Source organism: Rhea americana, unplaced genomic scaffold (genome assembly GCF_003343005.1).
Source record: "Rhea americana isolate MKP2758 unplaced genomic scaffold, rheAme1 scaffold_123, whole genome shotgun sequence".
Lineage (NCBI taxonomy): Eukaryota > Metazoa > Chordata > Aves > Rheiformes > Rheidae > Rhea > Rhea americana.
This window is the reverse complement of record NW_028185295.1, coordinates 1792701-1845654: the sequence shown is the minus strand read 5'-3', so window position 1 is coordinate 1845654 and position 52954 is coordinate 1792701. Positions and strand designations below refer to the sequence as shown.

The following is a 52954-nucleotide window of genomic DNA, read 5'->3' as shown; positions in this document are numbered from 1 at the left end:
TTTTTGATACAGCTATAAACTGAACTCCAGTGTAAATCATGTTTCCACTTGCAGAGTGTGATGAAGATGCTGGGTTGGTTCTAGTTGCAGAGCACCTTTTGGGAGCAGAGGGATTTGGAGGAGCTGGAGGCACTGAACCCCTAACACTTTAGGCAGGCAGTTCTAAGTGTGCTTACATTTTGACAGAATAAAATTTGGTTGCTGTCTGTGTCTGATGTCTTTGTTGTCATGATCTTGACCAGAGGATGAAATTGTGACCTCTTTAAGTAGTGCTACCTAAGCTGTACTGGAAGAGCTTTGTAGGGATTGGTTAGCTCAGAAGTAAAATATTTTTGATCCAAAATGGATGTCAAACAAGGAGTGAACTAATTCAGCAGCTCCAGCTGCCAGTGTTTTTTCTTCTTGCAGAACCTTCCTTTTTCCTCTGGGGAGCTGGTGGTGGAAGGTGCCAGCATTGCCAACAACTATCTTGGTGTAAGAATGTGCCAGTCCAGTAAGTGCCTTAACAGATAAAAAGGATGTGCCATAGACTATCAAACTGGAAAAAGGACTCCTAGACAAACAAGTGTGGCTGGGAAAGAAAATCACTCACAGAGGCTTGTGAGTCTCGTTTTTTACCATCTTTATTAAATGCAGGCTCTGCTTGCTCAACTGGATTGGCTTGAAATCCTGACATGTTGAGTAAAGGCAAACTCTTTTAGTGCACAAGATAATTTGATTTAGGTGCTGTATATGGATTTAGTTTAAACCAATTAGAAACTAATGCAGTTCTTGCGTAGAAATACTGGTTCCCATAAAAGCAGTAGAACTGCATATGCCCTTTCATTAAGGTTATAATTCCACCTTCATCATTCCTTGGCTACTCATTGTTGGGGTTAAAAGGAGTTGATATTTGTGGGAGGAAATATGCCAGACACTTGAAAGTTTTTGCCAAATACATGTTCCCATGTTAGTAATARCGCATCAGGATAAACTGGATTGCTGCATAGCTAGATTATAATTTAGAAGGACACAGAACAGAAGGGTCCAATGGTCTCTCCGTGGTCACTATTGCTATACGTCTCTTATGCCATTCTATCCAATGGGATATTCTTACTGCAACACCAAGGYGAAAAGTTAGCTATGCAGAAATAYAGCTTTCCTCTCCAGATGGTGAATCAACAAAAAGCAGCCCATCACTTTTTTGTCCCTGTAAGTAAAGGGTGTCAGCTTTATGGCTGGAGCAAGGCATACTTATTACCTATTAGCATAGGTGTAAATTTTGTCCGTTTTCTTCTATTTGGGTCCTTAAGCTTGCTTTTATTGTTGTTTCCCCTCTCATGTARTGAGATATATTATGTATAAGCTGGTACAGATGATGTTTCTGTGTTAGTTACAACCAGTTAATTTTTTTAAGGGAAATGGATAGAACGAGCCAAGTTCCTCAGTCTACCTTTTGTGCCTCACTGCTTGAAAATTAAAATGGTGTTGTGTAACTTCCTGTGCAGAAATTCTGCTGTCATTGGCACTTAGTGACTCATTTAAGCACTTTGCTTTGTCTTTAGGCAAGTGTGCACTTGCCAACTGTAAACCTTGTCCATATCCCAGTATAACAAATTAAAGAATTGGTTGCTGTCTGATTCTGTGTGTGTAGTGTGTGTATGTCTTTTCAYAGATACCAGCAGCTTCCTTGGCTCATAGAAAAGAAATTCATAAGGAAAACAAGAAATGTCTGAGAAACTTTCTGTAATTGGGCCTTTATGTGTGATATATGTGTTTATTCATTCCCTATCATATTGGATGTACCTTCCAACTTAATGTTCTGAGTATGCATTATGGAATGAACAACTTTCTTACTCTTCCTTACCATGTTAGGTAAAAGTATAAAGCAATATCTCAGGGTACTTGCAAAAYACGATTCAAGTCAACAAGTGGGAGACAATTTGCCCATGCTTAGATWATAAATTACTTGGTTTGGAAGAACTGCTGTCTGATACTGGATAGCGTCCTTATGGACTGGGTATTTTGTCTCCTTCCTTTAAAATGTTATAGCTCCAGAAGCGCGACCACAAGAATGTATTCTCCCTTGAAAAGAGCTGCTGACTGCTACTTCATGCTGAGTGCCTGGAGGTCTGTCAAGTCAGTAACTTGGGAGGACTACCTCTTGTGTTTAGGACAGAAATATCCGTATTACGCAATGATTACTTATGTACAAGAATTATTTTAGGGAAGCTTGGAATTTGCATACATAAGAAGGTTTATACCAAAAATCATTATGCAGATTTTGGCTTTTTTTCAATTATGTTCAGTTTTAAACTGAGAAAAATCTCAAAGGTCTGAACTTAGAACTCTTTTTTTTTAATTTATTTTTCTTCAAAGGTTAGAGTGTGTTAGGCACTTTTTTGTTAAACTGATTATTATAGCTGCAGAAAATTTCTCCCCTCTTTCCTTCTATATTCTTTGTAAAGACTAGATGATAAGTTGGGCRAGTGACAGCCTTGTTTTTACCTCATTCCTGCTGGTAGAAAATCCTAATATAATTTACTTGGGTCAGTCATCCTCATACACCTTGGCYGTCTTGCAGAATGGCATTTCTAGTGTAAATTGGCTAACGCTGCCACTTTGAACTTATTAATGGAACAATTTTGAAATATAGTATTGTGATACTGGCTTAAGATAAGGTCTAAGGACTACAATTTCTGTGATTATTTCTGTATGCTAGCCACTGTCCRTGAGAGAGTGGGTAAAATGCAGCTCCATTCTTCCTCTGTAACTGGTGCTGAATCTGGTTTGCCCACATCAGAGCAACAGATCAGCACAACTCAATAAGCCCTTCAGCAGCGTGGTTATATGTCTCCAACTTCATTGTAGTGAGAGCATTCTCCATCTATTAACTGTTGAATTGGTGGTATTCAGGCAGTGCTCTCTGATCATAATACAGTGATCTCTGTATTATTTTGCTTGATCTCTGTATTATTTTACTTATGCATTTTATGCAAATTGGGGGTCCCACCAATTTTTTTTTGTATGGGTAGCAGTTACATTTATACTGTGAACTCCATGGCGTGTAACTTGACATACTCCCAAACCCTGTCTGCTGTACCAGCTTATGTTTTGTTGCTTTTTTCATTTATTTTTAGTGCGTTCCAGTCTTGAGTCTATAGCTACTTTTAGTTTCCTGGTTAGTGCGTRGTCCCTTGTTTACTTTCATTTTGACATGTCTTCCTGCATTATATTCTGCTTAGATTTGGGGCAGTTATGTAGTTGCCTAAAAGATTATTACCATTTTTAAAGAGAACTTAATGACTGAAAAACTCATACAGAATAAAACTGAGTGGGAGCTGGGAAGCCTGTTGCAAACACCGGCAGTAATTACTTAACCCTCAGCCTCTGGTCTGTGAGCCAAAATCACTAGACCAGTTATCAGCAAATAGGTTTGTTTTGGGAATGTTGACTAGTCAAAGTACAAGCTCATATGCTTCTGGACTTTTGAATATACTACATGAGAAATCTCAAGTATCTTGTTTTTTAACACAGGTACCTGTTTTGTTTTGTTTTACTTTCAGACTACCTTCTGTAGCATTTATTTATTTATTTATTCAAGATATCTATTTATTCAATAGATAAATATATAAAAAAAGAATATATAAATTATATATGTATTCAAATGTATATATGAAGGTATGCCTTTTAAAGTACAAGGCTCTGTATGATAAACTAGATATTTTTGCTAAACAAAAATACCTGGCTGGCCCAGTCAYCGTGTTGTGTGGATACTGTATAGAATAAAAGATAATATTATGGTACAGCCATTATGAATAGAGGGTTTATTTCGATATAAAGTAAAAAAAGAAGGCTTAAGTTRAACAGTTGCAGAGTACAATCAAGAGAAAGATAGCCAGCAATTTGGGCAGATGGGAGGGGAGGAGTTTGGGGTTTTTTGTTTGTTTTTGTTTTTAAAACAGGGGCAATCAGAACTAAGAGCTTAGCTTTAGTTTGCATTGGTTCTTCATGTCTGCTGTTGACCTACACAGGTCAAAARTAGCTAGCTTATTATGCAATGCCTGTGTGTTTCTGAGGGTGTCTGTGGGTACTACATACATGTTGGCATGTCTCAGTACATATGGGTACTAAATGATTGTTGAGGTTTTAGCCTTTCTAGTGTCCTGCTTACAGAGCTTTCAGGATACTGTTTGAAAGAAAATGAGCCATACTTCCGTGCCAATGTCTAAGCCCATGTCCTCACTGCGCACCAAAGAGTCTTGAAAAACTCTGATCAAAATGTAGACTGTAAGGAATTCTTCAGTAGTGGTTGCTCGAAAATAGAAATCGATGAAAGCTGTGTGATTTCACAGAGTTGTACTTGTAATACAGTAGTTACTTTGTGTTATGGCTTTGATGTTGCTCTTATATCTTGCACAGGGTCACTTCAGTAAAAACTTCAAATTGTTGGTTTTCAGCTGAAACTTGGGAGTTCTGATATTTTAATGCTGATGAAGGCARAAAAGCTGCATGAAAAAGATAGCATGTTTTCTAGAGTTTGGTAGATTGTTACTGATATCAGCTGAAATGTGGCAATGAGAATATTCACTTCTGTTTCGAGAGGATGGAAGAGAAATGTGYCAGTTATCTTGAAAAGGAAATTAGCATCAGAATTATTTTGCAAGGCATTTGCTYAGATGGCTCAGTTGTGAACTTATCAATGGTTTACATTCTTTTTATTTTGTTTAGCAAGTTAGCTGTGCTGAATTTAAAAAGTAACTTGGTACTTCTTGAAAAGCTGTTACTGCCTATAAAGCATTTTTCTTAAAAATGCTTTCTCCTGAGACACCAAGCTTTTTTTCCTCCAGAAACATCAAGGATTTTTTTTTAATAGTTTAGATTTTGCTGTTGTTCCCTTCCCAACTTTTCTGCTAAATCAAATAGTTGTATTATATTCAAACTGTTATGACGTGCGTATTTTAAATCTGAGGCACAAGGAGCTGTGTCCAAAACTGACTAATGTCTTTGGAAGGGCTTCACAATTTTAAATTCTTTGTGGACAGAGTTATAGTAAATGGCTCAAAGATTCTGAGATCAAACATTGAAGGCCCATCTGCACAGAATCTGGATTGCTGTTTGRTCATATGTAAGTCTAAGCATAATTTTCATTGAAGTTACATATTTTACACAAAAATTCTCTTGTGTGTGCATGTGTGTATATATTTAATATTAAAAAACCCTTGTTTTCSTATAAATTAGAAAATTGGATGAAATCCATCCCTCCTTCTCACCTCCTGCTCCCGCCTGCCCCCACCCCAGCTTTGATACGTTTTTATTTCTTTCCCTTTTAAAATTTTGTAGAGTAATTTTTAACTTCTTATATTGGATCTTTTCATTAGATTTTACTACTTTTCCCCCTCCCCTAGTTAGATCACAGGGTTTTGGAGAGTGTTAACATTAAAGGGTCATTAAAAATGAGAGAAGCCTGAAAATATTTCAGTAAATACCTGGAAACCCTTTATTTTCTGTTGAGCCATACACATACCAAGATTAAAAAGAAATCTGTAAGCCTACAGGTTTCCAAATAATCAGTTTGAAGAACAGAGCTTTAATAAGATGCTGAGCACCTTTTTAAACCTGTAAATGATCATTCTTCTGATTATTTTTTTTTCCCTCGGTATTTTCAAGGCAGGAGGAGTGGGGAGAGACCGTCYCTGCTGTGTGTGCTGCCCTGTGAGAAAGGTTCTTTGGCCCTTTTGTTTCGGTGATGTGTTTTGCTGGGGAGCGCAGCTGCACGCATTTTTCGTCTGGAGACAAACGGATCAGTCACATGCCGGGTTGCCTAAATCTATGACCAAGAGGCAGTTTTATCCCCAGGAGACCATAATGCCTCAGTTGTCTTGGATACGTGACATCATATAGCATTGTAATCAAATATAGGCCTTTTGCTGTGCTTTGGGGATTTAAATCTGACCTCCGATCTGAAAAGCAGGTCTTGTGAGATGGACGGAATATTGTGTAGGAGAGCGGGAGACAAAGGAGAGGAGGGAGGGTGGGGAGGGGGCTGGAGGTTGGATTAATGGAAAAATGGTCTGGTGTCATGCTTTTAATGCTCCTGGTCAGTGCTCTTAACACTTGCAGCTTTTTGTCACTGGCTTTTCATTAGTTGTACCAGGATTTTTGTTGTTGTTGTTGTTCCCTTTAGTACATGCACACTTTTTTTTTTTGGTCCTAGGCTGCATATATGCTGACTTGAAATTTTACAATAAACTGGCATATATGAGTAGTGGCTGTCGTTTATATGTGAAATTCTTGGGCTGTTTTAACAGCACTATGTATACACTGATGTATTTAAGTATAATCCCTGATGTAGATACACTTCTTGTAAATGCACAGAAATAAGCAAAACCAATAGAAGAGTTTAATATTGGTATAGCTGCCTGCATGTAAAAAAGGTTTTTAATGTTTTTTGTTTTTATTTAATACTCTCACAGAGCTTAAATACGTTGGCAAAAAATTGTGTAGTCCACACAAATATTACTGTTCTATTACTAAGGCTGCATGCCCTGAGCTTATTGCAGAGAGTACAGTTACAAAGCTGCTCTTATTTGCCATAGCCGTGATGAGATTAAAAATCTCTTCTCCTGAATCAAAAATTATTTCCTCCTCCTCAGGCTTGGACAATGCATAGTAATTTTTTTTTAAGTCTACTAAGGATTTGCTGCAATGCTGTCAAGTTCCATGTCTTCCCAAATATACCAGTTTAGATGACTTAGTTGATTTTATAGTCCTACAGAAATAAAAATGTATATTTAGTTCTGGAGAAGGTTGTCCTAACCTGAAGTATCGGTGTACCTGCGGATGCTGTGTTGTGCCTTTTTACTGTCTTAGTACTGTTGATGTTTTGTGAAGTGGTAAATGGATGTACAGCACAAGTGCATGCAAAACATACTGGTTCAGGGTGCAGTGGCGCTTTACTACATGAGATGCAAGTGGCAAGATGCACAGAAAAGCTCTGTTGAGTAGCTGCTCTCGAGTGGGTTGGTGCAGACAGACAAATTCCTACCAGGCAGAGAGGTTTGCTGATAGGTCTAGGACAGCTTTAATAAGAAGGTGGTCAAAGTGGTCCTGGTTTCCCAGGACTGGCTCTGTAAGAGGTACCCCACTTTCAGCTTTTGGTAGGTGAGTGAGCCTAGTTGACCTTGTGGAAGATCCCCTGTCGATTTGGCGCTGATGCCATTAGCAGGACCTGTTAGCAGTGATACAAAACAGTTTGATGTTGACTACCAGGGAGGTTTATTCCACAATACTTGTGAAACTTGCATAGAAATACACCACTTCTGTCTTTTAACAGTAAGAGGTGGAGGCTGTGTGCAGTGCTCTACCAGAAAGAAAAGTCTGTCTTTTAAGTTGAAAAGAAGTCGGATCTCTCTCTCAGCTGTGCTTTGTGAGTAGTGATAATAAAATGACAGCTGTACATTGTGGTTTTGGAAAAGGTAGAATGCCATCTTTGAGGGGCTAGAGATATTTAATACAGCTTGTTTCCATGAACCTGGCTTCTGGCAGAGCTGAGACTTCTTCAGGAACAGCCTGCTGCAAAACTGTGCTTTGTGTTATACATCAGCTGGATGACTTTGTTGCCAGGACATCTGGCAGTTCATTTATAGACTAAGGGATGATTTTCTTGTAGAGTAATAACAGCAGCTTTACTGAATTTGAGAAACTTTGCAAATTCTAGCACTTAGGCAGAGTAAGGGACAAAAACTACTGCCTTTAAGTTGGCACAGGGTAGAGCTGGTTCCTAGCTCCTAAAGATCTGTTACCAAATGGCTTGTTCCTAATCCTGCTGAAGGTAACAAACTTGCTAATAGTCCTCCAACATTTGTTGTGTTGGTGTGGCTTCTTGCAGTGTCAGCAACTCACCAAGGTTGAGATGGGGAATTTCCACTCCTGTTTTTCTCCTTGTTTCATGCATTTTGCCTTGCTTTATGCTACCTCCAGTATTTGTTAGACTGGCTCTCAGGGGGCCTAACTGTAAAGGAGAAACTATCCCAAGAGTGAGTGTGTTTGTGTGTCTTTGTGTGTGTGTGGCAGAAACCTGTTCAGTAAAGGGTGTGACATGCCAGAAATGGTGCAAGGAGGGGAGTAGGATCATATGTGTGGAAGAGGAAAGAGGAGCAGGAGGGGAAGGGGAAGTGGATCCCTTCAGTTTGCCCAGGATTCACACAATACTGCAAYAGCAGCACCCTGGCTTTACTTTTGGCTGTAATGTGTTGTATTTCATTGCTTGTAAGAGTACATGTACAGGCTGAATTCCAGATCTGTTAAACAGTTGGTTTAAAGTAATGAAGCCTTGTTTTCATAAAATACAAATTATTCATTTATGTGGTAGAGCCTAGCAGTGCTTAGTATCTTTAATCAAAGTGAAGTTGTAGCAGTGTTGTATAGGAATCCACAAACCTGGTTTAACTACAGATTTTATTCACTATTCTGAGTAACTCACAGTCTCCACAGCCTTAGCTTTTTTATGAAGTTTGAAAGAAGATGGCAAAAAACTATCATCTTCTATAAGCATTTACTTTTGTATTGCTGGCTGACTTTTTTTATTCCTTCTTACAGGAAAGAAGGAAATTCATATCCTATTAGTTCAGAACAGAAGCTATTCCTAGCCAGATGGTGCTGCATTTCTAGATGTGTGCATTTCCTCTATGGAAGATTTAACAGAGATAATAGGCTAATATTAGATCAGAAGAAAATTTATTCACCTTGCCTTTAGCAAAACAACACATTTTATATCCAAATCAAAACATATTGGAGAAATAATTATAATTTCTATTTTTGGATTAAAATGCTGGAAACAAAATCATGAGACTGTGCAGATATAATTCCACCTTGTGAAAATCCTGTTCATGAGGCATAATTTTCAGGAAGGTTGATAGTTGATTGTGTGTAAGTCAACAATCCCTAAACATCTCTGCCCATCTACTCTTCTGATGCTCATTGGAACAAATTTTGAGAGCTCAAGTGCTCAGAAAGATTGTCAGTTTGCACTATTTTTGTTTTTTAAATTACAAGCAAGCATATGGTAAAACTCAAAACAGTTAAATACTTCATTCATTTAAAATAAAATTAGTACATCCACGAAACCTTAACTAGATGGGGAGAAACTTTTCAAGGGTGAAGGCCTCCTTTGTTTTTGTCCTGTGTTTTGGCAGGGGAAGAAGGAAAACGGGGGGCGGGGGGGTGAATGTCAAGAATGACATGCCTTTTGCAGGCCATGCATAGGAAATGGGTACGCAGAGAAATATCCTCTATTTTTGGAGGAGTCATATTTTTCTTGAACTTGGTATCTGGATTGTTGAAGAATTTTCACCTAAGAGTTCATTGCTCAAGACAAAAAGCAGGCATCCCTGATCATTATGCGTGTGCGAGGTACAGTAATTGAGGACTAAAGGTGCCATTGCCCAGCCTCTGATTTTGCTTCAAACGCAGTTGGATCATTTGATCTGTAGTCTCGTGACTGAAATTTTGTCTGCAGAGTGCGATGTGAGCTTGCTGTAGTTAGTAACTCTTTGATTTCTAAAGAACTAGTAATTACTGGGCAATACTGTATTGGTTTCTTAAGTAACAGTGGTGCGCTGTTTTTCTTGTGATAGTGAGTATCATCGTCTGGTGTCTTAAGGCTTCTCTAAACCTGAGCACTTGGAGCACACCTACAGCTGTAATCTGCCCTTTGGACTCTGCCTCGCTGTTTGGGTCTTGAGTGGCTTGGAGAACASCACAGAGTGAAGACTTAATAAGGTTTCAGATACTAGACTTGTGTTTACTAGAATTGAGGCCTTATTTCTGATGCTTCCCAACTTCTGTTCAAGCAACCTTGGTTAACTTCACTTTTAATCTCCTTACCATAGTTCTCTGTATATAATTATATTGCAAAATAATGTTTATGTCTGTTGTAGGACTTCGTGTTTGAGGAGTAGATGTTTTGACTGGCTTTTATCTGAATGTGCCTGCAAGAGGCGGATACTTGAATTCCATAGGATTTAGATGCCTTAGGCTTCTGCTTTCAGTTACAAACATTAATATTAAGCACAAGTAGGCTGTGTTACTATGTACTTATTGATAGGGCAAAGCTGATAGGACAGAGTCTGTGTAAACTTGCACATTTTTTTAGACCTGTGCTTAAAGCTTTAAAGTGAACAGATTGTTTGTTTTATTTTTGGAAGTAGATGGCTAGAGATTGCATCCTGGCACTGTTTTCAGGGTTGGGATTGTCACTGTGGGAATTGCAGCGAGTTTCTGGGCATTCTGAATGCCCGCTAGAGAGGTCAGTTAAATGTTTGCCATCTGTCATCCTCCTTTGGCAAGATGGGGCTCGGGGACAACAGGAGGACAGGGAAATGGAGTGTGACTCTTCAGTTCAGCAGATGCATGCCATTCAGAGGTGTTTTTTTACAAGGCTTTCTGACACTGAAGTAGCTTAAGAGGCAGAGAAGATAAATTGCACTGAGCCGCCTTGCAACACTCATGTGTTCTTAACCTTGCTTTTCTATTAGGTTTCCCTCTCCCCCCCTCACTCTTTTATATTGGCGTTGCTCAGCTTGGATGGGAGCACTGTGGAGAGCACAAGCTGCTGACTACCTCTGACCTTTCTGACAGATAAGAGTGAGAAACATTAGGAAAAAAATTGGAAGGTCAAGCCTCTACAGTTTTATCGCAATGTCCCAACTGGTGGAGTACTGCCATTCTTTTTCCTTCTCTCACACTGTGCTCTCGTTGCTCATACTGTGGTCTTCCTTCCCTGATCATCCCTGTCTACAAGACCTTGTTAGCTCATAGCATAGATCACTTTGGTCAGTCATAGAACCCTTATGTAAAATATTAAAAATACTGCAAGTGATAATCTTGCAAATGACAAYTTATAAGCTATATTTTTATAGTTTCATATGCTTATGAACTAGCAGAGTACATATGTAGAAAAATACGGAGTGAATTTCACATGTCATTAAGTGACTGTGAATGAGGAGGGCTCTAGGAAGCACATGTGAATTAAATTGACCACTTGTGTCCCTTCAAATGCACTCCAGTGACAGTGCTATTGAGAAGAAAGCAGTGCTCTGCCAGCTGAATAGTTTAAATAATTCCTATAGTCATGGTCCTTAGTTGCTTGAGAGCTGAGGAGGTGCAAAGAAGTTTGTCTTTTAATGACAATGTCTTTTAATGAGCTCATGCTCATCTGTGGAGTACCCCTTGAAGCTGTGGTAAATTATTTTTGCCTRGAGAAAGGGTGAGCTTTTTATGGCTTTGCAATTCTTTGCAGTGGGATGGCTGCCAACATTTCTTATTTCTTAGGGCTGATAGAGTAGCAGACCGTAGTAAAATGGACAGAATTAACACTTAAAATATTCTGCTCTGAGATAAAGTGCAGAATACTGTGTTATAAAGTACATTACTGAATTGGGGCTGAAGACTGTGCATTTGAGAGAATACCGGTTAACTCCATTGCAGTAACACTAATGAGGTGTGAAAACATTAAGGACCATCACAAACTAGTGATTCAGCTGAGAATTTTGATACTGTCTTTCCAGAGATAAGTATGATTTCATTAAAAGTAACTTTTCGTTTTACATGTTTTCCTGTTTCTCTGTTTAAATGATCCTAGATGCAGAATTCGGTTTAGACCACWGAAGAACACCCTTTTAAAACTGCAGTAGTTATGGAACTGTAATCTTGTTTCTGCTATTTATTAGACCGTGATATCCTAATAGCCTTTGTAACATTTTAGAAAATATTTTAAATTCTCCTGATGCGTCCATAGGGAGGATGTGTAAGGTGGCRAACTGGGCACTAGGAAGATAATACGAAACATATATGTAGCCTTTGGTAATACGCRTATTAAGCGGAACACATTTACATACTTTTTACACTGTAATTATATTGTTTGCAAATGATTTTCTTTTAAAGGAGAGAATTAATTATTCTAATGACTCTCTACTAACACATAATGGCGTACAAGCAAATAACATCTTGACACCACAGTGTCCATCTGATTTTAAACAACAGTTTAATTAAGTTAATGCTTTTCTTCTCTCTTTATCTTTGAAAAGACTTTAAGAGTGTCAAGCTCTTATTTGTGTTATAAAGTAGACTTTATTGCCCCATGTTCACAAAGAGAATGTAGCGACCTAAAATGTGTTTCTATGTGTGCACATGCATGCTTTTCACCTGCTGTGCTGGCTGAAGATTTGCAAAGAGATCTTCCCTGTAATGTGAACTGAATGCTAAAATTACTACTATGCAGCTGAGCAGTGCAAACTAGTACCTAGCTGGCTAAAGAGGAGAAGAACAAGGAACTAAAGTTACTCATTATAAAGAAAATGGCAAACCCATATTGCAGCAGGATTTGTCTCAATTTATGAATTATATTATTAGTCCTTTTCGTGTGTGTTTGTTTGTTTTTTAGTTTAATGAAGGGTTCAAAAAGTAAATAGTTTAGATGTGTATAAATTAGTCTGTTGAAAGCCAGCATTCACTGACTGCCAGTATAAATCTGTTCTGATGGCTTGAGGGAGAAGTAAACTGTAGGGAGAGCAAAGTTATTTTTGACAAGCTATTTGAGCAGTTCAGTTTGCTTTAAATTTTTTAGTGACTGAGCTAGTAGTTAAATCATGCCAGTCCCTGCACATAAATAGCAAATTTGGGGCTGGTTTCCAGCACTAGTACTTGTAAGCGTAGGTACAGATGTTATTAAATCAGAGATCAGATTACCTAAATTACCTTAGGATGAGGGCTGTGGGGAAATGATCGGTTTTGCTCTTGGGAAGAGTTTCTGCCAGCTGCTGCAGCACAGGCCGTGGCATGGTCACCTGTGGGTTGGTTCGAAGAGGGCAAGTTTCCCTTCCTAGTTGTACTCCGCTGTGGCAATCCTTCTTGTAGGGCAGGAGCAATGGGTTTTCTCAGGGGGKTTTTGTATTCTGAAAAACATGTAGAAAGTGCTCCACAATTTGCTCAGCAAAAGCAGGTAATACATCACCTGCTGTAGGATATTGATCTTTTGCTGCTCCAGATTGTATAACCCTCTGACAAAAGGGATTGGAAATGACAAGGAATTCTTTAAAATAGCTGGTGAGGAAGAAGAAGAACTGATGAAGAGAGGAGAAGAATTTGCTGATGGGAAACACCATCTGTTTTCTGGAGGAGGAAGAGCTGTGTCTCAGGGTGACTTGCGTGCGCCCTGCAAGGTAGAGRTGGTGGGCCTGGGTGTCCAACAGCGACTGGAATTGTGCTGGCTGTGCTCTGACTTCTCGCTTCTGTTAGAGAGAATAAAGTGGATGTATTCCTCAGCTGGAGCTGTTCCGCATTTTTATGTCGCCATATCAGTCCTTCATCTCTCATGGAACTCTGCTTCCCTAAAATAAGGAAAATAAGTGGCTAATAGATCTCCTAATTTGTATTTGAAATAGAAAGCCCAGATTCTGCATGAATAAATATATTCCATAGACTGGCATACCCCAGTAAAAATATTTGGGACAGTTTTTGGTTATCTGATTATTTATATATGTATAAAATCCTGACAGCAGTAGTCTTTATCTGACATTTTTGTTATTTGTTTCCCAGGATTATTTGTTTTTCATTTTCATGTATGTATGCATATGAATCTAAATTTTCATCTGAGTCTGCTTGTGCAGCAGTGATAGGTACAAACATCTTTTTTTTTAGTGGGGTCTACGCAGTACCACATGTAATTGTGTGATGGTATTTTCCTACACCAGCAGCTGTTCAGGCAGCGTGAACCTTGTTATGTCTGTCTTATTGCTCAAACCACTAGAAATGACAAGCAACAAACTGTCAGAAATGGTAAAGCTAAAGGGAGAAGGGCACCATTAAGTCTTTCAGTGCCTAGAGAKTCTCTTGCATCTTTGGGTGTGAGAGGTATTTCTTTCTGTGATTGCCCAGAGTTAGRTACCCTTGCTAATCAGGAGTTAGATAAAGGAGTGTACTAGCAAACTTCACTAGACTTTCAACCAGATTGATGGAACGATTGCCACAAGGACTGTTGATTGTGTGTATGATGGGATTGTAGATTTGAACCAGATGTCAGCATGATTTTGCAGGGGGGAGAGCAAGACCTTTGCAGCAAAGCTGGCCAGTTGCTGCCCCCTACTTCCTTTGTCGGAAAAGATACAAGTGCACTAAACCATGTGTTTACAAAAAGTCTTACAAAAGCTGTTACAAGAAACATGCGATAAGTTGCACAGAATTGTATGGTAAGATGTGATATGAAAAGTACCTTACCCCATTCTCTCTTCTGTAGTTGAGCTGTTGGAGTAGGATTTGGAGCATCCTACTAGAATAACGTCACAAACACTGGGACAAGGAGATGTTTTTTGTTTTTCATTTTGTTTTTTTCCTCAGCTTTGCCATTAAATTGCATCCACAGTAGGAGTGTCTTGCATTTATAGCATGCTGATGTAGCCATATTTGTAAAGCAGTTTTGTTAGTCTGTGCTTCTGATAAAGCTTTAGCAAACATAGCTGTAGGTACAGAGAAGCTTAAATGTGGTTACATCAGCAGAAAAAACAACTGTCAATATAGTACAGTTTGCTAGATGACCCATTTTAAAACTATACAAGCAAGAAAAAAATTTTTGTTTGTATAATTCTTCTGTAGGATGGATTGCCAGACTGTGCCTTCCAGGTTACATACATACATACATACATACATACATATATGTGTGTGTGTGTATGTATGTATAAAATATTAAAATGTTTTAAATCTAGGCAAAAATATAAAGCATGTGGTCAGACATAATGTCTGTGACAGATCTGAGCTGCTGTCTCAGCTGATCRTGCTTTTGTGTTACAAAATTATACAAAAATCATAGAATCAGTAAGGTTGGAAGGGACCTCTGRAGATCATCATCCAATCCAACCCCCCCTGCTCTCGCCTAGAGCATGTGAGACAGAGTTGCATCCAGGCGGGCCTTGAAGAAGATCTTCAGAGAAGGAGACTCCACAGCCTCTCTGGGCAACCTGTTCCAGTGCCCCATCACTCTCACAGTGAAGAAATTCCCCCTCACGGTCAGGCAGAACTGCCTGTGCTTCAATTTCTGCCCATTGCCTCTTGTCCTGTCACATGGGACAACTGAAAAGAGTTTGTCTCTGTCCCCCTGACACTCTCCCTTCGGGTACTTATACACATTGTTCAGATCCCCCCTCAGGCTTCTCTTCCCCGGGCTAAACAGGCCCAGCTCTCGCAGCCGTTCCTCATAGGGCAGGTGCTCCAGCCCTCTGATCATCTTCGTAGCCCTACGCTGGACTCTCTCCAGTAGCTCCATGTCTCTCTTGTACTGGGGAGCCCAGAACTGGACACATTACTCAAGATGAGGCCTCAGCAGGGCTGAGGAGAGGGGCAGGATCACCCCCCTCGACCTGCTGGCAACACTCTTCCTAATGCGCCCCAGGAGACTGTTGGCTTTCTTTGCCACAAGGRYACATTGCTGCCTCATGGTCARCTTGTCATCCACCAGSACTCCCAGGTCCTYCTCTGCAGAGCTGCTCTCCAGAAGGTCAGTCCCCAGCTTGTACTGCTGCCTAGGGTTGTTTYTCCCTAGGTGCAGGACCCTGCACTTGCCCTTGTTGAACCTCATGAGGTTCCTCTCCACCCAACTCTCCGGCCTGTCCAGGTCTCTCTGAACAGCAGCACAGCCCTCAGCTCTATCAGCCACTCCTCCCAGCTTGAGATCATCAGCAAACTTGCTGAGRAGGCACTCCRTCCCCTCACCCAGGTCATTGATGAAAAAGTTGAACAGGATGTGACCCRGTAGTGAGCCCTGGGGGATGCCACTAGCCACAGGCTTCCAACTAGATTCCACGCCACYGAAGACAACTCTCTGAGCTCAGCCATTCAGCCAGTTCTCARTCCACCTCACTGTCCACTCGTCTAACCCCCGCTTCCTGAGTTTCTCTAGGAGGATGTTATGGGAGACGGTGTCAAAAGCCTTACTGAAGTCAAGGTACACAACGTCCACTGCTCTCCCCTCATGTACCCAGCCAGTCATTCCGTCATAGAAGGCKATCAGRTTGGTTAAGCAGGATTTCCCCCTGATGAATCCATGCTGACTACTCCTGATCACCTTCTTTTCCTCCATATGCCTGGAGATGACATCCAGAATGAGCTGAAAGAGCTGAATATAGCACAGTCAGTTCTGCTGGTTTAAGTGTTCCTCTGAGTGATGCTAACCAGTTCTGCAAAAGAATTTGGGTTAAAGCAACAATGTCTTAGGGGAGGGAAAGGAAGTGGAAAGTTGTACAGGAGCTAGCTGAATTGATCAGCTGGCCAAGTCTTCCCYTGGCAGAAAAGAGAGGGAGTATTCAGGAATGACTGTGACCTGTATATGGAGGGAGGGAGTTGTAATGAYTTAATTTGATCTGAGACCATAAACTCACTTATACAGTGATTTAAGTTCTGAAAATTATTTTTTTTCTTTAGGGACCTAAGTSAAACTCTTGTAGATAGAGTTAATTTACAGTATCATTGGTACAATTAAACAACTGATGTGAGAACTGACTGGATTAGAGCCTGCCTGTTAAGCTCCTTCTCAAGTTTTTTTAGATGGTGACATCAAAATAGCTATTCTTGTATCCAAATTGGAATTTAAAGACAGGTATAGCAGTTTCCAAGTGCTTAACGTAAGTTTTGGTTATAAACTGGGGAGAGTTRGCAAGTGCTCATAAGGTTATTACAAGGGTTCTCTTGGATGCTGGATATAAATCAGTTATACTATTATTMTTGTACAGCATGGGGATGGTACAGCATTGCCTTCCAGTTGGGTTTTGATGGTTTGGTGGATTGCAACAGAAAATTTTTAAAATTTACATTGATTTCTAATTGTTTTCTTTATTGCAGACCAACAAAACTAAATGGGTCCAGTCACTGGAATGACTCCAGATAAGAAAGCTGAAACACCAGGAGCAGAAAGAGCTGCAGGATTAAGACAGTTTCACAGAATGGGAAGTTTACCCGAAGCAGTTGATGCTGGTAGGCCGAAGGCCACTGTTGTGGACAGCGATTCCACAGACGATGAGCTCACGAATTTGAACTGGCTACATGAAAGTACTAATCTTCTAACAAACTTCAGTCTTGGAAGTGAGGGTCTTCCGATTGTTAGCCCTTTATATGACATTGAGGGTGATAGCGTGCCATCCTTCTCACCTTCTTGCTACCAGAATCCAGAAAAAAAATCAGCCACTTCCAAACCCCCTTACTCTTTTAGCCTTCTCATTTACATGGCTATTGAACATTCTCCAAATAAGAGCTTGCCAGTCAAAGAAATCTACAGCTGGATTCTGGAGCGCTTCCCATACTTTGCCACAGCACCAACAGGGTGGAAGAACTCAGTCCGACACAACCTTTCCTTGAACAAATGTTTCCGAAAGGTGGAGAGAAGCCATGGCAAGGTGAGACTTGCGGGGGGGGGTGGGGGGGTGGAGTGAAGAAAGTGTAACAAGCTGGAAGTTGATGGGGAGATGAAGATGACTGATGTTCTTAAGATTTTTTTTTTCCAAATATGAAACAGTTTTGTGTTGAAATCAGATGACTTAACACTTCATTTGCAACTGTAGGTATTTAGAAATGCCACTTCTGACAAATTCCAAAGAGTTTTTTGTCATCCTATGTTTTTATTTAGTGCTGACTGGGCTGGAGCTAGCTGTGACACATCCTTTATAAAGTTGGCTAATGTTATTGTAACAGACCCTGCTTGCACTTATTTATAATTTTATCACGCTGTGGCATTCAACCTGAAATTTTAGGTTTCTGTCTTAAGAGATCTTTTTGCTGAATCTTTTATTTTCCCTTTGAAAATCCCTTTTTCCCTTTATTTTCCCTCATTTATTTGAGGATGAAGAAAATAAAATATTTTCTGTCCATGCTAATATTCTGTTAAAAAAAAAGAAAAAAGAAAAAAGTGAACTGTGTCACCTATGGGATTTGGAATTGGCATGGGGCTCCCTGATGGCTAGGAAGGATATATTGTTAGGGTATTCTGTCTCGGGACTGTTCTTGGAGTAATCATGCAGCTGTACCTGGCTTGCTCATAAGCTTCTGAATAGGTATTCTGTGTGTATTCAGTAGATATTTATTAACATAGCAATTAAAACTCTGGAACTTGTGCCTGCAGTGAGCATGTTGCTCTGTCCCATAATGGAAGGAGCGTTTTCCTCAAGGAGCCTGTGATAGCTGTGGTGTGAGGTACCAGGCTGGGGGTCATGGAGACTCTCTTTTTCTCTTCCCTTTACCTCTGCCCCCACATGCATGGTGAGTCACACACAGAGTCATTGCTCTGTCAACAGGAACAACATGAAAGAAATTAAGTGAGACACATGATGAGAACTGGAGAAGGCAGACATGGACAATCTAAGAGAGGCAGTAAAATGCAAAGGACAGACTGGAGGGCACAGAAGCCAACGGAAGTTATGAACAAGGACTAAGATGACTGATACTGTCTTGACTGCAAGAATTGAGATTATAGCCTTTGCTGCTGTAGTGCTCCTACTTTAAAATTTCTATTGACTGTTTCGCCGTTTAATGAAAAAACCCACAAATGTATCCATGCAGACTGGCCGATACATAAGGAATAAATGTATTCTACTGCCATTGGCTATTCTTCAACAAAATGATATGTGTGTGTGTGTGTGTTGGATTGAAAGGGCTGATCCTTCCTAATGACTTAAACTGGTGTTCTCTATATTTTTATGTGCCCAAATTTCTAGGCATGTTCTGTCTTCACTGCTTTTTTAGCATAGCTATGACTACGATCATCCTGTGAAGTTGAATAAATTGCAGAGATACCAAATAGCTTACTAGCTTGGGTATCAGCTAACATGATGTGCACMATACCATGTGGATTTTGCCAGTTTGGATGCAAACTTACATCATGTGTCAAGTATATTAGCTTAAAGACRCACTGTATTTACATGACTAGACCCAAGTCATGTATGGCAACTGTAGCACTGGCTCAGATCTCAGCTAGTTTGGGGCATTTGTTCGCTGTGTTCCCTTGCACAGCCTTGACAGACCCAGGAGGTAATCCTTTTCCCTCTTTCTCTGCTGCCTTCAACTAACACTTTTACCTGCTGCAACAAAATGAGGCAGGGATTCCTTGGCAGTAAGGCCCATTAACGGTACAGTTTTGATTCACAAGGCAGCGTAGTCGCAGAATGTTGGAAGAGGAATTAGGAATCTTGTCAGGAAAAACTAGGTCAAGCTAAGATGATATAGGCTTACCTTTAATTCAGTTGTATTCTAATTTTCTCAGTACTTCGTTGAACTCATTGATGCCAGAAATTCTTACAGACTCTGTTCACTTTGAGATACATTCTACTCAAATTGTATTTGACTGACTTTCCTGTTCCGTACTCTCAAATACCTAAGCTTTCTCATTCGTTCACTGTCAGTATCTACTGTTCCATTAAAAAAGGAGAAAACAAGAACTTTGCTTTACTGTAAGAAAAACATCTAAATTCTTGTGAGAAAATTGAATAGAGGCACTGAGATAGGATGTGCTTCTCAATCTGAAAGCAGTCTTGAACACTAACTTGACTTTCAGTTGTGACCTTCCCTTACACTTAATGCAGTTCCAACTTTCAAATAACTTTCTTAATTCTTGCATTTAATATACTGGATCGCTTTAACCTATGTTGTAACATTGCTATTTTTCGTGGTAAGGATGTGTATCTGTGTATGGTACAATCTCTTTGACACAAACTACATGTAAAGATCCCCTTCTGAACTCAAGGATACTCTTTTCTGTATAAGATATTTCTTCTACTGACTTAAATGATTTTACTAGTGATTTCTCCTTTCCCATCCTGCTCCTCAAGGAGACGGCTCTGACTTGAAAAACAATACCTTAAAAACCCCAAACCAGCAAACAAATCCTGAACCTGAGTGCTTGAACATTAACCTAAATGATAACAGGCTGCTTATCAGAAATGCATGTAATATCTGATGTGTTTGACAGCCTCTGGATATAGACATCCGAGATGYATAGTGGGGAGCTCAGCAGGTATCAGTAAGAGCTGCATTGTGCTGAAAGACTGAACATCACCTGTTTGCTTAGCTTCTTGCTATTCCATGGCAAGTCTAGTAATTACCATGTAGAATAGTACTGCTGAATGTTAGGGCTTATTCTTAATCTGATTCCAGGTGCTATAATGCTGTAAATGAAATACTGTAAGCTGTACCGTGTGAAACAGATTTCTGAACCTGTACAATTCAGCAGTGATTGCACAGGGCCACATGTGGTAAATGTGCACTGGAAGAAGTGGGTAGCTTTGTCAGGGAAGGAAGCTATGAATTTTGGGAGCAGAATGGGGATGGGGGAAGGGAAATCTCTTAGTATATGAGTTATTGCTTTGACTGCTCATTGAAGCTGCTAAAAATGCTTGAGGTGATTGGATTCCTGTTGCTTCTGAACTTGGCTGTTGGATGAGTATCAGCTTCCATTCTGTCTCGGGGGGGGGAGGGGGGGGGAATGCCCGTCGCTGCCTTTTGGGTGAGTCTGAGGTGCACAGCTGATGGGACCCACAGATCTGTGTAAAGATTTCCACAGTGCACACAGATCTCAAGAGGAACGTTAAAATGGATTAGAGAGCCTGAGGCTCTGGGTTGCTTGAGCAAGGCAGTGACTTTGTCCTTAAAGCTCAGTCATTTCCAGTCTTGAAGCCCCCATGGCTTAAAAGTTAAAAGTGAAATGTAATGTCTTGGCATATGGGCAGCACGAATTTCAGACTGCCTGATCCATTTCGTACTCTGGTGACTCTACCAATATTACTGAGTTCAGGATGGATGAAGGAAAGTCAAAGGATGATTTACTGATTCTTCTCCAATAGGAGAAACAAAGTACAGAAGAGTTAACTATTACCAGCAAGGTGATGCTGATACACTCTGTCAGTATTTTGCCTAGGCGCTGGAGACTGCACAGCTCTCTGCTTCTTAAGACAGAAACTACATTTAAGCAAAATAAATAAATAAGCAAGCCATCTTGAAACTTTTGAGAAGATTTCGCATCTCCGACAAGCCGTTGGTAAATCTTTACCCTCTGCCCTGCTTAGAAGGGAATCAGATGGGAGTACTGTTCCAAATCCTTCATGCAAAATAAGCCTATGCCACAGTACACAAATAGTAGTATGATGGATTATTTGGATGCTTCAGACCTCTTTGGCTGAAGGCAGCTTTGCTGGGTTTTGCTGTTATTGATCACTGTTGATGCTCCTCATTTAGGATGCCTCAGATCCACTGGGCTCTTAAGAAGTGACTTCTTATAGCGAGTGACAGTAGCTTATGAGATCCTTTTGCTGTTGGTATTGTCTGTAACCATGCACTACTAATACCTGTGTATGCTTTTCTAAGATGACAAGATAATTTCGTACCTTCTTCCATTTTTTCTTTCCTAACGGCTTCTTATTTTTGCCTTGAAGGGAGTAGATCTTTTTTATCCTGACTGCTTATGGGAGAAGAGAGGCTTGTGGCAAATTGCAGTCAGTGAAGTATGTTTTATTTTGTATCATTAGGGTAAAGGAACATGATTTTAAAACCCTGACAAATCTGACTCTCATACTGGTAGAATGTCCGTGCCTGAAGGGGGACTCTGTGTCCTATGTGTGCTCTCCTGTTACGCGATTGGCATTTTCGTACTTATCTGGCTATTGCTGCCAGCCACTCATCAGCTATGAAATCATCTCCTGGAGGTTTGACAGCAAAAGCAAGAAAAGTGCTAATGTTTGCCAGAGATGCTGTTTTGTCCTCACTAGTTCTGGAGACCTCCCTCCTGAGCATCCCGCTGCATTGGAGCTGGTGACTTGCCTACATTCATGTTTTGTTTTGGGCTGGGACTGCAGTTAATATCTTGAATTTGCCCACTAGCCTCACTTTCAGTTCACACTGCAGTGTAGTTTCAGGACACATGGATTAGAATTTTTTTGGCTGATGCTAAACTGGAAGAGGTGCTCCAAGAGTACACTTCATGTGCTATAACTCGTACCGGACATGTCCACAACACCCCTCTAGAGCTGATCTGGAGTCAAACCTCCAAAATGTGTATAGTGTGGGTACTGATTGCTCAGCACCAACTCTTTCTGCGCTAAATATTTATTTTTGATTGGAGGGTGCTCCATCTTGTAGACATAGTCATGGGTAGTTGTTCTGTTTGCACATATATTCATATGCCTGTCATGGGAGATTTCAGCCTTTCAGGACTGCAGTCTAGAACTACAAACAGGAATCCAATCTATATTGGGGGAAGACTGACACTGTTTGGATCATGAAAAAATACTCTATGTTTTGTCTTTCTCCCGCTCCCCCAGCTTAAAAACTGGAAGGACTGATACTGAAAGTTGTGCAGTTAAAGGACAGTTAAGTGCCTAATACGTGGTCTCGGATTACAGGCTGGTTTGTGTTGCCATGGCAGCGTTTCCTTTCACTGGGCTGCTCCTGAGCTGTTAGTAATGTGAGCTCAAGCTGTCTTTCCACCGCTTTGGAGAAGTGGGACCACTTTGGAGAAGTAGGACTGCTTTGGAGAAGTGGGACTGTGTGTGTCTGTCCTCCGGTGTCTGCAGAGGAGAAGACTTCTGGCTGCTCCTGTTGACAGTGGATTGAAAATCCTGTGTTTTAACACACTTGTGGTGATATGGTTTGATTAGATGAAGAGGACTGAAGGGAAACTACTTTGAGATGTCCTTTAAAGCAGCATTGCAGGCTACAAAAGGAACTTCTCCTGCAATGGAAACAGGATGTATGTACATCAATCTCTGCTCTGCTAAAATATACATCACCCTTTTTGTTTGGACTTACTGTAATGCTGTTTTATATAAGCTGTTTGTCAAGGTTTTCTTGCAATGACAGACTTCTGAGCTGAAATACCTTACTGTAGCTGCAGTTGAGCTTGTGTCTGTAGGGATTCAGATGAGTAAGGTTTCACTGCTTCTGTGGGATTGAAGCTGGTGAAGAGCTAGGGGAGCTGGAGAAAGGGGACTGGTCCCTGGGGTGCCTGCCTGCATCACGGGGCACCTGTTGTRGCCTTGGTGCCCTTCTGAAGTCTGGTAGTGTGACTGGGGCAGTGATCCTCCACAGATCTAGATAATGCTTTTTGCCTCTTAAGCCATGTCATGGAGACTTGATTCAGGGAGAGAGAATCCCATGGTAATCCTCTATTTGTTTTATTTATTTACTTTTTTTTTTGAGGGAGTAGCATCTGGTATACAGCAGCCTCAGCTGGGGAGGATGGGGAATGAAAAGTAGTTTGGACTTGGAAGCTTAAAGATAACGTCTGCTCTTTACTTGACTGTTTTTCAATTGTGGGTTTGGGATACATGTTTTTTTTTTTTTGTTTTTTAAATCAGTGCTAATGGCAAAATATGTGAGGAGGCAGGCATCTCTGTCAAGCACGATTTCCATCTGTTCAGCCTTCCACCCTTTGCATGGCTGTGGCTCTGACACTGTCTCCTCTGGAAGTCAGAGAGGGACAGAGTTTGAATATCTTAACAAAACTCCCTTTCTTTTTCCTATTAGGTGGTATGATGCTTTTGCTTTTTTTTCTTTTTCTTCCTTCCTTTTTCTTTTTTTCTTTCTCTTTTGTTTTTGGCAAGAGACAGGTAAGCAATTTGTATGACTATTTCAACATTCAGGCAAAGAGTGGATAGGTTCTATAAACCTGTAGAAATAGGGGAAGGAGAGATGCGGTTATCAGATAACCCTTTAGTCCGTATAAGATTGTTCCCTACAGCATTTTCAGTGTTCAGCCCATTTTGACTCCCCAAGTGGAAGCAGAAGGTGGGAGGTGCGGGAGAACTGCCCCAGCCGCTGCTGGGGGCTATGGCAGCCTGGCGGCCTACAGCGGTGTGGTGGGCACCTCAACCGCTCCTGCTGGCAAAGTCCTTTTCCCTCAGCTGTTTCTTGGAGCTCTTTGCTGCCTCACTGCAGAAAGGAGCTCCCGAGGGGCTCGGGCTTGGGGAGAAGAAGGTGCTGCTCGCTTGCTTGGTGCTGCTGGAGCTGGGTATTGGCCTGACCTGCTTGGGCAGCGGCGTTTGTGGGCCAGCCCTGCGCGCTGTCGCTGTCTTGGTCTGACCATGCCATTCCTGCTCCACTGGGAGCAATGGATTAAGGAAAGAAAAATTCTGGAGGCGCAGCTGTTGACTGTGGGAAATAACTCTGCAGTATCCCTGGGGGAGGGCTGGGATCAGTGGGGGAAGAGAAGCGGGATGCAGAGCTTTTGGGGGCTGCTCGCGAGGGGTTTCCTTCCTCCTTCCCACGCAGCAGCATGGGAGGAGGAAGAAGGCCAAATTTACAACTTCGTTTTGAGTACAGCAGGCTTGCAGGAGAAAGAGAGAGCTTCCCGGAGGAGGGTTTAGGGTATGAAGGAGAGTGTGTGGGCAGATAAGCTATTCTTTGTTACCGAGATTACTCTTAGGCATGCCCCTGCCTTCCCTGTTCAGACTGTTACTGATGTGTCCGACAGGGTGTGAACGTGAACGTACTGTGGGTGGTCACTGTGTGGTGGTTCCTTTGCTGCGAGCGAGTGTCTCGCCTCATCTTAACCCAGTACATAGGAGGTAGATGAGTGTGCTCCAGTGTGCGGAATTAGGGGCAGTAACTTTAGGAGTGCTCTTGATTATTTCAGAGTAATTAAAAAAAAAAACATTAAAATGGAGTAAAAAACATAAAACAGAGTAAGCCAAACTGCCTTAGAATTGGTTTAGTTTATTTTTTTGTTTTTCTGCAAAGTGGACCAGCAGCTTGCTCCATTGCTTGCATGCACAGATAAAGAGGAGCAGCTGGGTGTGATGGCTTCTCCACCTGCTCCAGCTATGGCAGGAACCTGTGCCCGTCTGTGGCATACCCATGTGGAGGAAATTGCTTCTCCCAGGCCATCTTTTTGCATGTATGAGGAAGTATGGCACAGTGACTGGCCTTCTCTTCAGAAGGAACTAAGCTACTGTCCGGTAGCAGTTAAGTGTAGATTAAGCTGTGAGTTTTCAGGTAGAAGAGAAAACCTGCGTGATCAAAGAGAGCTGAACAGTATTTTATCACTGATATCCTTCTCCTACCCTTATTTATTTATTATTTATTAAAAAAAAAAAAAAAAAAAAAAAAAAAAAAAAAAAAAAAAAAAAAAAAAAAAAAAAAAAAAAATATTAAAAAAAAAAAAAAAAAAAAAGGTGAAAGGACCAGGGGCCGTGGGAGGCATCTTGTTTCCAACCCAAGTTGCCATAATGCAACACTGAAAAATACTGGAGACTGGAAACAGTTATGAAACAGTCCAGTGCTTAAACTGCAAGAATTTCTCCCTAATTTTCTTTATCCAGCTAGATAAAATATTGCAAGTCAAATGTTAAAGGGATGTGAAAAAGAAGATAATCATGACACAGAAAGTCTCAGAACAATTTAACTGTCAGTTAATTTTGAAGTCCAGAGTCAATACAGTCTGATGGTTGTTCATTTTCAGAAATGTTAAACAAACATCACATCTACATTTCAACAGGCACATCAGCAGCAGGTGGGAAGTTACATGCTAACCTCCAAAAGCAGTTTAAGATTCTGATCATCTAGTCTTTGTCTTGCTAGGAGAAATAGCGCAGTTTAATTTCTGTTTAATAACCAAGGTCTGGCTACATACACAGAGGCTGCCAAGGTCTGACCCATACACAATTTTCTTTGTTCCGTACGGAAGCACAGTAAATTGACTGCTGTGGTTAAACTGCTTCCGGTAACCTGGCCAGTTTGTTTTAAAGCTAGATGTACTGATGTTTTATTGGATTTTTAACTTCAGTTTTGTACAGCTTTACAGTTCTCCCCTAAAGTACAGCACTTACTAGAAATCTGTATATGCCAGTAACTAGAAATCTGTTTTGGCTTTCCCCTTTGTGGTTTTGTCCATTAGTGGATCTGAGTGCAGTAGTGTATGTATTCATGAGCAGCTCCACAGGCACTGGATCATCACTTTCCCTGAATATCTACTTTGAGCACCAATAATGGTACATGGAAGTCTACCTCTAACTGAAGTGTGGTTTAACACAACACCTAATCCAATGTAGCTACCAAAAGAAGTCACTCTATATCTGTATATCTCTTACATTAGATTGATTGATTGTATGGCTTCAGGGTGTGCTGGTTTAGCTCACTGTTGCAGTACCCACCATTTTTTTTGCGTTACTTTTCTGTCAGGTCAGCAAATGGATGGACATACGTAGCTGGTAAAATTAAGGCAGGCAACTAACACTTTTCTGCCTGCAGCCCACAGTTGAATTAGGTGTCAAGTGAAAGTGCAGTGTAGAGTAGTTGTTTATTCTAGTAGTAGTTCTCTCTGCTCTGTGGACCTGAAAGTGCTCTAAGAAAAAAGCTAGAGGTGGGCAGGACCTTTTGGGGAGGAAAAGTAATGAAACAGTAGGCCAGCGAGATGCAGGAAAGAGATCAGGGCATTAGTCCATTGTGGAGATGACAGCTGATCTGGAGCCAGCTGACAGTATACTCTCCATTAGTACCTAACCACTTGAATCATCTTGTCAGCTACCACAGTGAAAGAAATCAGATTTAATTAAAGGTAAGCTTCTTGGCACATATCTTACACTTTTCAGGCTATGCTCCATTTTAGCATAAAAAGATGAATATGAGAAAACGCCAAGTTAAAAAATAAATAGATAACTCTGWAAAAGAAGGTGCTGCTCAGAGACTTCTGTATAAAGGACAATGGCTACCACTGAAATTACAGAGCAGCATCCCTCTCTTTATTTCATGAAGTTTTGATCTTTGCTCCGAGACTTTTCCTCTGTATCTTGGTATCTTGGTATGACTGCTTCTGTACCTTTGCTTGTTATTTAGAGAGATTTTAGTTCCAGCATGGCGTGCCCTGCTTGTGAGAATAGGCCCCCACCCTTTTTTTTTAATATATCTTCTACTTGTGCTTAGCTCTAAAGAGGTAAACCTGTAGAGAAGTATCTTGCCATTCAGCTGTAGGGTTACTCCTTTCTTCTGCCAAATGCATTATCATTTCTATAATATCTGTTTCCATAGAAAAAACCCGACAGTGCTACACATGGAGTTGTTAAGTGATCTATCAGGGTAGTGACTTCAGATTTGCTTTGACTTTTCCTATATAATTTCCCTCTTCTGTATTGCAAGAGATAATTGTCTTGAAAAATAATTTTATATAGTAAATAGGTGAAGAAGCCCTTGAGATGAGCAGGAGATACTTTATCTTGCTTGACTTTCTGGCATGTCAAATTTAATGGTGCCGACATTAAGTGTGTCAAAAATATATAAATTGGGTTTTCAGATTTTGAAAACATGGGAGTACAGTAATACAATCTGTAGCTGGGCATCAGACAAATTGCTTTTACAGGATGTTTTATCGTTGAAGTTAAGGGAGTACCTGGCCATATCTAAGCTAGTAAGTTAGTTTCGTAGACCTGTTGATCAAAAGACTGCTTACCAATTCACTGATGCCTGCACAGATGACTGCTTGAACTTACAGATGTATTTACCAAGTGCTAAATAAGGTTTACAGCTCCCAGTGGAAAAACTTGAATGACAGTGTGGCTTTAGCGTGAACATGGTATCTCAAGCTGTAGGACAGATGTTTCTGTACCATTTAAGAAAGGCCTTAGGCTGCCTAAGCTGCCTGAGGGTGACTTAGGTCACCTGTAGTATTAGTGGATATCTACATCTGAAATGAGAAAGAGGGAACATTGCACTTTGCTTGTCTTGGGAATATTCAGTTAGAAGTGACTGTAATAACTTTGTCCCTGGATTTTCTAATTTGCAGTACTTCTTTCTTGTAGGTGAATGGAAAAGGTTCGTTATGGTGCGTTGATCCAGAATATAAGCCTAATCTTGTACAAGCACTGAAAAAGCAACCTTTTCCCTCAGCACTTGCATTTTATACTCCACCAGCATCACCGCCAAGGTATGTGAATTTTCTCTTAAAAGTACAGCATCGAGTTATGTAAATCCAGCTAACAGAGGAAATGCCCAAGTGGAGGTTGACATAACTTACTGATCTCTGCGAGAGAGAAGTAGCTGAGTGGGGGAACTTAGCTGAACTGGATAGACAAGACAAGGAGACTGGACAGACAAGATGGGGAGATTTTAATGATCTTAAAATTCCCAGATAGTTTCCCTAGATAGATCTGGGAAATTAGTATCCCAATCTGTTTTATAACTGTGGGAACGTTTAAGAAGGGAAAGGGAAGGGGACACTGATTTCACAACCATAGAGGTTAGGGGCAGGTTTTCTTCCTTTTTCTGAAGCAAATAATGAGTTAGCTTTTATTTTGTTTCAGCTTTATATATATATATGTATATATATACACACACACATATGTAAATGTTTRTATATTTACTTTTTTTTTTACCCTTTGCTTCTGGGGCTTGCTAATTTTCTGTGCTTTTTTTGGGTGGAGGGAGAAGCCAGTGGGGTGGCTTTGTCTTAAATATTCTGTCTTTTCCCTTCTCCCTCTTTTACCCTTTTCCTTGTGTCTTGTCTGGGGTCCTGGCTGCGAGTAGCCCAGACAAGAGCATGTATTGTTAAGTGTCTTACCACTTTTGTTTAGGATCTTGGGGAACAGGTGCTATTTTTCTCACTGAACTCTTGAGAAGTGACCRGTGGGGTCAGGACACTGTGTTGGGCACTAGCGATTGCCATTTCTTTGATGAGCAGGCAGTCTTAGTAACAGGAATAAAATCCTGCTTCAAGCACAGTTCAGTAGGACTAATCTAGATGCTGCTAGTTTACAAGGAGGGCTCTGTGTGTGTGTGTGTGTGTATAAATAAAATATGCTGTTTCAGTTAAAATTAACTCTTATCTCCTTTCCTCTGTTCTAATATACTTAGAGCGACAAGCACCAGAGAACAGGTATTTTTCTCTAAAGCTGTTTAAAAAGAAGTTTTGCGTTTTACCATGATCAAGGGCAGAGCAATCTTCATAATAGATGTACTCCGAGGTGGAGTATGTTAGCCTTCTGGAATCAGGTATTCCTCAGCTGCTGCATTTTAAGATTAGGCAATAGATTTGGGAGTTTCAAGTAAACTTGATGCATTCTTATGTACAGGAAAAGGCACTTTAGCTAAATAAATGTACAGATGGCACAGAGAGTAGAAGGATAGCAATGAAAGAAGAAAATATTGCAGTTGGTGAGATCAGTAATCAGGTAGGCACATAGCCAGTTTATCTATTTTGGCAAAGAATTTGGGTGAGATAAAAGATAATTAAGATGTGTATATTGATATATGCCTTATCTTACTTCAAGGAGCTTACTTAACAAACAGAAGAGGAACTAGGATTACTGGAGCAGGATGTAAAACTGATAGTAAATACTTAACAGAAATTTGTAAGACGCCAATGGGACATTGACCTGGAGATTTGGCAGCTCACTGCAAGCCTTAGATGCCTTACATGGTCTCTCACAGTCGCACTTTGTGACCTACAAGTTATTAAGGTGGTCACTGACCTTCTAACCATCTTAGGCTGTAAATAGTCACTCTTAATGCTTGAAAGAGCCAAGGTAGGATTGTCCTGCATTCCAATTTTCTATTGGGATGAAAACATTACTAAGACAACTGTGAAGCAATTAAATATTAAGAAACAGTCAAATCTGAAAGTATGATACTACTGGTAGCATTTTCAGGCTCTGTATTATGAGAAGAAAGTTTTTTGGAACTACTGTAATTGCGCTCTTTTTACAACCATTAGTGTTCCTACATAAAGGCGTGAGCTTCTCTTTTAGTATGACTCAGGTGAAGGTTTGGTTCTGAAGAGCTTTGCTCAGAAGATTGTGTATGTATGTTAATGTGATAAAACTTTAAACTTAGACTCACAGATTAACGTAGATGGAAGGGGTCCCTAGAGGTCATCTGTGCAACCAGATGAGCAGGGGGCAAAAATGAAATCCAACATGGGGCAGCTTGTTCAGAGCTTTGTCAGGTTAAGCTTTGAATATCCCCAAGATCTTGAAGATAAGTCCAGAAATATAAACATTGAAGCATGGTTAACCTAATTTGTATAAATAGTATTTATTGAAATTAGGTGTAGGGACAGAGGAGTGATTTTCATCTGAATGCTAAAGTGCTTTCAAGACTTCATTTTGAATCAAAGTTGGTTTTCGTAACTTTCTTTTTCACTGAGAGATTAGTCGCACTTGCCAACAATAGCAGTTACAGGAAAACCCTGGTCCTAATGGAGCCACATGTTAAAATTTCCATAGAGTTCAATACATGAAGGATTTTGCAGTGCCTGTACTTGTAAGAACAATGAAATAATAACAGCATTTTAAGACACTTTCAATGATTTTTTTTTCCTTTTAACAATAAAAATGCATTTCTCAGGCTTTCACTCATATACAAAAGGACATATTTTCTCCCATGTTTAAAAATTCTTGGATTAAGATTTAAATTCTGGCTAGAAGGAGAGTTCCGGTTTGCTGAGTATGTAGGTTTCAGCAACAGTGCAGCAAAGGAGGAGTTTTTAGTAATTACTACTGTATGCTTTGTTTATGCTAGGGAAAGTATGTAGAGCCTCATTGTATACCACCCATAAAAGCAAGAGAGGCAAATGGACACTTGTAGTGGGTTAGGCTCAAGGTGAGAGAAAGGGAAGAGCCAGAGGAGCAGTTAAGAGCAGGGACTGGAAAAATCCTTCCAAATAAAACCAAGGGTTGATAGTAACATTCTGTTTTGAGAAACATCCAATATCTGAATGGAGATGAGGCCAACCAGGAGCCGCGCGGGGGGCTACTGAGGGGCTACTGGAAGAAACAGCTGCCAAAAGGCTCGTTCCCTCAAAAACCTTTATGGAGAAGGGCCCCTAAGGAGCTGCCTTATCTGAGGCAGTGTTGAGAGAAAGAGAAAGCCCAGAGGTGCAGCTGGAGGGAGGCTGGGAAGAACTGTCCAAATTTAACTACAGGGTGATGCTGCAATTCAGCTGTGCGAGCCTGAATCTTTCCGTAGGAGGGCTTGAGTTCATAATGATTTTACAGTATGCTTGTCGGGAATATACCTATCATTCAGCAGCCTTTTCAAATAAAATTTAAGATGTTATTTTGGTTAGAAGCTTACACAAAAGTGTAATCTGTCAATAGTTAAACAAAACCTTTTATTATGACGGTTGGGAGATACTCAAAGCCTGACTGGATGTGGTCCTGAGCAGCCTGCTCTAGGTGATGCTGCTGGAGCTGGGGGGTTGGATTAGGTGCTCTCCAGAGGCCCCTTCGAACCTCAGCCATTTTGTGATTGTGTGATCGGTGTCACTGGTGCATTTTATTTTATATTATCCACAAGTATCTGTGAAACTTGTTAAACCAGTAGGTGCAAGGCCAGTAGGTGCATTCAGTTTTGAGTATGTGTGTTACATCCCTGGGCTATGGAGACTGCCATGATCTGGCTCCTGTAAATATCTTATGCATATGCATAGCTTGTCTTAATGCTAAGTATTACTATAGTGAAATTGTTATGTATATATGGTTCTTGAAGCATCTGAGCTCAAATGAAAGGAGGAATTGCAGGTGGAAAAGTGTTGAGATGTTTGGCATCTATTTGTACAGTTTATCTGCAGACTGCAGAGCCAGCCATGTTGAGATGGGTCCATTACTTCACTTGTGACTCTTTTTTTCTGTTTTTGAATCTGTTCTTTGCTCTACATCACCCCCACAAGCTAGAGAGTGAACTAGTTTTGCACATATTTGCATTCAGCTGTGCTGTGTCTTTTCCCCTTTGGTTATCATATAGGGAAATGCTAAATATTACTCGCCTTTTCAGTAAGTTTCGTTGCTAGAGCCAGGCAGGCTGCGGGTCTGTGAGAGCTCCCTGTGTAATTCAGGTGATGCATTTTGCTTTGCCCCACGTTGGTTCTCGCACCTCTTCTTGCCATTAGCAGTCTGCACTGTACTGAGCTTTAAAACTTTTGTCAGTGGCAAGCTAAGGTTTGATAATACGATAGCAAGTCAAAATACTAAGAGTGTTAAGTGGACACCCCTCATGCATAGCTGTGCAGAGTAGAGGATTTCTGGATTGTAAAGGTCCGGAATTCACAGTAACGGTAGGAGGCCAGTGACCAGTGAAAAATACTTTATTCAGATTCAATTTAAAGAATGAAGATTTTAAAGTAGTATTTTAAAAATTGAAGTAATTGCTTGGGTTTTGGGCTAGTTTTATGTGTTCCTTGATGAATAATGATTTTTAAATTAAGCATTTAGCAGCTTTATGATATTTGGGGTGATCTATGGCTGTGCCTTATTTCAGAAAATAGAACTGCGTAAGTATGATAAATATAAAAGGTAAACACACTGTCATAAAAATCCTCCCATTAACCCTGTGAGACTGCTGTCACATGTCGGATTTGAAATGTGTGTTCATCATCTTTTTAAATTTTCCTATCTTTGTTGTAAAAGATACATATTGCTATGTCTCATGCGGTTTAAATAGTCGTGTACTATTTCTGTTGTACTTCTAACAGTTTGCTAGTACAATAGAATGAAATGAATAATCAGTGCTGAATGTATAGCAAAAAGCTATCTGAGAGCTTTAATTTGCACCTTATTCTGTAATATCTTAAGTGGTACTTTGCTTTTTTGCATTATCAAGGCCAGCTTTGTGTCTAGCAGACAGCATCACCAAAACAGCTCAGCTTCAGATAACTTTAAAATCACCTACTTGTCTGCAGATACAAACAGACTCCTGTCTATAACATGTAGGGCAGGTCATCTTTCATGTCTTCCCTCTTGATTTCCATTCATACTAGTGTTTTSTAGGTATTAGTTTCACTACTTTGCTACTGCACAAGTCTCCTGGCTGCTCTTAACAGGAGGAAAGCAGAATATTTACTCCTTTGATATCACTCTGGACTGAGTTGTCCGGCGCAGTAACTGAGTCTAGGATTTGCTTAAGCTTCCCTTTCTCTTTTGTTGGTTTGTTTGTTTTTATTATTTTTCTCCTGTTAATCTCTCAGCACTGTTCCAAATAGCAACAAACACACCTGATCCCTATTCATTCTGCTGCTCCTGGGCTCTGAAAAGCTCTGTGTAAGCTAACATTTTGTTCAAGTCTAGATTTTACTTACCAAAAAATACATATCTTTGCTTCAGATCTAGTTTTTAAGCAAGTACATAAAATTTGTAGAAGTTACTATCTCCTGCCAGCAAGACTTTTCCTCAGAGGAGGTGCTTTCCAAACACTTGTAAATGCTTTCCACTGTCTACGTAGCACAGTAAGGGATGTGCCAAGCCATCAACTGAAGGCAATAGAAATTGCTGCTTATTTGACGTGTCCTCTAAACTTCAGGGGGTTGGGGGTTTTGTTGTTTTTGATTTTTAATTTATTTTTATATGTTATATTATTATGTTTAATATACTTCACACAAGTTATTTGGCTAATTTGGATTTGACTTTGACTTGTTGAATTTCTTTCCAGTAGGTCATCATCTCCTCATTACCTAACTTCAGTACTTAAGCAGAGTCATGGCCGATCTCTCAAAGGTAAACATTACTTGTTTTTCTTTCTGCTCTACCGTCTTTGCTAGGCACCAGCATATTTTGAGCTATAGTTTATTTTGCGTATGGACCTGTTCTGAGGAGTCTGCTAGATTCCAAAAAAATGGTTAATAGAACGCATGCACATTATATTGTATCTTAACTTTAAATCCATAAGATGAGTCTCAAGATGTGAAAGGAGTTCTTGTTCTTCTGCCAGCAAGGTGTTTAGCAGACACATCCCTCCCGAATATGACCTGTTTTAAGACTGCGTAACTTAYTGGAAGCACAGTTTAACAGCTAGATATCTAATGCTGGGATTTATCTGTAGTAATTTGGGATTTTTACTGGTTACCCATAATGGAGAACAAAAGAGAGCAAATTCTAATGTATAAAACTTGTGAGATGTGGCCATAAAAGTGCCTTGAAGTTGAGTGTTTGTAGGTATCTGGGAGAGCTTGAGAGTATTTGCAAGAGAACATGAAACAATTCAGAATGTAGTTTTGCAGGTGCATAGTATTTTTCACTCATTAGGCAGAGAAGTTTGGTGCAAATTGTGYCTTCTGTCATCATTATGCCAGTTGAAGCATGCAAACTAAGCAGAGGACAGCAACATAGCTACTCTTGCACTTTTGTAGCACAGAAAACCCGCAATTGCATTGCTCCTGAGCAAGAAGGAGATTTCTTACATTCTGGACACCTGCAGGTGAAGTACCCTGGTTGACACCCCAGTAGGAGCAATTTCCTGCTGAAATTCAGTTTGAATCTTACAATAAATAATTCRTCATATCTCACAGTGTAGCTCACACTTGTAAGTAACCAGTATGTTTACTGAGGAGGTGGTATACCTTGGCATCTCTTCAGGTCTTTTGCCGTTTATTTTCAGGAAATCTTTGCTGAAGTGCAGCACTGCTATCTTTCTGCCCCTTCTTGAGCCCGCTGGAATCTACCTACTCTTACAGGTTTTAATGAGCGTTAGAATAACAAAGCCTTCGACTTGGCAATAGTTTTGTCCTGGAGATTTCTACCTTAACTTTCCATGAGAAAGCCAGATCTAGATAAAAATGGTGAATTTAAGATGGAAATCCATTTGTTCATTGACATTCAAATATGAATAGAAACAGCATGTACTGTTGAACAGAAGATGGCCATTTCATTTTTCCAAATGAACTATTAAAAAATTTCCTCATTTTACCAGAAATGAGCTAGACAGCATGCTGGGATATTACAGTATTTCTTTAGAAGAAGCCTGTTGAGCACAACTCTTGTAACTCAGTAGTAAAACTTAATCCACTGAAGGCTTGTCCTGGACTAAAAATGTAAGCTAAAAAAGATACGCATCTGTAGAATACCTCTGCTAATAGTTCTCTACTGAAAAGTGAATTGTACTTGATTTGTAGATGGTCTGACTCCAAGAAAGTGTGAATAAATCTTAATTTGTTGTAGAGACGTGTTGTTTAAGCTTTTTCAAGAGGATAAAAATGCCACTAACAAAGTAGGACTTCTGCAGCGTAATAGACATCCGGTTCCCCAATTTTGCTGGAGCAGTAGGCTGTTGAGGTGAAAAGGTTGCTTTTATTTTTCAGCCACAAACCAGAAACATTGGTTAGGCAAAAAAGCCAAGTTTTTTAAAGACAGAACAGCTGCCTGTTCAGCAGATGATAATTATCACATATCCAGACAGAGGTTTTAGGGTTGTACCCTCGTGGCAAGGAACTATCCTTTGCTGGCTATGTGTTGCGTAGCTGTTAGGTCTCTTCCGCGCTTTCACGAGGAACTGAAGGAGGAATATGTTTGCTTGGGCAGACCCTGGATTCTAAGGGCTTATTGTAAAATAAATTTCTCTCCTTTCAGTGACTTTGCTGGTGTGTCCTATGACAGTTTTGMGGATTACCAGCCTGTTTCTAACTACTCCAATTTGCTACGCTGAGTATGCCAAAACAATAATGTATATTTGTTCTAACTGAATTTCTGCGTCTCAGGGAACCAGTTTGGCATATCCCTCATACTAGAGGCAAGCCATTAAAGTTCCCAGGGTCACAGAGGGCAGCAGTTGTTGAGATGAAAGAATTCCTTGTAATGCACTTTCAGCCATTCTGCTGCAGAAGCATAAATTTAGAAAAAAAACAGTCTATCAAGGAGAGCAATTGCAAATGAAGCCAAAATGTATTAACTTTGATCCACAGTACTGCTAGTCTTTCAAGATGAAAGAAAGCACTAGAAAACTCATATTTCTTTGGAGTTCTAAGATGCAGAAACACAGTTTGCAGGTAGTAATTCTGTGTTGCATTAATGTCTGTGATTGCTTGTCATTTAACAAGGTGATGTTTATATACCAACATCATATGTTAAAATAAAATGTCTGTGATAGCAAGCAAAGAATCAGCAGATTTCACTTTTTGATTAAAATAGTGAAACAAAGTAGCTATTCATGTTTTTATTTCTTTTTGTCAGTTGGATGCATATGACTTGTAAATTCAGTGGCTCTGTTGCTGCCAAAAAAAAGAGGATAAAATTGAATTCAAAAAATCTCATAAGTGCAGTGGAATAGACCTCAAAATATGCTGATGTTAAAATGACAGACTGTGAAACCAATGGGGAATGTATATATTTTACAGCTTGTACTGGAAACAGCAGTTCAGTCCTCTTTCCATGCTGGTCCAGCAATCCCAAAGTGACATGTTTCCCTTCAGATTTCTCCTTGACTAGGGATAAAGGTAGCAAAAACTATGCAAGATGTGTAWAGGAAGATCAAATTGACAATTTTGCGATATTCAGCTGCAAAAAATCAGTAGTACAGTTAATGCTTATGATGTGCTGTTTCTACTGCCTTTTCTGTGGAAGAAAGAAGAGCCATTAAAAAATGTCATTGCTAACATTTTATTTCAGTAATTTCCATCTCAGTTCTAGTTCAACAGGCTTGAAAGACCATTCTACTTGCTGCTTGTTCTTCCCAATGCATGGACTTCCAGCCCCACTTTTCCACTCGCCTCTCTCATGGTATTTTCACCCAGGATATCGTCTTCTGCGCTGAGACACTGTGGCTATTCTGAGAGCCCACAATGTGTGCGCTCCTCTTTTGCTGGGGTAGTCCACCAATGTGGAGAGAAATGTAGCTTCTGTCTTAAACTTCCATTGATGAAGTGAGAGAAGGAAGACGTTAGACTTTCTGGGTTTAAAACGCATTAGAATGTCCTGAAATAAGTGGGAAGAGTTTCCTTGTTTCTTTTCATTTTCTGTATGAGACGCTGTCCTTCAAGTAATTGAATCTTCTAAAACATGTTTAGGGTGAAACTACGTCACTGTAATTTGATTCAAGTTTTATAGTTTAAGTTACTCTTACTGGGCTCAGTAATGCTCAGTAGCTGCTGTTGAGAATACAGTATCTCTGACTGTGCTGGCACAGAGCAAGCTTCTAACCACTTGATTCTCTTCTAGTTAGAAATTTCAGACTTCACTGTAATATGCTCAAGATACGCTTTTTAAGATTGAAGTAGTACATTCAGTGCTGCCATGCATACAGCTGTATTTGGCACCATAATTAAAAGCACTACTGTTTATCTAAATCTTTTTCAAATGCCTATTAACTATTCATATCTCCGTACTTTCTAGATTGAGCAGTTCTGTCTACATTCCTTCTTTGTCCTGTCTATTTTTACTATTTGACTTGTTAGTGAGAAAAATATGGTGAAAAGGCACTTTCTGTTGCAGTTAGAGAGAAGATGCATGCCAAATTAGTGCTGCATTTATCTAACACATTTGTTCTCCAGACTTGCATATTCATAGAATGAGGATATGAAGTTGATCGGGTGCTTTGCTTTGCCGTATGCATAATCCTTTTCTTTAGATGGTAACAAATAAAACCCAATTGTAAATAAATATAATAATAACATAATCAGATGCAAATCTAATTAATGTTGCTGATTCTTGGCTTCAACTTTGGTAAGTGCAGTGTAAGACACATGACCATTATGTAACCAATCATATTGCTCATAAGATCCCATTCGTATCTCTGTGTCTTAATTTTTGATTATATTCAAGTCATTCTTGAGCTTGAATTCTTAAACTTCTTTCTTTTTATTGCAAGCAATCTAATACATACATTGATATTCTTCTTGTGTTCTGAGACCTTATTTGCCAAGATCTAACATTTTACCCAAGATCTAACATTTTGTTGTTATTTCTTCACAGAATCTGATATTGATGCTGCTACTGCAATGATGCTATTAAATACTTCCATTGAACAAGGGATGTTAGACTGTAAGCATAAGCTATTTTACTCTGCTGTTTCTCTACCCAGTAGCAAGTTTTTTTTATCTAAAGTTTCAGTAATGGAGTATGGTCTAGCTGGCAACTAGTAAGACCAGTCAAAAGCCATTCAGTTTTGTTTATTCTTTCTGTTAACATTCCAGAATTTTATGGAATCTCCTTTCTTTCTTTTTCCCCATTAATTTGGGTTTTCTTGCACGTTTTTCCCTTGCCTTTTCTTTGTTAGATGCTCAGTCATCTTAGCTGCTTCTCTGTTTCTCCAGCTTTTATTTGTCATTAACTGAAGATCACTGTCTTCTGTTGATGACAGTAAATTTATGTAAGATTTCATGACTCTTAAGTGTTCACTTTAAGCTTACCCTTCGCAGTCAGCCTGCCAAAGTTGGCAATTTAGGACGTAATCTCATTGGAATATTTGCTTACTAACAGTTTTTGTTTTTAATAGGTGAGAAACCTCAGCCTCTGAAGACACCTAAGAAGAGGAGTTATGGCAGTGCGTTTAGTTCTTCCAGTTCCATAAATTTACAAGATGATGATTCTGCAGCCACCAATATTGATCCAAAGGAGGATCACAATTACAGTGCTAGCAGCATGGGTTCACAACGCTGTGCATCTAGATCCAGTGTGTCTTCCTTGTCCTCTGTTGATGAAGTGTATGAATTTATCTCCAAGAACAGCCATGCTGGGAGTGATGGCAGTGAAGGATTTCACAGTGAAGTGGATACAGACGTTGACTATGAAGATGATCCTCTTGGAGATAGTGGCTATGCATCACAACCTTGTGTAGATACCTCTGACAAAAGTCAGCCTAGCAACAAAGCACTCAAGGAGTTATGTCAAGAAATTGATGAGGAGTTGAAAGAAGCAGCAGGGTCTCTGCTGCACCTTGCCGGCGTCCGAACGTGCTTGGGTTCCTTAATAAGTACTGCAAAGACCCACAGTCACAAGCAAAGGAAAAAATAGTATGTCTGTCAGTGCTGAATATATACATATATTTTTTTTAAGTGTGGCAATACTCTTCTACTTTTACCCTTCACAAGGGAGATCAAAGCCATAAGAGGACTCATTTGCTTTTTTATTTTTTTGGGCGCTAATTATAATTTAGCCATTTATTTTTAAATCACTGCCTAAAGGAAAAAAAAATTATTTAATCTTTTCAAATTAGAAGAGGTGCATGACTTGTGAAAACCTGAAAGCATACTTCTTAATGATCACTTTTTTCTTTTATTTTCTTTTCAGTAGTTGAATATTTCCACAGATACATTCATTCAGATGCACGCTGTGGATCATATTTACCTCTTTGCCAGCCCTTTCTGCAGAGGTGAATTTTGCCCTGTCTAAGGGCTGTGACTTCCATGTAAAGGATTAAAAAGGAGGAGACAAAAAAAGGGGGGGGGAAGATGACAAAAACAAATGTCTACAGAGATTCTTGCCTCAGCTGCCTCCTCACACTCAATTTTCTCTTCTGCTCTGTGATACGTGTCCTGGGGAATTGCTTGTGAAGCAGCTCGGAGTGGCTGCAGTTTTCACCCCATCTATCTATCTCATACAAGGAGTGAAAAACAGTACTTGTGTAAGGAGCTGCTTTTAGCAAGATGTTAAGTAGTCCCTGCAGAGAGAAAGGAAGGAGCCTAAACCCTCCCTAGAAGAGTGGGTAAGGGGTAGCTGAGATGTGTATTACCATGAGCTTTCTTTTTTTTCCAAATCTACCTTATGYGGCCATTTCACATCAAGACAAATTGTCTTGTGCATATGGGGGGGAAGGGGAGATTTTCACACCGGTGCGCACACAGTCACAATCCATGGATGTAGCAAACGTAGTGAAAGCTGCCACTTAACAAATTTGATGTTGTCCTCGTTTTATCCTCACTGTTGAATATTCAGTAGCTGCATTAGAAAGTTCTGCTGGTTGTTCCAGTGCAACACCCACAGTTACTCTCTTCTATAGAGGAGCAGAATTCAGGAACAAAAGAATGCAAAAGTTGGTGCTGTTTACAACATGAACGAAGTGGAGGTTTTAGGTGGCTAGATTGTGAATGACAGTCTGATCTGGCAAAACAGAAAGAATAGCTTCTTTTTTGAATTGATGAACCCTGAATTGTTTTTTGGTGCTTTTTTTGCCCCCCTTCCCACCAGCACTCTGTGGTTATTGTGACATTGGCTGTCCATACCTTTCGTTTCCCAAATCAGTGTGCCTTGTGCTGTGTGAATCCTTTCAGCCTCCTGTGATATAATGTGCATCTAATAAGCAGGGCTTTAGCTTATGGGTGTACGTTGTAAATCTGGAGGACATTTTTGTTTCGAGATCCTTCACAATTCATTTTTGCAATTAAAAAAAAGATATCTTTATAATGCCCAGACATCTTTTGGCCAAAAATGTTTCAAAGGTATGATGATTTTCTTTTTTCTTTTATAAAAAGTGGTGATTGCTTACATCTTCCAGTAGATGATGGCTTTTTCTTTAAAAAAAAACAAAAAGAAAGTTGTTTCTGTGGGGTTTTTTTAGTTATTTAATTTTCTGTGCAAGAATGGGCATGCAGCTCTGTTGGAGTGGGTTTTAACAGTACTATAAGAATGCCTTAAGTATGTTTTGGAATTGCATACAATGATAAAAAGTCATCTTTCCTGTCTCTGAAAGGTAGCATGATGTGCCATAAATTTAAGCTATTGTTGCCAGCAGGTGTTGGGTAAAGTGGTATAGAGTTAGGAGCAACGAGAGCCAGGTAGGAAACCAATGTTCACTATTTTGGTTGTTGAAAACAGTAATGGATTCAACTAAAAGCTAAGCTTTTACTAATGGAGTATTTTACTGGCTATTTGGAGGCCCAACTTCSATATATCAGTGGAGTATTTTTGTTTTGTTTTGTTGGGTTTTTTTCAGTCTGTTCATAAATACTGCCATAAACTGTCTACTTTAATATGAATACAACCATGCTGCTGAAGGTCATTGCTCTGAGGGCCTATTTCAGTGCCTCTTGAAGACAATGGTGGTGCTCCTATTGATTTAATGGTTATTGGATCAAGCCTGAGATATTTGAGGTTATTTTTTAGTGTATTTTGGAATTCAAAGCCAACTTTTTTTTTTTTTTTTAAGTGCAAACCCTATAAAGTGTTCTTTTTTGATTATTTCAGTTTTAAGAATGATTTATTTCTTGAAAGAGAAGAAAGACTCGGACATTCTGTGTGAACACCAATTATGCTATACCCGTAGCCGGAGAACACTTGTACAGACATATGTCTCTTCTGGATATCACAAGTGGTGCATTAGCTAATTAGATCTGATATTGGATGTGTTACTGATGGACAGTAGGGGGAAACTCACTCTGTAAAAGAAAATTAAGTACAAATGCAGTGGTTCGTAGGATTTTTCAATGTGGAGATACGAATGCTTGGTGAAACTGCTTTTTACTTATGGTTTGCTGATAGTATCTTGAAAGAATTCGGCAAAGAGCAAGATTTCATATCAATGCAAGAATGATGGTTTGACTGTATCGAAATTAACACTCTGGAATTTTGATCAGTGCCATGATTTCACTTGCAAACTATTAAAGAGGGGTGCTGTGTGGCTCCTGATGAGGCTGCATGCAGCTTTTCTATAACTGCCAATGAAATCTGGATCAAGATCCAGATCCAAGTATTCTGGAAAATGCAATCATACTTCACTCCACAGTTTTTTGTTTTTTTTTTCCTTCCTTGGACAAACTTTGAGGATGTTAGTAAGCTATTTTGTTTGCTTGCTTATTTTCTGATAGAATCAACGTGGTATTTCTATTCTGAAAACATATTTACTAGGAGAGTGGTTGTGCTGCTGTTATCCCTGAAATTGGTGATAAAGATTTCAGCATTACTGAAGGGACATGATCAGGCCAGAGGCTAATAATGCATTTTAGTTACCATATACCAAGAAAAAGCAATAAAATCATACTAACAAGAAGTGAACAGCAAAAGTTGCATCCAGCACTGAAGTACTCAGCTGGAAAGAAGTGGTGTTCTGGAAGGGGAGAAATAAGGCCAGCATCTGCCTGAGACGCCAGGCAGTGCAGCAGGCAAGGGCAGTGCACCTTGTCCTCTCCACGCTTTGCCGTCTTTCCTCTCCGTCACAAAGGAGAGGGTGGCTGGTCTGTGCACTTTACGTATCCCACCACATACCCATGCGTGTCCCCGCACGTTTYGGCATACAAAAGCTACCAGCTCAGTTGTGGAGTACCTCTCTTCCTAGTCAGARAATAGCTGCCCTTCCTTTCGCCTACATATCTAGCATTGGATTTGGGTTTGTTTGCCACCTGAGTTAAAGACCCTGGTGTATATAGTATAAATGGAGTATAATTAAAAGTTATTTTAACATTTTTTTCTTTAGTGACATATGTAAAATGTTCATGCCAATGATCCGTTCAGGTATATTTTAGTAGCAGTTAAAAGACAAGGAAAGTATTAATGAACCACATTAAATTCTTAAAAAACATGGAGAAGTGTATGAGACTTGGATACAAGGGAAGCTGCTTTCTTTACGATAAATTCTGGTGTTAATACTGTATAAACCTGTATTGGTCTTTGAGATTCCAGTGCTAAGTTACAGCCTCTGTAAAAGTTGCATCAAATGTTTTAAAAATCCAACTTTAAAATGGAAGTTGTATGAGTTGCAACTTTTCATTAGGCTGAAAAGTAAAAGCTCGGTTAAAGCAAAGTACACCCATACATGTTATATTAATGGTGTAGTCAAAATATTTATTGAAAAAAAAAGGTAGACTATTTTAAGTGTTGCACCTGCCATTATTTCTTAAAGCACATTCTTTACATCTAACTGCCAGTGCCATTATGAAGTCTGTTTTATAAATGTACGTTTCTTCAAACTAAAAAGTGCATAATTAAAAGTATTATGTTACTGCCATATAGTGATATAAAACATTTTATAATTGCCAATTCATTGTAACTATTATTTATTTAAGTGAATTGTAAGAACGCTTTCTGATCAAATGAACCAGAGTTGTTTTTAAAATGTTCCCTTTTGCTTGTTTCTAATGTAGCATAAGCAATGTCCTTGGGTTTGTTTAGAATAATTTTGCCAGTAGGTGACCAATTCTAACCCTTTTTCCTCCAGTTTAGTCCTTTACCGTTTTAAAGACAATTTACAGAAGTTTAGTTTTTTGTATGCTAATTGCTGTTAATTAAAATGTTTATAAAGTTTATTTTTACCAAAGAGATGCAATTCCTTATGATAAAATATTGCAGAATAAACTTTGTTTTATAACATTTGTGACTTTTCTGCCCATGTTTTTCATTCAGATGATCAAAGGGGCTTTTATAAAATAAACAGCATTACAAACAGAAAACACTGTGTTATCTCTTTATGTACAGATTCTGGTTCTGGTCACTGCTGCTCTTAGTCCCCCAGGTTACTATTTAAATCTCTTCCACAAGACTGGGTTAGTTTAAAGAAAAAAATCCAGTTCATTGTAGGTCTTAGCTTGGTTAAGAAAATTGCATACTCATTGAAATAATCTGTACAATAACTGAAACCTATCAGTTCATAGTAAGATTTGCTTTTAGTCAAGTTCATTCACAACTGACCCACTGTTTTGAATAATAATAGAKGTGATGTGATGTCAACATCTTGATTCTCCATTTTCTCCTGTGCTGATATTATGGAAAGTCCATTTTTGAAATGAAATCTAAACCCCACTGATTTTTGAAGTGCATCTTATTAAGGCCAAGCCTTTGCTCTGTAACCTGGAGCTTTCAGAATGTTTTGAGATCTTTGAAATGTCTGACTTACGGTAAGGCAAAAGATAAGAAATAGTAAGACGTCTGACTTGGTTGGTTTTGCTTTTGTGCAAAAAAGCATAATTTGCTTAAAAATAATTTGAATCATTTTCTAATGAAATGCCTATGATGTACAGTTTTGTATGCCACTGCAGTTGTTCATAGATGTTCATAGAATGGTAAGGTTGGAAGGGACCTCTGGAGATCATCTAGTCCAACCCTCAGCATAGCCCTATATGGGGGTTGAACCTGTGAGCTTGGCATTGGCAGCACCACACRCTAACCACTGAGCTAAACCATTCAGTTGCTTATATTCAAGGATCAGCAGAGTAGTACAGAACAGGTAATTTAAGAATGTAGAATGTAGAGTTTAAGAAATAGTTCTTGTCTGGTGTTTTTTCGTTACTTAAGTTTTCTTTGGATATGATTTTGGGGGTCTGTTGGATCTTTCTGCATAAGGCTCTCTGGAAAGCATGCAGGTGGCAACACGCCCCTCTTCACCAGAATGAATGAAATACTACCCCCTTCCACTCTCCACTTGCACCAGTCCACACTGAGATATTTTCCCTGAACAAAAGGTGAAAAATAGTTAACTAGCTTAGTATCTTCTGGAAAGCTTGAGGTTGCATCGTAAGAAGAGCACTAAGCAATTCTGGCCAGTCACAAAAGACTTGGATATAAATGTCTTACGAACTGCATTTTGAATGTCTGATTCCATCCTGGAGTTCCACTGAGATATTACAGCACAGGAGGGAAACAAGATCCAGCATGATGCTGTTTTCCCTTAAGAGCAGACACTGGTCTATCTGTTTTTTCTATTATTTTTCTAACTAGTGTCACTAAAAAAATTCTTTGTGCAGATCTGATGCAAATAAAACAGTTCTATTGGAGTACTTGAAGTGATTAATACTAGATTTTAATTAAGACTTGCCTTCATCACCATAACAAATAATATTTAGTCTAAATCACAAATTACAGGATATCTATGTGCTACTAGTATTTTAGATTTAGTGTTCATCTTAATAAATTAATTGATAAGAGAATGACTGCTCTAGTTGAGACAAAACCACAACAACATATGTTAATGATACCTGTCTAATTGTTACTCACTATGTTGTGTAAGAGAACCTTAAATTCATTGTTAAATTCCCCCAAAGTGTTTTCTTCTGTTATGACTTCACTGAGAATTACCCTCTGTATGGAGCCACAACTCCTGAAATAAAGCATTAACTGAAGCTATTATCCAGTTATACCAGCTGCATTTTAAGGACATTTGTGGAGGAAATGCTTGATGGATTAGATTTTTTTTTTTTTAATGGCCGTCTAAATTTGACCCAATATATTAATACTTCCTTAGATTTTGAGAATCCAAATACCTGTAGWTGTTCTTAATTTGAGTAGTCTGAGTAGATATAGGCAACTGGGAACATCTGGCATGCTTAGCAGTAATCACATGAGTATTACAGTAAGTCTAGCAATGTAATTGTGAACTTTCCCAGCATATTTGAACATAGAAAATCTCTTTTGTGTTTTAACTCGAGAGTCATTTTTACACTTCAGACWGCAAAGCAATATATTCTCTGATTTTTTTTCTTTTTTTTTCAGTGTCTCTCTTCAGATCAGTTGGGTTTTTTGTTCTCCCTACTCTTTCAGAAAGGTCTCATGAAAGCTACCTGCTCTTAGAAAYGACTTAAAGCTAACGAAAGATACCTGATTTTCTTATGCCAGCATTAGCTTTAACAGCTCTTCATTAAACAATAGTGTTTATTTTTCTAATGCATCAGTACCAAAGCAACCATTTCCCTCCTTAGGCTCTTGACTTTTAAAACAAAGCAAGATTGGTTGGTGCCCATTTGGAGGACATGATCTTCACTCCTCTTAATCATCTTTCTAGTTCTGTACATCAATTCCAGTTCAAACTCAGCCTTCTGGCACATGCATGTTAAAAACCATGTACACACTTGGAGCACCAGTGCTTTGGAAAGGGGCCTTAGGGCATCCCTAACTTTACAGAACCGTCTTGCCTGGTATGTCCTAGTGCTCTAATGGCCCTTACCAGAGTCACGTCCTGCTGACTAGTTCTTTTATCAACTAATATGTCAATGTCTCTGTCCACTTCCAGATGTTGAGGCCCCAGTCTGCAGAAGAAGTTGATAGCTGGTGCCCTCAAACTTCACTTAGTAAGATCTGTCCTGATCCTGATTCCTTGGACCTGGTAACCTTCTTGCACACCAGCAAGATCCCTTTTGGCACAGCCTGCCTTAGGCTATGCTTTAGCCAATCCCTCTTTCTCCCCAGTGGCCAGAAATGATGGTGATTAGTATGAATGTTTTAAGAATTTTGTATGTGGCAGTACATCAAATGCTTTTCCAAAGTACAAACAGAATGAATCTTTTGCATTTCTTTCATCTAGCAAATAAAAAGGAAGAAAAGATTTGTCTGCCATGATGGGGATTTCGTAAATGTATATTGCACTTCAGTTCATTTTTCAGTCATTACATTTTTTTTTAATCAATGAGGACAGATCAAAGATGTCTTTTCCTCATGTCTTAACTGGAGGTGCTACGTTTGCCATCATCATACTTCACTGGATAAAAGTCATCAGAATTACTAACCTCAGCCAAATACTTTTCTATGCCACCTCTTTCAATTTTCACTGCAGGACAGCCAGTTTCTTAATATATAGCTCAATTTTGCTTTCGTGCTGGTTGTCACAATCCCCATTTCAATATTGTCTTACCTGTTTGCAAGATCTAATGGGCAGCATACTAGTTTGGATTGAATGTGTAATTTCTGTATCCATTCTGAAAAACTGAATGCTCTGAATACGCCGTCAGACCTCCTCAAACTACGGACGTTGTGCCTTTCTTGTCTTTCGGCAATGAGTAATTTGATAAGATCAAACCCTCCCTCTCTCTCTCTCCCTCTCCCCCCCCCCCACGTTGAGTGGCTGAGTGGGACTGCGGCACGCTCGCAGGAACGACCTGCTCTTTCACAGGGCTCGCCGTGCGAGCCCCTCTGCTCGCAGCTAGCCCTCCCTCAAGGCAGGCAGAGCTGAGCCGTTTCAACAGAAAAGCCAGACGTTTCGTTAAATTTCCGAGCAGCTATACAAATCTTGGTATTAACTTCAGTGCAGCCGTGTTACACGCTACCTTAAAAAAATGATTCGGCTGCGCTGCATGATGTCACCTTGATCCAATCTCACCCCATTCTGCGCGAGCATGATGTTCGCTCCCGGGAGAAGCATCCAGGGAGCGACAGCAGCATCCCATGCAGCAGTTGCTAGGCAACGGGATTCAGCTTTCAGCAGGATCTAATTTTAAAGTATTTAACCCTAGATCTGTCATGGCTCGTTATTTCCGATGTGGTTGTTAATCCCTACTTGTTGGTGTCCTAAGAATTCCAACTTCAGAAATGCCTCGGTTCTGGCAGCGTTGCTGTTCTATTAATAATGGGAAGYGTCTCATAATGAAGAGGAGCGCACCTGGCAGATCTTGAGACCCAATTCCATTTTAGTGCTGATCCGTGCACAGAAATGGATATAATTAGGGGTGGAAAAACAGTGCATTGTCATTCTGTGAATYATGTTTCTTTGCTGGCTTGCACAAGCGGCTTGCACCTATTTTCTCTCTGAGGGATATTTTTCAGATGAATGAATACTTGTGAGAAATGATGGATGGGTAGCTGGCAGTAACAATTAAGTTTTGATTTTTATTAATAATACAACTTCTTAATTTTAGATGAACTTTCACATACATGAAGAAGCATGTCTTACTTAAAATCATACCAATAAATTGCTGTCATTCTGAAATCTAATGATTTTTTATACTAGGAAATTTTAACTTAAAACATTACAGAGAATATTTGCAGATGTTCATGAACAGTTGAGGTGATTTTTCTTTCTTTTCTTTTTTTTTCTTTTTTGTAAATAGTTTGCTACATTTTATTTCTTTCTAAAGTATAGAAGCCTAGAAGCCTACTCTTGTATTTCAGAAAAAAATAATATATTTCTGACCACTCTGTCATTCCTTGACTAGTCACTACATAGCTCTCTGTAATATGCACAATAGTGCTCTCTGCACTAATGTTTCATGCTAGCTTAACTATATGATATTTCACTCAGCTCAAATAATGCTGCTTTTATTGTTCAGTACCATAACCACAAAAAAGAAGAAACATGGAAGACTGCACACACAAAAAAGCAGCAAAATATAAAGAAAAAAAAAAAGAAAGGAGATTGGACCCATCATACTCTTTAAAATGCTAACATAGTATATCTTAGATTTGCAGTCTCCTCTGAGTTTCTTCCTCCCCCCATTGCTAAGATTTAAAACCAACACTGCTTTTTCAATCCATACTAAAGCACAAAGACAAACCTGTCTCTGCCAAAGCACTTTTTTCAGCAGTCGGTTTGATTGTAATGCTTCCCTGTTGCCTTCTAATTCTGGGGCATCCCCTCTCCCATTGCTTCTAGTTCGTATCTCCTTTTGCCCTCAGTGCTGTTCTTTCTCTTGGTGCTGTGTCAGTGACAAACCCTGGCCACTTACCCCCCCCCACACACACACACCCCACTCCTTTTTCTACAGTTGTCTTTATGCACCAAAGGCACAGTTTTGGCTCGTTACAAAGGTCTGAACTATTTTTGGAGGTACTACAATCTTCTTAAAAAAATATGCTTATGAGCAGGAACAGTTCCAGCTAAAACATTTCCTAAACTACCAGTAACTGCCAGATCTCTCTCCTTTCTCTGATCATGCCTCTGTCTCTGGAGAGCGAAAAACGTCAAGACAAACATGACATCTTTGGTACAGGTAACAGCTCCTGCTTTGCTGATGTTATTTGCTTGGGTGAGTGGGGATTTCTTTCAGAGGTTTGCAGGACTGTGTCCACAGCTGGTACACATGCAAAAGCACTCACTTTATAATCTTCGTAATGCTTCATCTCAATTTCATCTTTTATTTTTCTCTGTGAAAACAGATCATTTGTCTCACTGGAAATATTGAAAGCTATGCACATTGGTTGCATTTTTATTTCTCTAGAAAATGTGAAAGATTAGAGTCCGGGTCAATGTTTCTCAGATACGGCCCTGTAAGTGTGAAAGGTAGGAAAGCAGGAAATGAGACTGTAGAATATGTGTAGACCTGTAACAAAACATGGTAAACCTAGGACAGAGGTTTCACTTTCCTGGCAGAGGTGGAATTCAGCATTTAAAAAGTGGATGGAAATTTTTTTCAGCTGTTACAGTTTTCCTGTTTTATGGAGCAAATATCATTATTGATTTGCTATGTAGATATAAAAGCTGCTCCTGTAGTACCAAGAGCTTGTATATATTCTGCTGGAGTGGAACCAAATCCCCAGGGAGACAGCTTCCAAGTGGGTGAAGAAAACTTGCACAAACTGTGAAATCAACTCCGAATTATCACAGACAGCCACACGCTTCATTTTTCCATCTTCTCATTCTCTGTAATTTCTTTAGACACAAAGACACCACTCCCCTAGTCATGCACACACCCTATAGATGACTCAAGCCATTTATCCAATGAGTTGGGAAGSAACGTGAGCACAGAGAGATTTGTTTTCATTTCTATTTTTAAATGCTATGAACACTGAAATTATGATAATGAAGACTACAAATAATGAAAGAATTTGTTCTGCGACATGCATATCCGTACATGCGTTATASCTGTGTCAAGACTACTTGGCTTGATTTTTTTTTTATCAGAACAATCAGATTTTGTAAGAGGTGAAAGGTTATATATAATAAAACGTTTGTTACCAAGTCATCATGAGAAATAACAAGCACATATCGTAAGCACATATTGTGAGCACATATCCTGCTGTTCATACTTGCCGTTGCTAAGATAACAGAAACATAACACCAGTTTAGGGTGTTTGCAGCTTCTGAGGATGTGGTTTTTGCATTTCTTGTGATAGTCTGATGACTGAAGATGGCTTCCTTCCAAGCATTTCTGATTTTTTTTCTCAGATCTTAGAAACCCTTTTGTTGTAAATACTCGTAAGCCTGTAAGCAATGACAATGAACCTTATTTTCCCACAGCACAGAAAACATCCTGGATGATTCAAAATACATTCTTTATTTATTTCTCTACCTGCATCTATTCTTAGCATGTATGAGTACAAGTTCTAATTAATTAGGCAGAGGGGAAAGCACCACTTGAGCAGGGGAAGGAGGATGAATGAGCTTGGAAATAGAATGTATCAAAACAATGACTATATTTTTAAAATAATTATTTGTCCTGAGATAGTGTCTGAAGTTCAGCACCCGTTATACTAGATGCTGAACACATAAGAAAAGGACAATCAAGTGTCTGTTTCAGTGCATATTCTTTGCTCCCTATTCTCCCCAACAAGACGAGCAGAAATGCTGTGACCCTTGTAAGAGTTTGTGCACTCAACATGTGATGTACTAGCTTGCATTAAGTTCTGCTGCTAATGACTGAAGCGACTTGTGTTGGTAGGAGCCAGTTCTCAGCAGGGACTGCCCTGTACTCCTAGCCAGCAGTACAGTAACGCATACTGCATCCACATGCGTGCCTCTGCACCGTGCAGTACTCGGGGGTCCTCCAGCAACCGCCCCATACCGCTTGGCGATCCACAGCTCTGACGGATCTGTTTACCCACCTGATCTCTGTTGCTCTGAACTTTTGATGACAGGATTAGTCCTTTCGCAATTACATACTGAGTCACCAATGAGCAAGCGTTACTACACCACACTGCAGCCGCACACATTGTGCACCTTCCTGGTGCAGCGGTTAGACAGCACTGCTGTCTAAGTGGAGTGGCTTGAGAGGAAACAGTGCAATGAAGACATTTTTTCAGAGCTGTGAGAGGAGAAACAGCATTGCAACTGCAATGATATGCAACGTCAAAAGGATGAATCTGAGAATCTGCAATAAGAATGTAAAAAGACTGATAACGGTTTTGTTACCTTTATGTTTGGGAAACTTCAGCTCAACCTGTTCACCAAATACCATCATAGGATGATCATAAATTACAGATGTTACCTTACATGGGATAGTGGTGACTCCAGGATCCCTGATCTCCAGACCTGTTTTGATAAGCCTAAAAATCCTGCAATCAGCTCACAGTCTTCAGCCTTGGATAAGCAGTAAAAGCACACCATTTTTGGATTGACTCAGTCTGCCTGTGTTTTAAGGAACTGGCATTACCTCCCGTGATATATACCTAATATAATGAATGTTTGAGTCTTGCCCAAACAAGGGCAAGGAAGGATGCAGGCAAATAAATTCTGTGTTCCTCCACCTTGAATGCTAGCTGCCCAGTCAGAAACACAGTGGGAAAGCAATTCATTCTCCTACAACTAGGCACTGTAATTCCCTCAGCTCCCTTTCCCAGCTCTCAGCTGTGAAACATCTCTGCCAGCATTCACTGCACTAGATTCAAGGGAGAAAAATTTACCACAAAAGCATCTTTGAAAACAGCACAAACTGGGAGTACTGTATTTTGCAAAGTCTGTTCAAAGCATTTCAGTATAACATTTCATGAAAGGCATATTCTAGATATTTCAAACACAAAATATAGGCTTATACTCAGTGCTAAAGRGTTTTAATTGTTTTCAGTATAAAATTTACCACATTGACATGTGAAGACACACCATGAGAAGTGTACTGCTGTCAATCTTGGGGTGCTGGAGAGTAATTGCAAAACTTCATATACTTTGTTAGGAACTTCCATAGGGAATATCAAAGCGATTGGGAGGAATAGGAAATAAGTAGTCTATCGTGGTTCTAATGTTGCTCATTCCACCATAAGTCCTTTTGGTCATGTGGAACAGTGACAAGATCATTTGCATGCACAGTGACATAGTGAATGGTATTTCGTTTTTTTTTTTCCCTTAGACTTCCTAAAAATGTGCAGTCTTTGTTCTTGGCAATATGGATCAGCAACATGTCCTCCAACATTAAAACTTCCTGGGGAGATACAAACATACTTACTAATCTAGCCATCATGTCTTATTTAGTTCTTGCCAACTCCACTGCTGTGACAAGCAAAACAACAGCAAACATCATCAAAGCTTCAAGACTGTGGACAAGGACTAGCTCCCACTTCCACTATAGGCAGCTACCACTTACAAGGCATAGAAAGAAAAGCAGGTAAGAAAAACATGATTTTGTATCTCTAGTGCTACCTACTACTGAGAAAAAGCTACAAAAATATCGTGCTGAAATTAAGTGGAAAAAAAAAACAATACCATGGAAACTGAACAAAAATAATAATTTGTTGTTAACATCTCCATACTGAATCAGTAAACAGATGCTCAGTATACACCAGAAAAGTATCATTATATTCATTCTTGCTTTATTATTCTTTTTCTTACACAACTGTTCTTGCTCCTGTTCAGAAACAAAATCCTGCATTCATGGTTATCTGGCAGGACCAAATACATCAACGCCTTCAGATTCTTCTTCAAGAGCACTCATGGTGTATGCATTTAAACAACTGGCAAATGTGAGGATAAAACAAAATAAAACAGGAGATTATAAGCACACTCTCAGTGGTCTGCAAAGGGCAAGGCTGAATGGTCGGGAAGCCAACGGCAGGCTCTGGAAACGAGAGGCTGGCAGGGAAGGGCCTCGCAGGAAGCACAGAGCTGACTGCACGCTACTGGAATGACCCAGGAGGCTGGGGAAGAGGGTTTCTGCAGGCGGGGAGCAAAGGAATGGCACCGCAACGCCTGCTTCTCCCTGTTCCCCTGCGCCACCATACAGCGGTGTTGGCTCAACGTGCGGGGAAGCACCAAGCGCTGGTGAGGGCTAATCCGCACCCCGACGTTCACTTGTGGACCGTGAGAGAACGCTTGGCCGCTTTCTTTCTGTTTCGTTTCTGCGAGCACGCCTTAGCCCTGGCTCCTGTGGGCGTTACTACAGCCGCCCCGGCGCCGCTCGCCACGGCCGCCCTGCCCCTGGCTCTGCCSCTGCCGCTGCCGCTGACACCCGCTGCGGCGCCGACAGCCGCGGCCCCGGCGCGCCCCCTAGCGACAGCGCCGCGCCGTTTAACCCGCCGCGACGGCTTCCCCGCTCTCCCCTTTATCCCCCCGCCGCCGCCGCCGCCAACGGCCGCGCCAGCCCGTGCCCCTCTCCCCGTGCCTCGCGGCGCAGGCGACCGCGACGCCCGCACGCCGCCGACGCCTTTTGGGCGAGGTGGCGCCCCGTAGCCGCGAGCGCCGGGCCGCTCTGTGCCGGGCGGGTGACCGTTGCTATGGCGACCGTGGCCGCCGCGCTAAMGACCCCTTTTGACGTCACGTGCCCCCTTCCTGCCCCCTCCGCATGTGGGCGGGGAGGAGGGGGGGGGTCTCAGCGAGCGGCCGCGGCCCCGCCCTTCCTTCCTTCCTCGCCTGCCGCCATCTTGGAAGTTGCGTCAAGATGGTGGCGCCGGCGGCCTAAGCCCCGCCCCTCGCGCCCCGCCCG

The 52954-nt window shown here is 40.1% G+C and overlaps 1 protein-coding gene across 2 annotated transcripts; it reads left to right on the top strand.

The window, feature by feature from the left end:
* The first annotated feature begins 16837 nt into the window (after nucleotides 1–16837).
* Nucleotides 16838–41426, top strand: FOXN2 (forkhead box N2). Of its 2 annotated transcripts, none has more exons than XM_085325791.1 (5): nucleotides 16838–17420; nucleotides 27798–27922; nucleotides 33421–33482; nucleotides 37668–37736; nucleotides 38191–41426. In XM_085325791.1, the coding sequence occupies exons 1-5, from the start codon at nucleotides 16884–16886 to the stop codon at nucleotides 38706–38708; spliced, it is 1311 nt and encodes a 436-aa protein (XP_085181917.1). In that variant the 5' UTR covers nucleotides 16838–16883; the 3' UTR covers nucleotides 38709–41426. The 2 variants fall into 2 exon arrangements, with proteins under 2 accessions (XP_085181917.1, XP_085181916.1); XM_085325790.1 differs by having other exon boundaries at nucleotides 16840–17420; nucleotides 33418–33482.
* Nucleotides 41427–52954: the final 11528 nt, after the last annotated feature.

What these genes read in the sequence shown, in the direction of transcription:
- FOXN2 (XM_085325790.1), top strand. Translation starts at nt 16,884, where the DNA reads ATGGGTCCAGTCACTGGAATGACTCCAGATAAGAAAGCTGAAACACCA. An exon ending in TGGAGAGAAGCCATGGCAAG is followed by an intron (nt 17,421 to 27,797) that starts GTGAGACTTGCG and finishes TCTTTCTTGTAG; the next exon opens with GTGAATGGAAAAGGTTCGTT. An exon ending in TGAACAAGGGATGTTAGACT is followed by an intron (nt 37,737 to 38,190) that starts GTAAGCATAAGC and finishes TGTTTTTAATAG; the next exon opens with GTGAGAAACCTCAGCCTCTG.